The 72,089-nt window shown below is 32.1% G+C and overlaps 1 protein-coding gene across 1 annotated transcript; it reads right to left on the reverse strand.

Moving 5' to 3' along the window:
- Positions 1 to 8,879: 8,879 nt before the first annotated feature.
- On the reverse strand, positions 8,880 to 33,912 carry LOC131852874 (hemicentin-2-like). Its single transcript, XM_059203611.1, has 7 exons — positions 33,819 to 33,912; positions 31,726 to 31,877; positions 30,880 to 30,960; positions 30,184 to 30,267; positions 11,728 to 11,862; positions 10,023 to 10,239; positions 8,880 to 9,319 (listed from the first exon to the last, which is right to left on the reverse strand). The coding sequence occupies exons 1-7, from the start codon at positions 33,910 to 33,912 to the stop codon at positions 9,204 to 9,206; spliced, it is 879 nt and encodes a 292-aa protein (XP_059059594.1). The 3' UTR covers positions 8,880 to 9,203.
- Between the last annotated feature and the right edge of the window lie 38,177 nt (positions 33,913 to 72,089).

Below are 72,089 nucleotides of genomic sequence, written 5' to 3' on the forward strand. Positions count from 1 at the left end.
ATAGATAAATGTTTAGGTTTTCGGTTATTAAATTGCAGTCTTATTTTGTAAAATCTAATAACTAATTGTGCATTTCTTTTCAATTAATGTTTAAGAATAATGCATACAATATTTATTATATTGAATAGTTTTGATATCTTTTTTAATTATTATATTTTTGATGACTCAGTAAATATAAAAGTCCATAAATAAATATTTATTAATTTTTTGTGTAATAATTTCATCATGATATTACTTATTAACTGTTTTATATAAGTTTCTGGAGAAGTATATCGCTATCAAATAGGAAAAAAATGTCACAATCTGATTATGTATTGACGCAACGTCATTTAAACACTAGTTCTGTCACACTGGAACTGTAGTATAATTATATAATGCTTATATATGCCTTATAATTTAAGTATATTGTATAGCTAACAATAGTTCTAATATTATTATGTATATATATATCTCTCTCTCTCTCTGTCCAGCTATTTCCCATTTCATTTGGGGTCGACTCTCCTAGTATTTCTTCGCCGGGCATGTATGTCCATGGACGTCGAGTTTCGTCGAGTCGTATATTTCCGTTTTCTGTAGGACATTAATTACGAACGTGCCAGGTTAGTCAGATGTCTTACTCGTCTCTTTGGGCCGGTGTTAAGGTTCAGGACTTTTTTTTTAACAAATGATGGTAATATATTATTTTTATATGTACATTGTATCGAATTATTTAGTAGCTGCAATAGATACACGTTTGCAAACCATTCTAAAACGTCATTTCATACCAAAACATACGGAGTTTTAGAGATTGTAGCCATGAATGAGATATTAATATTCAACGTTCTCTGGTAATGCTATTTATAAAGAAAACTATTGTCTACGATTTGTCTATGACATTTTAAAATAGATATTAATATTCCAAGTATTATGATAATGGCAATATTTAAAATACTATAAATATTGCCATTATCATAATACTTGGAATTGAATATTATATATTTGTATGACATTTTAGAATATTTTATAATGTTTTTTTGTCGATAACAATATATATTAAAATGTCTAAAATTGATAAATATTTTGAAACAATGTTATAGAACAATGTCAAATGTGTTTTTTTATAGGACCAGGATACGACAGTTTTATCAGTGGTCTGAACAGAAAGGAAAATATATGTACAACTAAATTTTATATATGTTTAGGGAGTAGGCGAAAATAGGCCAGCACTGCTTTTTATTGAACAATATATTATAGAAATTCTATTATTGTTTCATATAAATAAAAGCTTGGTATAATGCATTTTATAAAATATAAAAATACATTAATATCCTTCACATTATAAATGTCGTTTTAAACAATATGTTTTCTTTAATTAAGTAATATCCATACAAAACAGGCTTTTGATATTTATTAGCGATATTTATGTTTTTGGTATAAGAATTATTGTTAACTATTGGTAATAAAAGTTGTTGGTTGTTATGCTTGATTTTTCTTTTATGATTCTAATATCTGAGTGTTTATTAGCGTCTGCCCCCTACCTCGTACGCCGGTCTATTCAGCGGGATAAAAAGTATTCTTTAGCCCAAACGTTCATTATATATAGCACCGTTAGCGCAGATGGGTGCAGCATTCCATTATCATAGATAAATGTATACATAAACAATATATATAGCGATAATACTTGACGTCCTCGGTGGTCTAGCTGTTTAGCACGCTGCCTTACTTCCGATGGTCGCGCGTTCGACACGGCACAAACATTTGTATTCATGAGTATGATTGTTTGTATCGGTCTGGGTGTTTGCTATGTATAATATGTATGTATTTACGAAAAAAATATCTATATATTTGTCTCGGTTGTCTAGTACCCATAACACAATCTCTAGCTAGATTAACTTGGGTCTAGATGGCGCTGTGTGAATTGTAATGAGATTATTGGTATTAGTATTAATATAGCCATTCTAAAGGACTAATGTTAACTGCATTAAAAATTCAGCACAAATTTTTTTATACTAATAAAAATACAGTTTTTTAATTAAATTAGGAATAAGGCAGTGAAGCTATTGCATGTTTGTTAAAAGTAAATCTGGGGCCGTAACCCGATTAGACCAATCCCCACAAGCAGCACCTATTCACGAGTATGACGGATCAGTATAGACTTCGTTATTACTAATTAATTAATAAAATATCTAAGTTTTTCGTTCATAGTATTAATTTGGTTTTTTTATATTTTGATATTTACAAAACATAGGTAGTATTTTATTATTCTTTCCCCAAGTAACACAATGTAACTTTTTCAACCATCTCATGGCGAAATTTATAAATTAGTATGTTTAATACACTGAACTAGTAAACAACCGGGGCACGACGCTCTCATTCTTTTAGAATAAAATATCCATTTATAATCTCTTCACATTCAAATAGAATAAAATAGAAAAACACATGGTCTCCGAAGAAGTTTAATATTTATTGCGTACGGGATCACCAAAATTGTTTGTACAATAAATTTCAATAACACTGACAAATTAATTATTTACACAGTAACTAATAATAGCTATCTACCATTATAATAATTATTATTATATTTACAAGATAACAAACTTTTTCAAATTAAACTTTAACATATTTAGATCAAGTATACTGATGGTATTTTAACAATATGGTTTCACCATATATAGCGATTTATATATAGTAATGAGATTTATATTTCGCTTTTTTTGTTGACTTTACACTATTTATTAAGTGAGTATGTTCGTTTTTGCACTTGAGAATGGAGTAGAATAGAATTTATTATAACACAACAATAATGATGTATACAACAACAAATAATTGTCGTAATAAAAAGAATACCTAATAATAATAAAATAGAAAAAAAGGCTTACGTACATAGACAATATTGTAATAGAGCATTTTTGTAAATAGTCTAAAATCAATATAATAATAACGAGCGTGCATGGCAATAGTTCATGCACGGGATTTTCATTTAATGTTAGACATAGACACCTATAAAAACACAATGTAAATTAGTTGTCTTTTAGAAAAATCAGATGAGTTTCTTGCCAGCTAATTGAATCTGTATACTCTATACCAACTGGACAGTAGGGAAAAAAAATAACGTAAGCGGCTAAAATGTCCCACATGAATAAATTCTTTTTGAATTTAAAAATAGAAATACATTTATAAAATTTTTAAATTCCATTTTTTTTTATTTTCTGTTATTGCACTTTATTTCGTTATGTTATAGTGTAAAATCAACAAATGTCTTAAATTACTTATTAAGTTTACAATATTCTAATTTTAATTCCTTCGAATATATATATGAGATAAACAGGCGACTCACCTGTGACAATTATAGTTTTAATAAAAAAATATTGGGTTTATTTTTTACGTAGGTTATATAGGTACACAGATGTAGTGCGCATTTAAATATTGAAATAAAAAAATGGTAAACATGTTCCATTTTGGAAATGAAAATAAAATGCATATAGGTATATATAAATAGCATAATATATAATCATGACATAATGTCTTACTATCTCTTATCAAGTCTTCACTAGATTTTTATGCCATAGAAACAGGAGAATTGATACTTATTAGTTTCCGTTAGAGTTAAATTTCCTATGGCATATATACTTAATATCCAATAAATACATTATTTATTACTATATATTAATGTATAACAATAGTACTTTATTACAGTATTAGGTACTGTAAGAACTGATCTAAGAGCCATCATTACTGAAGTATCGGAATGTCTACAGTATCTATAAATTTTCAATATCCTTTAATGAAATCGTTGTAGCTCACTATCAGAGCATTTTTTTAAAGTTATCTCTATTATATTATATTATAGCGATTTACAAACTGCATCGCAACCTGGGGTTGTGAAAAGCTTTACCGAGGAGAGGTATTGGCGGGAGGGGGAGGGGGAGGGAAGGGAGGGTGTTACGCGGATAAAAATAACGATTAAATTAAAAATATAACTACCCACAATAACAAAATCGCGATTTACCACATTTATATCAACAATAATATTATTTTTAATATAAATGTGTAAATCGAAGGTTAAGGTATGTATGTATAATTGGCAGATATTAGCAGACGCTGTGAGACTCCGGTAATGAAAGCCCTAAATGCAGCAAAGTGTAATTACACTGACACTTTTAATAATTTCCATTCAATACCACACTTAATAATAAAAAGCATTAACTTAAAAAAACAACTTTTAGCAAAATCGATTTTATCTTCTTAACAGTCGTTTACCCTTATATTTTTGGTTAATGTAGTTTATTATTAAGATTACAAATGAGGTGTAATGCACTGAACTTACAAGGTTCATGTTGGTGCAAAGTATTGTATGTTTAACACTTTTTACCTAATCATTCTAGTTGAAAATCTATTCAATTCACAAGTTATTAAAATCTATTTAAGTATAAAATAATCAACCCGTGTGATATTAATATTTTTTACATTATTTCCACACTGTTTTTTTGCTGTTTTAAAGTTTCGTTTACACAATCTTTGCATATCTGTTTATAGGCTCCCCCTGTCCTCTCGAACATCTTCCTGTGTAAAAACGAACATGCCCTCCGATTAATCCCCCCTCCAATTCAAACGGGGATCGAAATTACGACGGCTTGAGCCGAGGTTCGAACCCCTAGCGGCGCCATCAGACTAAAATCGTATCCATCAGGTGGGAGTTGGCCTTCAGTCGCTCCATCAGTCCCTCCGCGGGTTTGGAGTGCCATCTGCACTCGCCCCTATTGTCCGGTGAAGCTGTAAAGGCCAACTGCGGCCAACAGCATTAGAGTAGTCCGAAAAAATAGGCCCTCCAGTATTATTAGTAAGGGACACAATACCGAATAAGCCTAGTAGCAAATTCTTCAAAGTTGCGCGTAAGACATAACATATATTATAAATTAGCAAAAGCAGTAGTTGTTGTTAATTTTAAATGTGATGGATTATACTGTTAATTCAACAACCAATGTGCCTAATATAGCTAGCTGATTGTGTAAACGCTCTTTAAGCAACGTCTAGTTTGATGACAATAAAAAAAAAATAGGAATACTACTATAAAAAAAAAATAGGAATACTATCAATTGTTACCATATATACAAGAACGGTTTTCAACTAGATAAATGTAACATTTATTATAAACACTTAATTGACTTCGAAATACAATATTGCAATTATTAGGTACATATGATAAAGGTATATAGGTACATATTCATTATATACATTGCATTTAAAATATGCTAGGGATTTTAAATCTTAGTCAATTCTTTTGAAGAAATTCCACACTATCATTTCATTGTGCCATATTGAATTACAAACGACACTAAAATCAGGGGTGTAGCCCCCAGCAGAGCAGTGGCGGGTAGAGTCTTAGATGGCTTCTTAGTATTGTGTGTAACAAAAAAAGTCGATTTATTACAAAGTACCAGTCGACACAATTTCACGCTCACCACAATTAGAGCCGGATTAACATGTTTACTCCAAACTTAATTTTAACGAAGGGCGAGGTAAAACTAATTGTCTATTAATTATTTTCCTTGCAATATCTTCATACTTTCTCATCTTTTAAATATATCTTGAACTTCTGAAATATATGTTATATTTCAAAACTAAAATTATCCAAATCGATCCAACTATTTTCCAGTTTTAGTGAGACAAAGAAACGTCAAATAATTTTTGTATATATGTAAATATTTTAGGTGTAGCATACAGTAAGCAGATAACAATATGGCTATTCGGTTAATATGACTTTTTTGTTGTAACTGAGGTATGTATGTAACCCTGTATAAGGTAAAAACTTTAAATAAGTTTTCCTTATTTTAATTGTGTACATACACATAAAACCATAGATTTTAATGTCCATTTATTCTTTATTGTAAACACATAGGAAAAGAAAAAAAGATATGATAAATGTAATGTACAAGGGCGTGATATATATATGATATCTCTTCTTAGAGATTCTAAGAAGAGATATCATCTTTACATTTGTTTAGATTTATCCTACATTCCATTATTAATATTAGATCGCAACATAATTTTGAAAATAATTGATTATTTATACAAACGTTACGTTTTAATTAATCTATTTATTATATTTTGCACTGAATATTAAATTATTGAAATTTACTAAATATAAATTTCTTCAAAATGTTTATATCTATTAAAAAAAGACTTGCTATCGTACTAGTAAGAGGGTTATTGTGTTATTTTGTACCTTTACCAGAAGTCGTAGATCTCACATTAACAATAATGGCAGTAGTTTCACTGTGATAGGTTATACAAGCTAGTACTACCATTTTCGTCTCGTAGCTAAACGACTTGAAAAGGTTTTCGTTCTAGTATCAACTGACTGTACATAATACATAATATTGGTTTTTTTATAGCAAGAAGGACAAATGTGCTTGCGGCTCACTTGATGGTTAGTGATTACCACAGCCAGGGGAATTGCATGTGCATGACCGGCCTTGAAAGATGAAATAAGCTCTTTTCTTTAAGATTTCAATATCGTATCGGTTCGGAAATACCAGTGCGGAAGGTGATTCTATAATGTTGCCGGTTGTACGTGGCAAAAAGCCACAATTTCCTATCTCAATGGTAGGCAATATACATATGTAATAAATTAACAAATATGTTTTTTTTCTATGGATATTCGGTACTGTATGATCAACTTTCACATATTAAATCTGTATAGTTTTGGCATCTAAGTAGATCATCATGAATTGTATGCGAAATTACAAAATAGATTAACTGTATAATTGCTTACCTATATATAAATTTCTGTACATTTACGTATAGAATAGTTTTCTAGAATGAAACTATTTTCAAAGGGCTGTGCGATTACAAAAGTTTAGTTACAAAGAGTTTTTGGAAACCAGTATAACTGGATACTTTTAATCAATAAATAAATATAGGTATTTACGGGAGATTTAATAATTTACAATTTTGCCGGCGTTATACGATAGGAAAGAAAAATGTAAACGTTATTACCATGCCTGATGATTGTGTAACAGTAAATTAAGCAGAAAAGAAATAGAAATAAGTAAAAAATTGTTGATAATTTATTACAATGTTGTTGAAATAAAATTGAATGTTTACTAATTATGTAAATATACGATTTTTTACTTTTTTTTATGGACTCTTGTGTTACGTTAGAATAGAAAAAGTTTTCAGTTTTATAACTTGATACTATCTAGTATATGTAGTATCAAAATAAAATTATTTAATAGAAAGTTTAGTTCCTCTTAAAATAGTTTCATGTACAAATTAATTTACATTGTATACAGGATGTTGACAAAGACTAATTTCTAATTTTTGATAATTAATTTGACAGAATATTCTTTAAATATTATATCTCAATTTTGTTCATTATTTGTACGTAAAATTATTATATTTTAGACATAGATTAATTGTTTTCTAGTGCTTTTGTAACGTATACCCTAATTTCGGTCGTCTTTCTATAAATTTTTATAATCCTTCAATTTCACTATGCTATGTTTCATATGTCATTTTCACTATGTTATGTGTCGAAAATTTAAAACTTTCCTCATAAATATTGGAAAATTAAGTGATACATGGATTTTATAAAAATAAACAGCACTTATAGTGCTATTTAAAGGCTATAGTCTAGTATTAAAACCAATAGCACTGCGACCTATATAGATTTATTGTGCCCGCCCTTTTTCAAAGTTCGCGACCTAGGCCCGTCATGGACAAGAATTGAAGGAGGAGTCATGGTTTTTATCTCTACACGATGTACGACCGTGTATTACAAATGAGTTTTACAGCGCTATATTTATTTGTCGCGCTCGAAAGGACAATAAAGGACATATTTCGCTTATGCTTGAGTGGACTACAACCACATAGGATATGCAGTGGCGTTTCCTCTTCTGCTTGGCAAATTTACATGCTAAATTCGAAAGATAATCTGATTATCTGATAATATAATGTCAAATTAATTTCAAACTTCACTTTGAGATACTCAAAGAACTTTGGTGTCACATCCTGTATACGTAATTACTAACAGTACGACCTACTCCAATAGACAATTATTATCTAAATTATTACAAATTAATTTATCTAATTGGATCAACATAAATTTCATTATTTTATGGAATCAAATTATAACATCATTATTACATGCTGTGAATGACGGAAAGGTTAGTCTACACAGACGACTTACTTAATTACTTTACACTAAAGTGCCTTTCTGACCGGATAAGCCAGTGTTTCCCAACGTGGCCCATGCCCCACCCCACGGGGTTATTTGATTGTTTATGGGGGGCAATTCGTAATATGAATTTCAATTTTTCAATGTTTTGAAAATTTACTTATCGTTTCATTAGCAATTTACTACTGATTTCGCCTTAAAATCCATTATTTAAGTTTCATAAGTGAACAATTCGTTTTTTTAATATTATAAATCATGTGTGTTACATATGTAGGGGGCAGAGAGTAAAAGAAGAAAGGCTAAGGTGGGGTATGGCACTAAAAATGTTGGGAAACACTGGTATAAGCGCAAATTCGTTTCGCTACAGAAACGTATGTATGCGCTTAAATAAAGTGATTAAAATAATACATAAAATGATTCTTTCTTGGTAAAAGAATCGCTATTGAAACTACTCAGTGAGCTCACATTTAAGTACATCAGTAATAAATTACACAGACTGTAGCTAAATACAAATAGAATACCCTCAGTAATAGAGAAACGAAATCGCACTAACCCGGTCAGAATGGGACAGGTCAATAGCTTAATTAACGTAATTTACCATGATTTCGAAAGGTAACAATTCCTATTATCAACTCCATCTGGGAAAACAGTCATCAAGGTATAATATTATGAAGGAAGGTATATATTTCTTTTAAATCATCTCATATGGTTTGTCAAGCATTGCGACCTATACCATACTTATTGTTAGAAAGGTGTACCCTTTTTATACCATACGGTCAAAAAATGTGCAGTACACATACTAATGACTGCCGCCCGTTTCTACCTGCATAACTATAGGAATAACTCGTTAACTAGTTTTCCTTTTTTTAAGTACACTCGCCACCTTTTACCATCTGAATAAACTATAGGAATTACTGTTTTTTCCCTATTTTAAGTACAGTCCCATACAAAATAGTTGATAAACTAATAATCATCATAATTTACCAGTAACTACCAAGTAGACTATCCTAATCAGCCATTACAGCCTTAACTACGCGGTTCATCGTCATCGCAGACCGAAGTGCGTCAACGCGGATGCTAGAAGCAGGAGGCAGGTGCCGCTGGAAGTGATGCCGTGTATCGCGCTGGTGTTACGTCGTAGTATTGCGGCCATTTTGTTACCTGAAATATGTGATGGTTAAAAAAATTGTCTCCAAGTATAACTACTTGTTTAATAAGCCGTGTCTCTATGACGGATTTCTCCAAGTAAAATAAAAGTTAACATTGTATTTGCGTTAGTTTCTAGTAACCCGTCCTAAGAGGCTAAAATCTAACCTAAATCCAGCTGTCCATGGATTGTTGCCCTCGGGTGGATGCCGGGGCGAGGGGTTCGTCCTTTCCTAGAAGGAATGTTTGACCTTGGCCTCAACCTTCACCGGATGGGGATGACCAGTGTCAGTTAGCAGGTTAGATATTTTAGAAGCTGTGCACTGTTCTTCTCAACTGAAGTTATTAGCGTAATTGGGAAAGGATAGTGATAAAAATATGACCTGCACCAGAAGCTGAGCCGAGCCGGTGCTATATTAATAAATGACGAGTTTAATTATAAATGGATAGACATTCTGGGTGGTCTAGCGGTTTAGCACACTGCTTTACTTCCGATGGTAGAGGGTTCGATTCTTTGCATGGTGCAAACATTTGTATTAATTCGAATGTTTTATACATACATTATATTTATATATATAATGTATGTATTTACAAAGAAATATGTACCTATGTATACATATCTAGTATCCGTAACAGAAGCTCCCCTTGACACTACATGGTGCCGAGTGGATGGTCCAGGATTATTATTATAATAGATGTTATGATATTGGATACTTACTGCCCTCAGACACGAAAACATGTATCGACGCTGGTTCAGTATTGCTCGCGCTGCACGTATAATTTCCTGAATCTTTCAGCGTGGCACCTCGTACCGTCAGCCTGGACTGCGTACGGGCCCCCGGCTCTGTTTCCACTGTGATACCACCACGCGTAGCATCGTAGTTGATCATACGATCGTTGTGATACCAAAACACATACTGTGGCGGAGTCGGACTCTATAAATTAAAAAAAATCGTAATTTTATACATAATCTTTATTGCACATTTAAATACAAGATTTCATGTACAAATTAGAATTTTTGTTAGCAAACGAGAACTTATCTCTATAACAGATCTCTTCCAGTCAACCTAACATAGCGTGATACAGGAAGTGGTGTGTGGGTTACAGTTAGGTCAAGTCGTCTAACCTTTAACTGAATATCCAAGCTTATTATAAAATTGAAAAGTTTGTAAATGATAATAATGTTTTTGTAGACAAAACTTAAAATTCATAGAGCGGTTTCTATGTTGATTATGGCATGTCTCCTATTTGTTACTGTGCATTCATTTTAAAAAGGAACACGCAAGTTTCTTGCTTGTTCTTTCGTCTTGTGATCTTGATCAGTATTCAAGTGCTTATATAGAGTTTATTTAAATGAAGATTATTTCTAATTCTATAAATATAATGTATGTTTATGGATATTTTCTATTTTGTTATTTCATTATTCTGATTAATGTCATAATAAATATTTTGAATGCAATAAAGAGATTGTTCATGTATTTATTACATTATGCCTTAATGTTTAATTTTATAGATGTACGTAGCATTTCAGAAAGCTATAATCGTAGGCTTTCTACTGAACAAAAAACCTGTAAACGGTCTCTGTCTTATTCTAATACAAACAGTTCACATTATGTTGCTTTATTCATATACCGTATTGGTATAAATATTCCGTATAGCGTAACTTACATTAAAGATGAGGCAGTTTAAAAATTCATCAGTACGCATGTGTAGCTGGTACGATGTGATTACGTTTGTATAGAACGCTTATGTTTTATTTATATGCTCTTGATTTATTTTATATTCATATTTTTGGTAGATAAAGTAGATATAGACATAAATATGAAATGTATGTATATGTTTATAACATTTGTACTCGCATACAACAGCGTTTGTTAACAACTATAGTAGATAACACCTACCAAATGTATGATTAAAATTAACATTCTGTTGTAATTTAAATATTATAAGCGAATAATTGAGAACATCGATGCCTAATGGTTTACTGTTGCAATTAATTTTTTGTTTTATAATTTATTCTGTAGGTTTTGATCAATTTTGAATTATTTATTTCCAATTTAGATCTAATTTAATTCGATCTTATTGGATAAGATATCTGACATGAGGGTAAGTCAGATTGGTTTACAACCATCTCAGGTCATACCCTCCGATTGAGGAGTTGGTCATCAGCCGCTCCATGAGTACATCCGTGGGGTTGAGTGCCATCTGCACTCGCTCCTATCGTTCGTAGTAGCTGGGCCAGCTGCGGCCAACAGCATTAGAATAGTTCAAAAATATCTCGGATCACTTACAGCATAAAAAATTGCTATTAGCTTACATCTTTCCACACACTCCGTGGTTCATTTGCATTCATAACTCGTTTCATGCATACACTCCTTTCGGTGACTTGACTCCTACATCACATAAGAGGCGATATATCTTACCTTTTCGACTATACATATAAGATGTATAACACTGCCGAGATCAACATGATGCTCTCCGGAGCCCAAAATGAAAGCTTCTGGGATCACTATTTGTAGGCGCACGTAGTGTGACACTATTCCTGTCCGGGTTGATACCTGAAACGTGTAATATTTTTTTTTAGTTTCACATCTATAGATTATTATGGAATAGTACAGTGAAGGTTGATAGGATGAGCATGACATCAGATCAGACTTTTAACGTGTAATTTCAGAGGAGCTTTCTCCCGCATACACTTCGATTGTGGAATGAACTATCTGCCGAGGTTTTCGCTAAACTACAGCATGGGATTTTTCTGTGCTAAGGTTTCTTAAGGGTCTATAACGCACTGATACTAGTGTTCCAGGCGTCCATAGGCTACGCTAAGAATTAACATCAGGCCGTAGGTATTCATTTGCATTTAAAATGTGCTGAAAATCTTCTAAGGGCGAACCAGGAGGTTAGGTTAGGTGTTTCTCTAATTCGCCATTACGTTGACCTATCTGTAGGTGTTGTAGGGCAGGCGACATCTCGTTTAAACTATTCTGATCTACTCCATGTTAGTTAGTTCAACGTGGCGAGTAATAATACATAGTACTCGTACTTTGTAATGATTCTATTGTCCATTCAGAACGCAATTCTAACTGCGAAAAGTATGAAATACCTACTACTATTTGAAAAAATTTCGAATAACATTATATGTGCGAAATAAATACTACTATATCACACATAGCACAAAATCGAAAGTAGAGTAACAACTGGACAATGAATATTGAATACTATCACAATCAATATATCATGTACCCAGTAATAATATTGTCTACATATTAAATAATTCCAATACTAAGAAAGGTATTCTCATCGTTTATTCAAACGATTTGGTTAAACGTTTCTACAATATGTTATAGTATATCTCAAGTATCTAATGAATAATTGTTTTCTGGGTCCACCTTTGTACTTATAGTATTAGGTACATACGAGAAGGGTACCAGTGAGCAAATATAGATGGTATAGTAAGAATTAGGGATGCCAAACATACGAGGAGCCTCGCAGAAGTATGAGCTGTTTTGTCTTTGATACAGTTACATTTTCCTTCTTGTACAAGTTTTCACGAGATTTTGACGTATGAGATACGATAATATATAAGATCATAAAACCAAATCCAATAATATGAGGTTTTATTAAATTTTTTACTTCGTGTTATGATGCAAAATGCTCTAAAGTTGGCAACCCTGGTAAGCACACAACCCTGACTATACAATAAATTGCCCGAGGGCGCCTAAATCTGACATTTTACAATTAATTGTCTTAAAACATCTACCTACGACACGATTCGGTGCCCGATCGGGTTCAGATTGCTGTAATAATTTCGTTGCTCCGAATTGAAGGTAGATTTGACTTATCATAAGTGGCAGTAATAGATCTACGTGAACATTATCATAATGCGATTAGAAGATAGAATATATATTACTAGATGTTCAGTTTTTAGTCAGGTTAGTTTAATGCTTATTTAACTTATACAAACTAATAGTATAGTTGAATGAAATAACTCCCGTTTTAGTGCATCCATTAAAGAAAGAATTTATCAAGTACGACCACGTAAAGGTTTTTAAAATGGCTATTTCTCGAATCGTTTCAGTTAAATACGTCAATTGAAGTTCGAAATTGCATCGTACTTTACCAGGCGGAGGAAGTAAAAATAGAAATGGAGAAAATAAAAGATGTATGGCAAACGAAATTCTAAAGGAGCTCTAGAAATTTGTGTACATTTGGTAAATAAATAAGAGATGTTTGAGAAGAGTTGTACAAATTACTAGGTAAATTTTCTTAGCCTTAATTGAAACTTTCAATGTAGGTACCTTTATATATATATAGTATTTGAGATGGCAAACAAGCTGATAACCGTTGCTTATGACGTTAACATGTGAGTCACCTGATTACACTCTAGCCATTCGAAAGGACTAAAATGTCATGGATCTTATATCATATCCTGTAATTTAATTGTCTTACCTCAAAAAGCTGCTAGGCGGCTGAAATAAGCGAGATTGAGATACCCACGCATACGCTTTATTTAAAAGTCTACCGCAGCTTAGAATTATCTATGTAAATGGGTATCTATTTATAGAGGGTTAATTATAAAGGTTACATGTACCAAGTAATAGTATTCATGAACATGATTCACAAAGAAGCAAAGAGGAAAATAGAAAATACTTTTTAATAGCTTCGTAAAAACTGCGTCGTCACGTGATCAATTTAGTATGAAATTTCAAAATTTATTTTATCAGATTTTTCCTTTGTTTTCAAGTGAAAATGGTACGTTTTTATGAGTAGGAAAGTGTGAAAAAGACCTACGCTTATATAAGCTTTACGATTAACTTTGTGCCCCTCCGAAATCCGAAACGAGGATTGAAATTACGACGCCCTGAAACTTGGTTCAAACTCCTAGCGGTGCCTTCAGACTAAAGTCGTATCCGTCAGGCAGGAGTTTACCTTCAGCCGCTCCATAAGTCCTTCCGCGCGTTTGGAGTACCATATGCACTCCACCCTATCGCTCGGTGAAGCTGGAAAGACCAGCTGGGGTTTGCATTACTATAGTTCGGAAAAAAGTCTGTGCATTGTAGGTTAGTGCCTCTCCAGTTGGAATATAATTTATGTACATTGTCAATAGGTACATATGTATAACAGTATATCGGCGTAGTAATTCCTTCCAAAATAACAAAAGTCTTACAAAAGCAATAACATCTTTCATATTTGAATTTTTAAAGGACCACCAATATCGCAGATCTCTGTATTTACATAAAGAAATGATTTCGCGCATACACAATCGGTTCGGGGATTTGAAGTGAAGTGAAATTAAGTAAAACAACAAAGGCAAACCAGAATGTTTCACTGATTAAACATAAATAGCTAACGTAGACGTAGTAGATACTACGTAAATTAATATAGTATATATTTTTCTATCTACAGCAGACGTATATAATATAGCGTGACGTTTTGGAAACCTCAAGAATTGGGCTAAGATATATAAAAGAGTTTCTCAAATCCAACTTTTAAGTTCAAAAATACCGTAACTATTATCACAAACAAAGAGCTATTCAGTATATATTAACTACTTTTAAAAACTAAAATAAATTAACCTGGACAATTTACACAGCGCCATCTAGTCCCACGGTAAGCAGAGCTTGTGCCTACTGAATAATATAATTCAGCAACCTTTTCTGTATAAAGGAAAAAGCGTACATTACCCTCATGTTTTATTTCTCAATAGTTACGAGCAAATTTACCCGAAAAACTATAACAGTTCCGCAGTGTTGCCAGTGGAGTAGCAATTTATAAATAATATATTAAACATAATCTGTTCACAAAGGTATGGTAAAATAGCTGATTATAACACTGGACTAAATTATTATTAGTAAATACTATTTGATCCTTTACCGGAGCAAATTTCCGTAAAAAAAGTTATTTATTACTTCAAATTATATTGCTGTTATTATTTTATTCTAGAATATTCCATTGAAATTTAGAACTATTGATTATTAGGTTTATAGTGATAATTCAAAATAAATGAATCTTTATTCATGTAATTTATTAAGCCAAATCTATCGCTAATTTGTACTGAGAAGAATTGCAGGACAGTATTCACTAATACTTTTTAAAAATATATTAGTACTTGATTATAATAAAATAGATATTAATATTAACGTTTATTAGAATGAATACAGTAATCACTGTCAATTTAGAAAATATACCACTAAGTGATTTAAAAAAAATACATCGTCTCATTAATTTTTAAGAAATGGCAACACTGGTAGGTAAATACAGGGGCAGGAAACAATGTGTTTTATACATGAGAGCCCACAAAACAATCAGATGCGTACGTGATACGACTGCCAGTGTCTAAGGCACTACCAGTATAATGGGTGGTTGTAACTTGGTATTGGGAACGAAGCAGGCATTATGTTCTGTAGTATTTTTTACTTAGGCAGACTGCTGTTATGTAGGACAAGTGGATTTATGAATCACTACGTATTCCTCGCAGTCTCTATCGCTGTTTTATATTATTTTATGAAGAAAATAAAATAAATAAAATCATGAATTCAGGAAAGGTTTATTAACTTTACAACTCTAAATCTAATAACACCAATCTTAGGTCGTGGAAGAACCTCAAGTACCTACATCATGCTGCTTTTTATGACAATCATTGTACTGCCTGTCCGAATATGAAATGAACTGCCAGTAGCCTAAATTGTCATCGCTGTCTAATTTTAAATTGTGTGTTAAAAAATTGTATTTGCGAAAATTATCACAGTAACATCGCTATTGTATGTATAGTTTTTTTTTCTATATATTATTTCTATATATTATATATAAGAATTAAATTGTAGTTATATGTATATACAATTTAAAGGTATTTATAATTAGTAACTAATTATTGCCTCGACCAAACACAAAGTATAATCTTCTCCGTCACTCGTCTCCGTCATATCTCCGGTTGTCTGGAAGAAATAGCAATTTAGCGATAAGACAGCCCTTTGTTACCTCAGTATCTTATTATGATTATGTTTTTATAAGTATTGTACTTGTGGACATATTAGTATATGTAATTGTTTTTTTTTGTGTAAGAGGAACAATGAATAGTTTTTCATTCATTCATTCATGACTACTGGTTGAAAAATTATTAAAAACTGGTGTTTTAAACATTTGTGTGCTCAGTCAAAGAAACATAACAACAATCGCTTCAGTATTAAAAGTTGGTGTAGATAATAAATAGATACATTTTTGTGTTCATTTATATAACAAATACAACAACCTGTATACAATTAAGCTTTGTACGCTGTTTTAATGTTTAAAGAGTCGCTATTTCAGGCGCTAAGCAGCTTGCGCTTGCTTTTGTAATCTTTGTAGGATGCGATTACGTATTGCAATTACAGGATGACATCATTTTCATCTGGAATGGCGACGTATGAGTGGTACCACATGGTAAAGCGATGGCGGTAATGATGTTCTTTTCAGCTCATTAGCCACTTCAATCCTTACTAATATTATAAATGTGAAAGTAGGGACGTTTGTTACGCTTTCACGCAAAAACTACTAAACCGATCATCATAATTTTTTTTTTCCATGCGAGTGAAGCCGCGTGTAAAAGTACATAAATAAAAAGAATAATTTTATAAAAGATAATTGACATATCTATAATAAATCGACATAATAATATAGTATAATAACAATAATTTTATATAAATATTATAATAAACGTAAAATAGAAATTTTCTTTTCAATTACAGACTTACTTCAAACATAATAAAATGTAAATTTAAATCTACTTAAAAATCCATAACGCTGCTCTCAAGATTGATCCAAAGAGCAGCATTAGAAAAGCAAGGTTCGCTTTCGCAAATAAAAATATAATATTATTAGTATCTAAAATCTAAATAATTCAATTTGGTCCAATAACTTTTTATTAAGCCGGCGACACAAGGGTTCGTTTTTCATTTTACTGTTAATTAAAATTTTCGCATTGGATTTGCCTGGATTACAGATTACCTCCAATAAATTCAATTCACAGAGCAAATTATATTAAGCGAACGATATTTTCAACGAATGCTTTCAAACAATTCTCTGCAAACTGAGGTTTTGGCGGAAATTCATCACTGAAACATGAATGGTGAATCCTTACATCGATCGATTGGTGAGGACGAAATACTTTTATATAAAATTGTATTCATTTGTAATGTCTAAGAAGTTTGTATCATTCTGTACTTTCTGTTATATAGTTTTTTACAACGTTATCAAATATATAGTTATATAATATATATACCTACATATATTACAGATCAATTTGTATCATTTAAATTTTATAAGCATATCATTTTAATTAAAAAAGAAGTCTGCAAGTCTATAAGTTTTTTTATAATGGGTGAAATATAAAGCAGTTGCCTAAATTACTTTTATAAATTTTAACATTTCATTAGCAATCCAGTGGGATGATAATTTAAATTTTAAATAAAAACATAAGCATTTAGGTGCATATACTATACTTCTAAACACTTTCTGGGGTCATATGAATAATATGATAAATATTTTTTCCTTAAAAAAAAACAATCGCAAGCATTATTTCAGCTGCCGAATAGTTGCTTTGTAGTAATTGAAGGATATGATAAAGTAGTAGTAATACAGGATACGGAGGTATGACATCTAAGTTGACATCTAACGCATAGGTGACCCGTGATGAAGTGATATCCATAGTAAATTATAAAAAAAATATTTGCTTCTATTGTAAATTGACGTCGGATAACAGTAGACTATTGTCAAGATAAAACAGATGTTTTCTCTTTTCTATATAAATGAAAACAACGAACAGTTAATTATGCCGATAAAATTTTAAATGGAAAGTATGCTATTTTAATAGACAATTACTTAATCATTTCAGTACACTTTCTTGTACAAGCGCGCTAAACACGAACGTTCGCGGCTTCGCGTTTACTGAAGCCGTGGCGTAAGGGATGCCAACCGTCCGAGGATCTTCCAACAAATACGACATTTTACGTATTACGAGAACATTTTCATTATTCTAAAAGTTTGTATTTTTTATTTTGTTTGGTAGTCAAATTGAGTTAATATTATAAGATTTTCACTTCACTGTTAGGCTAAAGATTTTAAGCCTGGCAACCCTGCGTAGCATAAGACAAACTCCTTCGTGTATTCGTAAGTCACGCGATTTGAATCAACGATATATTCGGGGTGGTTTATACCTCGTTACGAATATCAATCGATCAAGGGATACATTGAAATGCACGTGCGTGAAAATTACTTTTATTATAAGCTATTAAGGTTGGTAATGGTTTGTAAGCGCTAACACGGGTGGCAATACCGAAATGTAACTACGTCGCCGGTTATTTGATCCGTGGTACGTTGGCTGAGTAGTATTCCGTGTCACGTGATATTTCCTCGTTTTACACCGAGAGCAGTGTTATTACTTTTTTTATGGCAGAATACCAGTGTTGATGTTATGACGCAAATCCGATAAATCAGCCTGTTTGTTTATGTCCCCGAATGAAATTATGTGCGTCTTTAAGTATTTATTATCATAGGACTTACTCTATTTTACCTTTTGGAGATTTACGTCAATCACGAGACTCGTGGATCCGTATTCAATATATCGTAGGATCTATGCAGTGATTAAACTGGCAACATGGTGTTTCGGATGATTGGGATGTTGTTATACTTTGTGCTAGAGCAATATGATGTTATTTTTCTTACGGTGATTTCAAAATAATAAAATTGCTACTGAGACTTAAGACAGTGTTTTTATTGAAGAATAAGTAAGTAAGTCATAAGTTTTTAAGAAGAAATACATCTGGTAATACTAACCAGTGTTACCAGATGTCTATGTGGATTAAATTTTTAACCAAAAAAGTATTTAAAAGATAAATTGAAACATGTTTTTTGTAAAATAGTTATTGTTTCAGACACAATATAATATAGTAGGCAAGACATAAGCTATTAATAAATTTCATTAGTATCAAAATAAAGACCTAATTTTCACCAGTGATTATGTTATGGTAAGACATGATTTCATTTTTCTCGAATAATTTTTTTTCGCTAGAGGGCGCCGTTCAGTATATACACATAAATCTTTGCTCCTGCGTTTAATTAAAAATAAATAGTAAAAAGTTAGTAAATATTATTAAGAACTAATTTATAGTGAATATATCAGTGCTAGTGACTATTATAACTATTAGTGATAATAAATAATATGCTATTATTAAAGATCGTGTCTATAATACCTTTGACTATTGACTTCGTAATGTATTAACGTAATCATTCTTTAAGAAAGTGAATACTTAACAATTTTGAGTTATGAATGTGACAAAAACTGTAGTGCAAACTGTAATTTTGTGGTGTTAATTTCATTATCGCATTTGAAATATGAAAAAATTAATATTCTTTTGAATATCGATTTTGCTTCATCATCTTCCGATACACTGGCGACATCTATCAATTTCCTCTTGCACTTCTTCAGTTCATTGCTTTTATGTGCACTAGCATAACATCATCACATGTTGACATAAGCTTGCATTAATAGTAATTAACTTTAACAAGAGAGGGCGCTTCCTGTATCATCCTTTATACTCACGTCGTTATTTATTGCATTTATTGCTTTGGCTTACGGCGAACAGTAAGAGAAGCTTTTTGTAAACAAACGACATTCGCTAAGAGACTTCGAAGATGCCTTGTTGCCGTGGATGCTTAAGTGCTATTTCAACTGAATTCTATCTACAGTGTCGATACTGCCAGGGATGTTTCCACAACAAATGTCTTAATATAGGGGATGACCACTATAAAACACTAACTCAATCATATAAAGAAACATGGACTTGCCCATCCTGTAGCAACGTGTCCCATAGGCGTAAGAATAATATTGACACTCCAGTTCGACAACGCCAAATACCAGTAGGGAACGACAGTTCATTTAATATGTCATTCGACATTCAGAACGATAATACATCATTATCCTATGGCACTGCGGACGTCGCTCCTTGTCATCCTGGATGTAATGGTGTGACAATGGATAAAATTAGTGCTCTTTTTGATAAAAAATTGAATGAGTCGCTTACATCATTTATGAACAGTTTTCGTCTGGCGCTAAGGGATGATGTTGCGGGTATGGTTCGTGCGGAGTTGGGCTCCGTGGTACAAGAGATGAGAAATGACCTTGACACTGCTACTAACCTTTTCACCTCTGAACATGAAATCTTGAAGTCTCAAATAAAACAAAAAGATATCACTATCAAGACTTTGGAGGCTGACTGCGAACTTATGCAAGGGGAGATTATTAAATTGACAAATCGTGTATCAGCCCTGGAGAAAACTAGTCGTAGTTACAATGCTGAGATACAAGAGGTACCGGAAACAAAAAATGAGAACGTGACTTTATTATTCAAAAAGTTATGTGAGACCGTTAATTTTCCCATCGAAGACCACTGCGTACTCGCTTGTCGCAGAGTAGCTAAAATGGATAGTAACTCCAAGCGTGCGAGGAATATCCTGGTTACCCTCGCCTCACCACGAATGAAAGATACATTAATATCTAGCGTTCAGAGATTTAATAAGGCACATCCCAAGGACACTCTTAACTCCCGCCACCTGGCACTGTCAGGCGACTCAAAAAAAATATATGTCGTAGAACATCTCTCACCAGAATGTAAGCAGTTGTTTGCAATGGCTAGGAAGTTTGCGAAAGAAGAACAGTATAAATACGTTTGGGTCAAATATGGCAGAGTGTACCTACGCAAGGATGATAAGTGTGGAAGTATTTATGTTAAAAACAAAGAAGTATTGCAAAGACTATCTCCATAAACAACGTATATTATTCACTTTCTTGTAATCTTGTAATTTTAATTTTAACTTCATATTTTAATTTAAGCTTGTTTTACTGTATAATTTTTGATCACCTTTTTATTTGAAAATGTTATTATATTATCAGAATGTTAACAGAATTCGTTCTAAAATCACAGATGTATACCTTAACGCACTTACTTGTAATTATGACATAATCTGTCTCACTGAGACTAACCTGGATAGCAGTGTTTTCGATGCAGAATTATTTGATTCTCGATATAACATTTACCGTCGCGACCGTTGTACTACCTCCATAAGAAAAGACGAAGGTGGTGGTGTTGCTATTGCAGTAAAAAAGGGCATTGACATTATTAGGCGTTTCTCGTGGGATAGTGATATTGAAGATTTATGGATTACAGTTTTGTCTAGTAATGGAAAAGGTCGTAAAATTAATATTTGTTTATGTTATTTGCCACCTGATCTGCCTTTTAATTTATTAGAAAGATTTTATGAAAATTGCCAAAATATAATTTTAAATTCCAATGACGCCGAATTTGTTTGTATTGGTGACTATAATACCCCTGGCTTAAGTTGGCATGGGATTCCGAACTGTTTACATTTGAACTTTACTTCAACGTGTGATTATAAATCTCGGCTTCTGTGTGAGATCATGTCTCTATGTCAGCTCAAGCAATTTAACAGTATACTAAATGCAAATGGTCGCCTTCTTGACCTCGTGTTGTCCACAGTTGAAATTCAAGTATATGGTGTAGATCCTCTTAGTCGTTTGGATAGTCATCATCCTGCTATAGCTTGTGACATTAATTGTTGTGATTTTGCACAGGACGTTAAATACGTAAAAGAATGTTCTCGTAAACGCTTTAATTTTAATAAATGCAAATTTGATGATGTTAAGTCTAAATTGTCGAAAGTAAACTGGGACTCAATACTATCTTCATCTAATATTGACCTTGACGTAGGTAATTTTTATACAATATTACAAGATATTATCAATAGACATACGCCTCTATCGAAAAACAATACCGATAAATACCCAGTATGGTTTAGTACTGCACTTCGACATAATATTAAAATGAAACTGAAATATCATAAGCGCTATAAGAAATTTGGCAATCCTCTTGACTATGATGAATTTGCTAATTACAGAACTAAGAGCAAATATTTAATCGAATCTTGTTATAAAGACTTTGTAGCATCAGTAGAGACATCTTTAAAAGGTGACATGAAGTCCTTTTGGAGATTTGTCAATAGTAAAAAGGAGTGAACTCGATTCCTGTAACTATGGAATATAACGGTGTCTCATCAAATAATCCATCAGAAGTTTGCGAGCTGTTTTCGAAGTGTTTCAGCTCTGTATTTGTAAACAGTCAGTGTAATTCTAACGCCAGTTCACCTACTAGTTCTCACAGCAGTGTCCTAAGCGGCATTAACATCACACATAAAATGATATTAGCCAAAATAAAGAAGTTAGATCCGAATAAAGGTCCTGGTCCTGATGGTATTCCTGCCTTGTTTATTAAGAACTGTGCTAATGAACTGTGTTTGCCTCTTAATGTATTATTTAATAAATCCATTGAGTATGGTACCTTTCCTACAGTTTGGAAAGTAGCACATGTAATACCCATATATAAATCAGGATGCAAGACTGATTGTGGAAATTACAGACCTATTAGTATATTATCATGTTTAGCAAAACTTTTTGAAAGTGTAGTGTATGATATTCTGTATAGTCATGTCAAATCTTCTTTGCATCCTCAACAACACGGATTCATTGCCAATAAATCTACCGTCTCTAATCTTATGGAATATAAGAACTATCTTTGCAGGGCTTTTATAAAAAGATCACAGGTGGACTCCATCTATACCGACTTCTCAAAAGCATTCGACAAGGTCAATCACACTGCGCTTTCTAAAAAACTGGGAGAATTCGGAGTACATGGCTCTCTGCTTCGCTGGTTCGAGTCATACTTGAGTCGTAGGAGTCAGCTGGTTGCAATTAAGGGTCATACCTCTGCTCCCGTCACACTGTTCTCTGGTGTGCCGCAAGGTAGTCATCTAGGCCCGTTATTATTTGTCATCTTCATAAATGACCTAATCGATGTCCTATCCTGTCCTTGTCTACTTTATGCAGATGACCTTAAGATATTTTCTACGGTGGACAATAGTACTGACGCTCAGAGATTGCAATCGGATTTAAATTCACTTTCCGATTGGTGTGATCGTAATTTCATGCAGCTCAATGTGGGTAAATGTTTCGTTATAACTTTTACTAAAAAAACAAATAAACTCGAATTTGACTATATCCTTAGGGATAAAATTCTTGAACGTAATCGTGTCGCAAAAGATCTGGGCGTGCTTTTTGATGACAAACTAACATTTCGAGACCACTATGATAATATTGTTGACCGTAGCTACCGTCTTCTTGGGTTCATTACAAGATCAACTAAAAACTTTCGGCAGAGTAGAAGCTTAATTAGTATCTATAACTCACTCGTACGTAGTATTTTAGAATATAACTCGGCTATCTGGTCTCCCTTCTATAGACTACATAGCAACCGAATTGAAAGTATTCAAAGACGTTATTTAAAGATACTTAGCTATAGATGCGGCTTAGGTCGTAAACTTGCATCTTACAGTGAACGTCTGAAATACTTTAATCTGGACCCTTTATATATAAGACGACAAAATAATGACCTAACCTTGTTACATAAAATTATTCATCATCAGTTGGACTCGTCCACTCTTCTTTCTCTATTAAACTTTAATACGAGATTTAGATCACGCAACCGTAATTATAACACCTTCTATCTTCAGGTTTACTCAAATAATACTTCTTATTATAATCCAATAGTTCGAATGTGTCGCCAATACAATGAAATTCTTGTCTCGAATAGAAATATAGATATTTTCCATTCAACGCTGGTCCAGTTCCGGAGACAATTAAATTTCCACCGTAAACTGACAAATTATATTTAACATTAGGTATACCAATTTTCTTTTCTTTAATATAAATAAAATTCTGTTAACATGATAATTTATTGCATTACGTAGTTATATATCATTTTCTATTTAGTTTACTTTTTATTATATAACTTTATCTAATTATCTAGCGTATATTGAATGCGTCTATATAATTTAGCTCTTAGGCATACATAGTGTTGGATTACAATCCAGTTCTGTACCGAACTACACGCTCCTATTATATTATTATATTGACTGTAATCTGTTTTGTATGCTAATAAATAAATAAATAAATAAATAAATTTAATGCTACCAAGATATCCTTTATAATATATGTTTATTTTTATATTAAATGAAAATAAAATTAATATCTATTTCAGAAATAACATTAAATAGTTATGAATGATATATTACAGTGCTTGCAGCTTAGCATAACCTTTTCGGTTAACCCTGTATAAATATAATTAAAACTGATCTGTAGCGGATAATTAATAGAATAGAATAGAATAGAATAGAAAATCATTTATTCAAATAAACTTAATTTAAGCATTTTTGAATAGTCAAAATTTTTTTTAAATCTACCGCTTATTCGGAAAGCTGTCTCATCACAAGAAGAATAAGCAAGAAACTTGTGTGTTGCTCTTTTAATATAATTTGGTAACACCTTGTATAAAGAAATTAATGCCAATAATGACATGTATTTCAACACAGATATGTAAAATCGCGTTTTGTTTAAGAAATATCAGTATCACATCCACCCGGGGGCCTGCATGCGGAATAATTTGGGTTGGCGAGAGCATGAATATTTTAATCCGTACTGCGGAACTGAACGCCTCGGCATAATGTCGCAACCCCCTCCGTGGGGGTAGCCTACTTAGTTCGGAAAATATACATGCAGACCAACAAAACAGTCAAGACGGAGCATTACGTTATAATTTTACGAAGTTAAAATTGTTAAGTAAAATGATTTTTACTAGTAGTCGCCCTGTGGTTGAAAGTCCACAGTAATAACAAATACAGAAAGACCTTTGAAACAGCAATAACAATTAAACAAAAGAGTATGTATATGCGTGTGAGTGTGTCAAATGCATGGTAGTGCGTGTATTGTTTTATTTATTGATTTAATGTATTTTTTATGAATAATTGAACAAAAATATTGCTAGGTATTCTGTACTTCTTCTCTATATAAACTATAAATGTGAGAAATGTTATAGCAATTACATTATGTTATCATTAATTTAAGATCTGTTTCGAAGTACCCTGAAATTATGAATAAACCAAAAATTAGAATTGCTGTACTTTATCAATGTTAAAGTACAGCAATTGATAAATAATAAAGACTATATAGTTATAAGTAAATTTATTACTATGTCATGTTTCTATTATCGATTCTTTCCAACATATATAAATAAGTGGTACCACTTCCATACTCATATATTGATCAGATATGATAGAAGAATGGCTTCAGTTAATTATTAAACAGTATTCCGTCTTGAATTATAGTGGCTCCGTGATTGATGTCACAATTTATTTAAACAGTATTTAATAATTATAATTGGATTATAGGAAATCATAGTTAGGACCTTGTATATTATGTTTTCAATATAACAACTTTCTACAAAGAACAGCATCATAATTCTGAACACAATGTATTATATATGAAGGATCAAACCATGCGGTCCCTTGTGTAAACTTTTTCAGGGTCATGAATTGGTACTATCGCCGGATATCGGTTAGTTATACTCGTATACAGACTGAAAGAAATCGAGTCGACCCTTGAGATACATGAAATATTAAAGTTACCTAATTCTATTTAAAAGAAACATTATTTTATATCATATTTTCGATTAGAAGTAGAAATAGAAATAACCTTTATTCAAATAAACTTAAAATAAGCACTCTTGATTAGTATTATTTGTTTCATTCCACCACTCATTCGGAACACAGAGTCATCATAAGATAAATGATCAAGATACATGTGTGTTATTGCACTTGTAACTTAAAATAATACATGAATTTAAAAAAGAATCTATATAAGGATGGGAACGACTTCTCTTATAGCTAATCCGACAGTGACATTGTTGGTAGTTGCCAAGGTAAAGTCGATAAATAGGATCTAGTCAAGAAATTTACATAAAGTTATACATATAACAGTATTAAATCTGAATAGTTACGAGTATAAATATTAAGGATTTTTGATTGTTAATGTGGACTTTTCGCTCTAATCTTAATCAATTAAAAATTGACCTTCATAATTATACCATCATACGTAAAAATGTCGTATAGGATAAAATACTTTTGACTTTGACTTTATCAAAGTCAAAATTATTTATTCTTTATAAGAAATATTAAAACTTTTTATCACTACCTCTATTGTCCACTCCATTAGCTATATAGGTGATGTACTGGGAAGAACCTGAACTGGTAAATTTTCTTCTCGTATTCTATAAGTCTTATGACACATATGTACATATAGATATACAATCTATATATCTGATGACTGTACTGTACCAACCGCAAATTGATGCTGATTTTAAGATATTTAAATAAATATCTACATTCAGATTTATTGCTGTCAGTCACTTCGTTTGGGGTAAACTCAGTTTATTTATTCCCTCCCACTCGTTCTATTATTCTTTCTGATTAAAGTCGTTGAGATTTATAAGACAGTCTCTTACCCTCCCCCGGGGTTCGATGAGCTTCATCGCTCACCATGCGACGTGGTATGGAGCGGTTCTGAATATATTTGGGCTCATATTTTCATGAGTTTTACCTTCACGACGGTTATGTCAGATGGGTTAGTCTGTAGCGCGGTGTATCACCTATGAGATACACTCATTACGGATACTAATAATAATATCCTATTATAGTCCTAAGCTAAGTTACTTAGTACGAATGAACGTTAGGGGTACAGAGATCTGATATGAATATATAGATTTTTTTTTGTAAATGCATACATAATATATATAGAAAATACTCAGGCAGATACAAATAATCATACTCATAAATAAAAATGTTTGTACAGTGCAATGAATGGTACCCGCGACCATCGACGTAGGCGAAACCGCTAGACCACCGAGGCCGTAAATAAAAGAAAAAAAAAGTCTTTTCGGTATCTATGGCTTACACTGAATATATATGTGATATGATTCTTTTACATTTTCTTATTACATCCTGTACGAATATTGGATCAAAGTCATGCATAAAAAGTAAGACATTATTCAAGAAAAGTATTGGTTATATACTTAGTCATAATTTGAGGGTCGCTCCAGAATATGTAAATGGAAAATATATGATAACGGTCTTAAATGTACGATCTATACATATAATAAAATTATTACTGATTGCTGTACGTGGATGCTATATCAAATATACAATTATTCTTTATTAGCTTAAGCCAAATCAATAATTGCTACAATTTTTGCACGAATGTGCGTGCTGATCTCTGAAACAGCCTAAACGATTTAGGAGAGGTTTTCACTAATGTCTTGTGGTAAGCTTCACTTAACATTTTGTGATTATTTTCTTTCAATCTGTTGACAAATATAAACATATATATATATGTATACTATTGCAATTCTACTGATACGATCTTGCAAGCTTACCCAGTAACATGTTATAATATGTACTAGCTGTCCCGACAAACTTTGTTGTGTCCTATAAATAAATAACGCTATTAAAAATTGGGGTTGATGGTAGTAGGGTGATAATTTAGGATTGTATGTATTTTTAATTCACTATAAATGAAAAAAATATACATTTTTTGGGCTGGACCACCGTTATCGCTTAGGGATATAAAAAATATATAATAACCTATTCTCAGACCTATTTACTTTTTTACACCGACCTAGTATACATATAAAATTTCGTGATAATTGGTCAGTAGTTTATAATAAGATAATAATAAAGAATAGCTGTCGATATATAACACATAAAGTGCCTCTGAATAGCACTATTACGTTGACCCTTAAATCAATCAATGTTGCTTAACCTCATTGATCGACATCCTAAATTGTGTCCCTGAGCTGTCAGCTTATAGAACACTAGAAACTAACCGCAGACAAGTGCTTATTACATTACACACTACGTCTCGAAGACTCGATTCCAGAATCGATTTCCTTTACATGGATGTTCTGCAACCACCCTCCAAAATAGTGTTGTCCATAATACGACTAGTTCATCACTGAGCGGTTAATTTAGTTCGGAGCTCTTCTTCGAACTAGTTCGATCGCTTGAAACCTTTGCATTTACAAGACTTTTTGTTGTACAGATTTATTATATAGAATAAGGGGTAAACAAGTTTGGGGTACGTAATTACCGTTGCTCATAATTACCTGCAATATCACGGGAAGTGTAGGTATATTTATAAGCTCTTTTCTTGAAAGGTTTAAGATCGCATCAAGGTAAGACAAAAAGTTTCTACAAAATGCATAGTAACCACATTTTGCCCAGAACTGTATATTATTACGTTTTTTTTTTACTTCATTTATTTTTACTTCGTTCTTGTTTCTTTTTATTGATATATGTAATAACGTAGCACAATTTATAAATGATTCCTCAATCTCGTTGTGTCTGACAAAAAGTTGCTGGAAAAAAGCATGGTGGAGGACCGCCATTCATCCAGATGATAGATATACTTAATATATTTTTTGTAAATACATGTATAATATAAATAGAAAACATCCAGATCAATATAGTTTATTCTACAACTATTAGGTTATTACTTAGCCAGTAAATTTGAAATTTTTGTATTTTTAGCAAGACGATCTAATGAAAGAGCGAAAGATCTTCGAACTAGTTCTCTTAGTTCTACTTTTCAATCACTGTTCTGAACTAGTTCGTTTGCGAACTACACATTACATAAGACTACTCCAAAAGGTCAAAGTCGACCACTAATGAAATTCCGTGTCTGTACCTCATTCCAATTCGTTTAAGGTACAATTCTGTTTCTCCCGATCACAATGTAACCCCGCAGTAATTTACTACGGAACTTGTTTCTCTAATAGTTCATTGTTACTCTGTTCGATTTGTTATTTCAGTAATGCGATTAATCGTTAAATAACTACTTGAAGTGTGAGTGTATGATTAGAGCGTATTTACTCAAGCTTTGTTACTAAAACAAGTAAGCCGAGCGTTTAAATTCGAAAGCAAATCAATTACTTACTAGTATCATCAATAAACCGGCTTGGAGACAAAATGTCACTTAGATTTATGTACTAGATTTATTAATAGCTATCACGTGAATACCGTACTTTTATTACCTAGCGCTGTTATTTTATTTTATAGATCATTTAGAAACAAAGAAAAATGTAGGAAGTAGTCATTTTCCTAGGCTATATCTACTAGCAGGAAACTGTGTAATTGTAATTTCTATAGTGTTTTTATATTGTCCAATTTTTTATGAAGTTTCGGCTTTAATTAGGGTTGTCAACGTTAAGACACTCAGGCTCGTATAAAAAATCTGTGCTCTATTTGTCTATAACGTCGTACATAGCATTTTGACCGATTTTTTTATACCAACATTTCGCACAAATGTAGGAGTGTGAAAATGTCCTTGTAGCGAAGGCCAAAAATCTTAAATTTGTACGAGGATCCTTCTACGGTTGGCGTTAACCGCTGTACCGTCATCCATCAGTATAAATCTTATTATCAAAGATTTCTACATTTATACAAGCAACTTCTTACAATGGAGAAGCATTTTCTTATTTATTTAGTTTAAAAGAAACAATATACTACGTTTAAAATACCTATTTAATTGGAAAACGTAATCCTTTAATCTAACTTACGTTACAACATTTCATTATTCATTTTATCTTGAGATTTTAGCTAACTAACTTCAACTGGTTTGTTCTTGGTTGTATGGTATTTATTCAATATATTCTAATGTTGACAGCATTTACATCTTCACCTAACGAAAAGTGTGCGAGTGAAGACTCCATGCCCGCGAAAGGACTTATAGAGCGACTGATGTCCAACTCCTACTTGACAGGTAAAACTTTGGTCTGAGGACTCGAACTATGGCTCAGATCATCGTAATTTCGATCTCCTTTTGAGTTGCATTTCAGTCACGTAATAGGTATATTTAAGCGTAAGAGAAGAGAGAGAATATAACTTACCTGACACTCATATGTGCCGTTGTCTCTTTTCTGAACAAACTTGATTTGGAGTGTCCAATCTTCTGAACCTTCTCCATGTAAGACCTGAAAGATATTGTTAAATAGTTTATACAATAATTCAAAGAATAGGACAAGATAAAAGTAGAATTTGTTTTAATTATTAAAATTAAATTATAATTTTATTTCTATTTATTTAATTTGTTTTAAAGTATGTTCAAAACAAATGTAAGAAAATCTGACGCGGAACATCATGAAAACATTAGAAATTAAAAATTTGTTATGTAAGTTACATTTCATTTATTTATTTCCACATTTATCTTTTAATATTTTTCTTTAAAACCAATTGTTCAAAGTCTCGGTGGACTAGCGATTTAGCACAACGCATTACTTCTAAAACTTGCCGATTCGATTCCTCGCGCGAAGTAAACATTTGTAATCATGAATACAATTGTTTTTCTGGGTGTTTTTTATATATAAGTACTTCTATCAGTTCCCATGACAAGCTCTGCTCATCTCGGAGCTATATAGTCCTGTGTGAGTTGTCGAGGGTTATTATTAGTATTATCCTATACATGAACAAGTACATTATATTTTTATTGTGCATATTTTACTCATATACATATAAGTATAATAAATACATTGTTGACTACTATTTATCACCTTACTAACTAGATTTATGTAAAAAAAAATTCTTACCTGAAATCTTTCATCGTTGGTATACGTGAACTTGCCCGAACTCAATATGTGCCAGTCCCGTTTCCTTATCCATGAGACTTGCTGTAAATACAATTTTAGATAATTAATACTCTATGCTATAATAAAATTATTTCATAATTGTAAAATTTATTTATTTTTATAGTTTAGTGTTACTGTTTCGTTAATTTAAAAGGAATTGATTAAAATTCTAATTGTGACATTAGTTTTGTAGGAGGTTAGAGACTTTTTTAACCGTCGCCTATATATTATAAATGAACAGCATTACTGACATCACGTTATACTGTGACGTAATACCCATATTACCACAGGCATTCTATTTCCAGAAAACAAATATGTCTCTTGTTCTATAAATTCACTGCCTTATCTACCCTAAAACCGAAACACAGCTTACAAAGCAAGCTGCTTGGCGGCTGAAATCGGTTACACTGAGATAGGCAGTAAGGCAATTTTTTACAGTTTGTCTGAAAAAAAATAAAAAGTAACAGAAAAAATTTACTTATCTCTTTTTGCCATAGGGCAGTAGTGATAGTAGTGACCGGGAGAAAATGCCTCAAGGTGTTAAGCCCTTTTTTTTGGACTATTCTATTGCTGTTGGCCGCAACCTTTACAGCTTCACCAGACGATAAAAGATAGAAGCTGCTGAGGGCTAACTCCCGCCTCTTGTCCTCATACGACTTTAGACTTATGGCGTCGCTAGGGGCCCGAATCTCGGCTCAGGCCGTCGTAATTTTGATCCCTGTTTGAATTGGATCGATCGGCAGTGTTAAGCCCGTCATGGGTATCTTTGTGTATTGACGTTTTAATAAATAAATAAAATAGACTTACTCCTCTCTCACTCAGATGCCCAACAAGACAGTGCAGGTACGCCGTGCCACCTAATTGCGCTGTCACATTGCTAACGGAGTTGTTCGCTGTCACATCAGCAGAAGGTTGAACACCGCCGCGCCACACTCTGCCTCTGGAGGTCCCGTGATGCCCTAAGCATCATAAATAACTATTATGTTACGGATTTACATTAATTATAACATAGAAAAGTCATCTGCCACTCAGGTTTTATGAAATTAGCAATAATATATAATTTGGCAACTTGAAGGAACGTACCGCTTTTTTATGTAATCAATAACTTATACAATATATATGCATTATTTAGTGTTACATGATTAGTAAAGCCAATAACAGATACCTCACAAATTTATCGAAATGTGTGAACAGAGTAATATTATCAAGTAATTATAAATTTAATCTAAGCAGCAGTACAAAGTATAATGTGTGGATTTACAAAATACAAAGAAAACAAGTTGATTATTTCGAATAGATAAACACTTAAATAGTTCAGAACCACAGTTAGTGAGTAGAATATGACAAGTGTATAATAAGTAAATTACGTTACAATACATTATAGTCATCCATATAATATTTGAATACCACAATATGGATAATCAGGAAAGCTTGAAATGGAAAGAAAGATGAAAGACGACTGCATGCAACTGAATTACGAATATTGAGATGGGTGTGTCGTGTGACAATAGTGGATGAGATAAAGAATTATAACATTAGAGGAAGTATGAAAGTGGTGCCTGTGTCAGAAGAAGTTAAAGAGTAACCGACTGTTGTGGTTTGGACATGTAATGCGACGGAATAAAGTAAAAGGGCAGAGGAAGGCCGAAAAAGAGATGGATGGATTATGTGAAAGATGTAATGGCAAGAAAGGGACCTAAGCAACGAGATGAGTGCGAACAGGGATGAATATAAGAGAAAAAACATATTACGCCGCAACTAAATAAATGGGATAAGGAAGAAGGCGATGATGATGAATGATAGTAATCAGGCATGAACATATTCATCACGTTATTAGGTGTCGCAGGTACATCACGCAAGCGTTTTAATTCCATAGGACTTGTATTCTGTAATTTCATTGATTCAACTTCTTATAGACTCAATAGCTCTACGGACATCACACAATTAATATATGCTAAATGCATTGCTATTTCAGAGGACTAAGTTTTCAGACCTTACAATGCGGTACCATGTAATTTTACTAACATATTTCCCCTTCATAAGACTTTTATACCGGAACAAACTAGTTTACGGCAGAAATACGTAGTACAAAGTTATACACGCAAACAAAATCTATGTCAAAGTCGCTTTCGAATACTTTGATCACATTGATTTTCTATGAAAAGATGTTTAATAATTAATAATTAAATGTACTTACATAATTAATTTATACTTATTAATAGTAAGTTTGAAATGCTATTGTAAAACGAGTTCGGGGAAAATTTTAAACGATACGTCAAACCTTATTCGGCAAAGCAACAAGTTATAATTACAAGGGCAGATTTAATTTTAGATCTAATAAATATTTTACTGTTAGCAATTTTAAGAAATATCTTGACGTTATTAGATAGCAAAACCGTCGGGAAATTATGTCAGGAATTTTCTTAGTATACAATATTAAAAGTAAATATATTTAATATCGATTAAATATAATAAATTTTTGTATACATTTTAATTGCGACAAAGCTCGAGCGTCATGTAGTCGAGTTTTGAGAATTTTTTTTTCTTTTTCAAACACATTAGTTTCTAGAATACAGAATTAAAATAGTATGGTCATACTAATTAACATACTATAAAAGTAGGAGCGAAAGATATACTATAGTCTGTTATAAGCAACAGATTATAGAGATTTTGCTGGTTTGCTTTGAACATCTGTAAGTTCAATATTAGAGTGAGAATCCAAAGCCTGAAAACATTCGTGTCACTGTCATTCGTGTCACAAGTACTAGAACTCGCTAATGAGTGCTATTTAATTAAGATTACTCCACCTGCTTCCTGCTCCCTCTCATCAGCATCCTGCTCCCCGTATATATATATTTTTACAAGTTACATAATTGTTAAATTATATTAAAACAACTTACGTATGTCACCAGTAGATGATGTGAAGAGAGGGAGCATGATTAAAATGGTCGCTGCAAGCGGTAGACCCATCCCACCAGCCAGTCGCCATCTCATCTGAAAAAAAATCATAGTTGCAATAACGGCAAGTTATAGATGAGACAGCTTTTAGAATAAGCGGTAGATAAATATGATGACTGTTTAAAAGTGCTTCAATGTAAGTTTATTTGAATACATGATTTTCTATTCTATTCTATTGTGTGGCTTCTGTGGAGGAGGTTCTATTTTTTTAATTCACGATGGTGTACAGTTAGGACTGCGTAGAAGTCGACCTGATAGGGCACATTGCTAGAAAAGGGGCTACTAGTTCTTATTGCTAGCAATCCCTTGCCCTCTGGGACTACATTTTTTTTTATATTAAAATTTAAGCGCGTTTGACCGCAATCTCACCTGATGTTAAGTGATGATGTGGTCTAAGCTGTTACACGCAAGCTCAAATAAATCATAATTTAATGATGATGGAATGGATGATAATGGAATAGTACACCTGCCTGCGCTAACGGCTTACGCTGGTGGGACACCTGTGAAGGATGATAAGATGAGCATGACCTTAGGTCAGCTTCCCCATCGTGGTAAATTCACCAGGGAAGAGACTATATTCTGTGACATTATTAGTCTGCAGTGATATTCGTGTACAATTTTTTTGACGATGGTTATCGCTTACAATCAGGGGCCGTCAGCTTGTTTGAGATTTCAAATACATAAAAAAGTCATCGTTCTTATCGAAAGTGACATCTATTAATATTTTCTGCTCACTTAGGTTCAATATACATGTCACTAATAAGTAGAAAACATTGCAAATAAGAAGTTTGATGACTTTTTGATCACTTTTACTTCTATTTTGCTCTTTCTTTTCATGTTTACATTGCGTCTCCGTCTAGTCAACGGATACTTTAGTTTGTTTGAGTAACTTTTTCTATGAATATATCAACACTACTATTAACCTACTGAGAGTATCATGGCACAGTAAGATAGAGGGATACATAGATATTAATTTTATTTACATCAACATACACACATATAACGATTTCACAATGTGGTTAAATTTTAGAAAATTAAATATTTTAAAGACTGAATATCATTTTCGATTTATTTTTTTATATGATATGGTATACACAGTAATGGAAAAAGGCAGTAACTCACTGAACTGTTTTCTAGCGGTTAAATGTTGGTTTTCAACTACTACTACTAAAGGCGTTCGTAGCAAACAAAACAATCGTAATCGTTGGTACAAAACTGTAGACAATACAATGCAAATAAATAATTTTGCATTTAAATTAAAGATTAAAATAAATAAAAAGAAATGCGGATTGTTAGTAAAATTATACAAACATGGTTCTACAGGATCCATATCCATCCATAGTAGAATTATACACTCTATCCTGAGGAGATAAAAACTATCGCTCCTAAGAATATCCTTCTAGAATTCTTGTTCCTCACGGGTCTAGGTAGTAAATTTTGAATAAGGGCGAACATAACAGGTCTTAGCATATGACAATAGCCCAAACCCCCCAATAATAAAAATATGTGACAATTTATATTCCTATTTAAATATTTTTTGATGACATTCTTAGCAACAAACTATAAAATAATCCGAGACACGGCGGCGGTAATCTCGCCGCCAGAATGGTTAGATTCAAATAAATCTAACCAAATACGAACACGACACCTCAACGTCGACAGTGGATAATAAAATCTAAGGCCTAGTATGCATGATGGAACAGTCCCTGATCTTTGTCTCAACCTTAGATAATATACATAATATTACATATATACATAGTCTCAACTGATGCTGTAGGCGAAAACTTGCAAAGCAATAGTTTAAAAGACAGTAAAATTATACAATGAGATGAAATCTTATTATGTGTCCGTGGTACTGTTAATTTTTGGAAGTGGTGTATATAGTGAATATCTCTTGCTGTCATCTGGACCGTCAGCACAGATAATTGTAATGCTATATTGCTAAATTAGTGGGATGTCCCGTGTTCGCCCGGTTATTGGTTTTATGTCAGTTTGAACCTTTAATGTTATAAAAAGAATTTCCAAAAATCGGTGTACTAAATTCGGAGTTTGATTTTAACATAACAATATTCTCTCTCTCTTTATAATCATATAAGTATTAATAAAACGGTAATAAATACATAAAAGAGGTATAGATCTCTTTATATAGGTAATATTAGTATTAAGACATTAATAATTATATAAAAGAGATATATAATTAGTGTAATTTCTTTTATATCCTATAGTATAAGTTCATCTAGAGCCGAGCATCATTCATCATCCGAGTATTAATCAGCACGTGAGCGATTGATCTTCTGAGAGAATTGGAAATGAATTGAATATAAAAGATTTTTTGTTCGCTTCCTTGACACTGTTATATCTCGTTGTCCAATTCTTTGATATTTTCAATAGATATTTTTTTTATCGCAGACGATAGGAATGTACCTAGATGTCTACAATAAACATTCGTCCATTACCTCACTTGAGAAGAAAAAAATATTTTTCCTGCCGATTCTTTTTGGTTCATTGTTAGTTGTTTACTTTAAAAGCGTTTTGTCTATGGAGTGGGATGAGAGGAGGAAATTGTCTTTGGAATTTGTTTATATGGCCGTTATATATTTATTTATCTTCTTTGTGTAACGATATTTAAGTCAAAATGAATGCCCGCTTTTATCTAGAAAAAAAGAATAGGTTTCTGTGATGTGGTAGTACAATTTTTATTAGAAATAACAAATATCATTTTACGAGATGGTTTTCAATACATGAATAAGTATATATATTATGTAATGTTACAATTGTTGCCAATAACAAATAAGGCAACAAATGCTTTGAATCCAGACACCCGACGGTAGCTTTTTTTTAATACATAATAATGGAATGGTTGCAATTACCTGCGCTAACGGTATACGCTGACAGGGCATCGGTGGAGGATGACAAAATGAATATGAGGTCAGGTCAGTTAGCCCTTTGTGACAAATTCACCAGGAATTCATTACTACAGTTTCCAGGGAGAACCGCGTGGAGGTAAGGCTGACAAAGTACATTGCTACCAGTGGGGACATCAATCCACATTAGCACCAATTTTATTTCCGGGGTTTATTAATGGGTGATAATGGTGATGCACCAGAGGAGGGTGATAAAATAGTTGGCCCAGGAGAAAAGCCAGCGCAATGGGGTTCGCTCTGGAGCCCCAATCTACAACGATTTAGGAGGGTGTAGAAGTATTAGAAGTATCTATATTTCTATTTATATTTTTGCAAAATTATAATGCACCATTAAAATTCATTTAAAATGTAAACAAAACTTATAAAAGTATTGTAAATTAAATTCAATTATTATACACCATATCTGCTGGGGTACCTGATACCCTGACGGATATTATTTCATTAAAACTTGACGAAATTGACCTCTATACAAAGATCGACAGAATCGACGTTCTTGTTACAAAGCTTGAATAATTGGATAAGTTTGTTCGAAAACCTTAATTAAGTTATATCGATTTGAGTAATGGGAAGTCTTCACGGTCAGATCGCGATTATTTCTTTATAGGATCGGCCTCTATCTATTATTGCATTAACTAAATAAATCTTACTTAGTAAGAAACTAATATTATAAACCCGGAATTTTGTGCTTGTGGATAGAGATGGATTTTAATGAAGCTTTACAATAAAACACAGAATTTGAACTATAAGTTTCACACAGGTAAAATCGCGGGCATGGCTTTATCAGTCTTTGATAAATGAACAAAGATTTCGAAAATGTACCACACTATTTTACACTACACTTTTTTCAATTTCGATTGATTGGTGATTACCGAGAAAGACTTTTTAAAGGCGTCGTCTTTTGAAAAGTCGTTTGCATGGTTACCTCAGTCTCACCTATTTCTATCGTTCAACTGCATGTCAGCGTATACTGTTATCGCTGGTAGGTTACATTCGATATTTATCGATAAAAAATGTAAAAATGTTACAGTTCAATAAACAATAATTATTTTGACAAAGTTTTTACTGCGTAAAATATGTTGACCATTGATTAGAGAGGCCTATGATTAAAAAAGCCCTGAACCTTAACACCGGCCCAAAGAGTCGAGGATGACCTTTACTAACTTGGTAGGCGGTTATCAATAACGACCTAAAAACGCAAATAAACGACTTGGCGACCCAGGACAGATATGCCCGGCAAAGAAGGACCAGGAGACCTCAAATGAAATGGGAAAAGGCTATGTAGAAGGAGAGAGAGAGAGAGAGAGATTGTTCAAATTCTGTCAGAAAGAGCCAATTGTATTTCCACCTAATTTGAATATTTGAAGTTCTTAAAACAAACAACATATTATACTTTTTGCTAGATGTACAGTAGATGAGTGCTCCGTACTTAATACCGCCTAACCTAACGAGAAGCTTTGAATATAAAAAATACAAATTAGGTTTTTTAAAATTATTTTTTCAGTTTCGTTCCGGATTTCGCTTTGAAAAGATATATTAGCGACAGCTATTTCGTGTACAATAAAAAGAACAAGGAAAAACTTTTGGGATAATTTATGATTGAGATAAAAATATTGCTCGGAGGCGTATTTTCTCCTTTTTATAACATTATTTCACGAATTACTAACTTATGTTTGTGGCATTGCTTATAATGCTTTTTTATCAATTGTAATAATTAATCTAAATCTATCATCACCACATGCTCTTTTTTATTTTATCTCCCAGGAATTGTTACAACAATACATTTAAATCTTGAAACTAGTGTTAATTTGTATATAGTGGACAACTAAGGAAAACTCATCAAGCGTATTGGTGAATTATGCACTTATATAAAAGAACTAAGAAACATCAACCAAATTATCTATTTAGAGTAATAATTACAAAAATAAATATTTAATTCGTGGCGATTTTTTTACAACACACATTTTACACAAGACAATTACATAAAGATTATGATTTTTCTTTTAATTTAGTTTCGCTAGAAAATAGTCACTATGCGCAGATATAGAATATGTTTCATATGTCGATTATTACTAAAAGGAGCAAAATAATATCAAAGTGAAAATAAATATACTTTTCCGACAATTTCACTTCAAAAATCAAGTTTTATTCGTGTTTCATAAACGAGAAAAATATGCATGGTATAAGCGCTCTGAACGTTTTAAAAATATGTACAACAAGTTATGTGTTTTAAAGACATTGATTTCTTCATATGAAATAATAAGTTAATTATGTTGCTATGAAAAGAGATTTATTACAAACAATTGTTCACAATAACGTAAATATAAATAAATATTGTGTTAATTTTAGACAACTCACCTGAAAAGAGAAAACAAATGTATGTAATGTTTGTATTTCGGAAAGCGAAAAAAATTTTTTATTTTATTATAAATGGGAAACTTTGGAAAATGCACAGAGCAATTAACATTACGTTTTATAAGATAATTTAACTGAAATTGAATCTATGTAATAATCTGTAATGGTTTGCAAAAGAAGATTCCACAGTATCGCAGAACAATTGTTTTGTTGTAAGTAGACTTATATGCCGAGATAACATTCAAAATAAAAAAAAATACTTGTTTACATAAATTCATATAAAATTATATTTTACCTAGAGACACTGGCCTGATCGCGCCTAAAAATTTTTATTAATCTTCTTATTTCTAGAATAAACTGTGAATGCGCGCCAAATTCAAATTAAGAATATTAATTACTTTCATTTACATATAATAGTAGTGGCGCAGTGTTCGAAATTCGATAATCATAATAAAAAAAAATAATTTTGAACCAGCAATTACATATAAACAAAAGAGTAAATATGCGTGTGTGTGTCAAATACATTAACAAGTACATTCATTTAATGTTTTTTTTTATTGATTTCATGTGTTTATATGCATAATTTAAAAATATTACTAGCATTCTACACTCCATTTTTATAAAAACTATATATATATATATATGTTCCTCCGTCTACGCAATTTTCGTAAAAAGGGGTACAACGTATTTGCTTCACGTACCTATTAATATAATTTATGTTAAAAATAGAACATTAAAGTAATTGAACAGACAATATTTTGAATTTATGTCAAAATATATCTAAAAAGTCTAAATCTTTCCAGCCTATATTATTGTTGATAATATAAAGGTTTAGACTGAAAGTATGTAAATAAAATAATACTTCTTGTTTTGTAATTTTAACCATAAAAAACATGTTAATAGCATATTTTTTATTTTTAACACAAAAATTAAGGTTATTATTGTAATAAACCCGTATATATAAACAGATTACACCCTTGTTTTATATAACAAATGTACAATTACGACAATTTCTAACCCATTATCACGATAAATGCAAACCTCATTCATTTACCGGCCGTATAAAATAGAAAATCATTGAAATAAATTACAGGTTTTCTGAAACCACGGCGCTTACCTCGCAATTTATAGGCTTGAAATGGCCTATGATTTTAGCAGCTTATTTCAGTAATTCATACTCTGTGTTGCGGCCAACTAGTCAGTTACTTACGATTTGTTTGAATTAAAGTTTCATTGAGCAAATAACGGGTATAGTAAAGTAGCAGCTAAACTAGGTTTTCGTTTAATCAAACATCAAAGTATAAGTTAAAGTTAAAATATTTTATGATTGATTTAAATAATAAAAAAAAACAATGATTTTGAATTTTTTATCTTGTTCATAATATTCTCATGTTACAATGTTAGTCACTATACTCCTATCTATCTACCTATTTTTAATATCCCTAATTAATAAGGGTTGTCCAACCCTAACAAATTTTTTATTTTTGGAGAATTTTTTCTTATTATAATTATAAGAAAAAAGTACATACATACAACCTTAAATTTCCACCATTCTATCACCAACCCCTATTTTTTATTAGCGATTAGATATATATGGCAAAACAACGATTGCGGGGTCACTGACCCCGTGTGTAGTGTTATATATAATATATTGATTCTTATGAAGACAGAATTTGTACAGATTGCTTTGTAAGATGTGTTTGGAGATAAGGCAGGGAAATTACAGGGTATAGTAGTCCTCTGGAATAGCAATGTACGAATGTCCATGAGTTTCTTATTATGACGTCATATCCTTGAAGCTATCTATCTAAATATATATAACTCAAAGGTGATTGACATAGTGATCTATCAACGCACTGCCCAAACCACTGGACGGATCGGGCTGAAATTTGGTATGCAGGTAGATGTTATGACGTAGGCATCCTAAGAAAGGATTTTGATTAATTCTACCCCCAAGGGGATAAAATAGGGGATAAAAGTTTGTATGAAACTTCGTCAATTTTAAACCGATCGGGCTGAGACTCTGCTTGCATAAAGCTACTATGACGTAGGCTAAGAAAGGGTTTTGATAAATTCCAACTCTAAAGGAATAAATTAACACGAGCGAAGCCGCAAGCAAAAGCTAGTAAGAAGATAAATAGGCGACAGTGACTACTTACCATCAGATGGATCGTTTGCCGTCTCAATTACATAAATAAATAAGTAAACAGTTATTTAGTGATTTGTTAGCACTTTCAGCAACGTAGACAAAAGAATACAAAATAAAGATGAAATAAAATGTTTAATAGAAATATTAACAAAACTGTGTTGCAAATATACGGCAATCAATCCTATCAAAAAACAACACAGTAGTATATATTATAAGCAAAATTGTTTCTGTTTGATCGAGTATCTTCCCCTATAAAAATATAAAAAAGGCGATCCATGTAATAAATAGTAGTAGAAATAAAAAAAAACTTTGTACTGGTGATTATACAATAATTTGCGAACATTTTCAAATTATAATTGCTGGTTACATAATAATGTAGGGTTGCCACTTGAAAATCTTTATAAGTATATAAAATTAAAGCGTCTATTTCTATATATATATTTATATATGGTACTCACATTAAAAAATAAATAGATTACGTTTTTCTGTTTGTCTATATGTCAATTCGTTCTTGCTAATAATGTTTTCAATTCAGAAGACAGGATAAGAAAGCATAGTTATCTTTATGGAAACAGTGATTGAAAAAAAGGTATTATATGATTACAAATTACCACTATAGAAAAAAAAACGTTTTATTTAATATATGTATATGCAATCCTAAATGAGATAGTCAGAGAAATTATTATAGGTCATTGTAATTATTTTATTTTTGTTCTTAAAATAATAATAACAACCGTGAAAATTCACACAGCGTCATCTAGTAATAAGCAGAGTTTGTGGTCCGGATACTAGATATAAATACTTTTTTTTTGTAAATGCATACATAATATATATAGAGAACAATCACAATTATGAATACAAATATTTACGTGATTGATCCTGTGACTATTAGAAGTAAAGCGGTGAGCTAAACTCCTATAACACTGAGGTCGTCATATATGACTAATAATATTTAAAGACATCAGAAAAAGAAGCAGACAATTGTCAACCCTAGAACTAACTAAATCATGTTACTTCGAAATAAAATCGCGTGTCAAGAATTAAATTAGGTGTACTATAGTGCACACTAGTCCATTAATACTTGCATTTGAGTTGCATTTTGTGGTTACTTGTTGCCCTATATAATCCAAAAAGAATTATGACTAATTTCATTCAGACACTGTAATTTTTATTTTAGACTTAACCCTATGATTAAGTTAAAAATATTATAAACACATTTATCTTGGCCTTAACTTGAATCAAGTATACATAATTATGTATTTTTTTGTTTGGTGATGGAATGGTGCACTCGCCTATGCTAACGGTATATGAAGGCGAAGCACTTGAGAAGGATGATATGATGAGCATGAAGTCAGGTCAAGCAGGCTATAGTTGATGATTCTAACCCCTATCGGTGCCCTCAGACTAAAATCGTATCCGGCAGGCAGGAGTTGCTTTCAGCCGCTCCTTTCAGGACTTATGTCCTTCCGCAGGTTTGTAGTGTCATCTGCACTTGCCCCCTATTGTTCGGTAAAGCTGTAAAGGCCAGCTGCGATCATCATTAGAGTAGTCAGAAAAAAAAAAATTAAATAAAGTATTTTGTTGGATTTATTTTAAATCAAGTTTTAACTCTCTCGATTTTTCGACTATGTTGCAGTAGTCGTGGTCACGAGCTGACTTTGCAGTAAAGCGATGTCAGTATCGGTAGGTGTCAGCAGTTTGTTCAACTACCTTCATTAGGTTATCCAACGCTTCGATCGATCATATTGACACAGCACTCACGGTATCCGTACACTTATTCCCCGATGCTACTGAACTTTGTTTAAATTTATTTACCGCTGGATTTCACGCTTTGATTAACTTTAAGCTATCTGGTTCAGATTGAGATATTTTTTTTAAAATCTATCGTTTATCATAACATTCGTGGGTAATAGCGATGTTGTTATATATACTTTAGTTAAGTAATATTTCTTATAGTGACAAGACTACCTTTTGTTATTAGTTTTCTACTTACTGTTTTTCTTATTATATTTCTGCTTTTTACACCATAAATGTTTATTATTATTATTAATTCGTGGCGGTTAGTGTAATAAGGGCAGAACCCTTATTTGCCTTACTATTATTTATCATAAACCTATTCAGGTTAAGACCCAATTAACGAAACGTAGTATTTTATCAAAGCATTTGTTAATAATTAACTTCCGGGAGGGGGAGGGGGGGGGGGAGGAGGTCACGTGGAAGTAGATCTGACATGTTATGTTACTAACAATACAAAGATTAAATTTAAAAGCAAGGGATTAAATTTCTTTTATATCGACCATTCATCAACGAAGTGTAAATAATTTTTTTTTCAGTTTCGAACTCACTAACTCAACGTCGCTGTCTAAGTAGAGGTAGTAAACCATTAGGTGATGACGTTCTAAAATAAATAAAAGTTAAAGGAAAAAAGGGGCCATGTAATAAAATAGGCCAATGGAGCAGCTTTGAAACAGGTGCGATTTTCCCGGCCGCTCGCGGCATTCACGGCCGAATGATCAAAGTGTTTCCGAATCACCCATTACAGATACATTGTGGGTTCATTATTAGCTAATATATTATTTACTCGAAGATCACTCCGGGATCCCTTTATTGTTCTGACTAATTGAGATTGCTTAGTAAACAGTAGTTACAATTAAACCATTTACGTGGTAAGGTACGCGTATTGTATATATTATTGTTAATTTTCGAATAATATAAAACTTATAGTTTTTAATTATATTATGAAACGTTTGACAATTTTGAGACGACGTAGGTATATTTTGTTTTTCAAATTCTTGCCGCGTATAGCAGCAATAAAACGCAACATCAAAACGCAACATCAGTATTGTCTATAATAGTTAATTTCCGCCATTGATTAGTTTTATTTTTCAATGGATTAAATTTAATTGCTGGAGCGCAACAAAATGCAACACCACCTACACTTTTTTTAAATTCTTTCTTTATAACCACAGATAAGTATTACATAATATTAGATAATATAGCGTACGACTTTCAAAATCGAAATCGATGGACGCAACATACTGTTTTGTTTACTCATCCAAAATTCTAATTTATAACATATTTACCGATTAAATTCAAGAAAAGCAAGCAATATGTATTTTACACTCCGTAATCACCACGTAACAATTATATTATATTCTATATAGTATATAATAACAGATAAATTGAACCTTAAAATTTAAGGTTGTATTTATATAGTATTACTATATTGGGTGGTATTGTTGACATTTCTGCAAATTAAAATAAACCCTATGATAATACAGTCATATAATACATACATTCCATCAAAGTATTTTTAAAACACACGAAAAACACCTACAACATATAACTCCAAATTGTATGCAAATGTGATGATCGTATCAAAATAAAATTAATATTTCCATATATCTATTGTCGTTCGTTGTTTGCGGCAACAAATATGTCCACAACTGCCAATTATTTCAATCCAATCGTGAAATGAGTAATGCATATTTAATTTGATGCGATGCAGCACCGATCGTATATGTGAGTACCGTAATTACCACGGGTAATATGATACGCGGCTTCACAACAAATGATTACACCTACTGAAAATGTAATATTGTACTTTTAGAATGAAATTTGGTACTTTATAAATAACATTTTCATTTTAATTTGCGTTAAGCACACCTCGCACGATGTAAATATTTGTATTCATGAATATGATTGTTTGTATCGCTTTGGAAGTTTTCTATATACATTATGTATGTATTTACAAAAAAATCTACGTTTTTATATCAATTGTCTAGTACCCATAACACAAGCTCTAGCTAGCTTATCTTGGACTAGATGGCGCTGTTTGAATTGTTCTGAGATGTATTTTCACTGAAAAAATAATATTTCCATGTGCAGTAAAATCAAATTTAGCTCTATCATTAACTCACAAATAAGTATAGATACAACACACTAATAAAACATTAAAGACTACTAATAAACAAACAATAGTAAAATAAATAGCAACTAAGTTTAATGGATTTTAAAACGAATAATTTTATAGTTTTAGTTATACATACACTAGCTAATCGCCCCGGCTTCGCCTAGGTGTACATGTATTATACATATAAACCTTCCTCTTGAATCACTCTATCTATTAAAAATGCGCATCAAAATCCATTGCGTAGTTTTAAAGATTTAAGCATACATAGGGACGGACAGACAGCGACAGCGACTTTGTTTTATACTATGTAATGATACATGGCTATCTCTCAACTGCAACCTAGTCGAAACGTCGAGACGTTTTGACTAGGTTGCACTAGTCGTGGTCGTGAGCGGACTGGAGTAACAGCGAATGTCGTTGTCGATAGGTGTCGACAGTTTGTTTAACTACAGTATCCAATAAGGATTATTCGACGAAAAATCGCGAATATTGATATTAAAACTCGTTTACCTATATTAACAATTGAATGGGATTACCTTTTTTTAATTGTGTTGCTAATTAGTAGCAAATAATAACACGATATTGTAAGTTATATATATTGCTATTATGGGAGGAGATCAGACCTACGAATATAATAATAAAATTGCAAATTTTAAACCAATCACAAAAATAGAAATTCTTTCGCTTATATTTTTATGCGTATAACATATTAATATTTAAATTACAAATAATTAAATACACATTTTGTTTACAAAACCCCAGGTGAGAGTTCTGTTTATTTCGATATTTTTATTTAGACTCATTCGATTTTAATAGCATCTGTTATTTCATCTATGGCTGTACTAACCTAATTTGATTTGTTATTCATATTTTTCTTAATTTCGCTAACCAATTATCCGTCGAGTATTTTCCAAAGTTAAACGTACAATTTGCCTGCAAAATTTTACCAGCTAGCAAACTTTGTTAATTAGAAAAGTAGTTTTAATAAAACAAACATTTGTTGCCGAGTTCGTAACTGGATGCCGGCTAGTTTTAAGATTATGGCCTTTTGTTTATTTTAACTTGTGAAATATATACATATACCTACTTCACGGAATCTAGTTAAACTTTGGTCTCTATATATGTGACATGTCGAAATACGGCATCTAGATAGTTTTGTAAAATAATCCATTGTAATAGTTGTAAAATATGTACTATATAACATATATATTGTACGGTATCTCTCTCTCGCTTAATAAATGTTATAGTGAACGGACGTTTTTTACTGTGCTCCTAGAACATTATTATTACATATTTTACAATAATATTAAAGTGTCTTTCTGCTTGTTTGTTACTTTCTCACAACTAAATGGCTGAAATAATCTTAATAAAAATGTGATAAGATTGTATCAAGTGAATACGGCTATCTATTACCATCACGCACGCTGAAACCTAAGCGGTTTCGGACTATGCGGTTTCGGAGGAGCTTCTTCCCGCGTACACTTAGATTGTGGAATAAACTACTTTGTTGAGATTTTCTTAAGAGACTACAGCATGGTGTTCTTCAAGACGGGTATATTGAGGTCATAAGTCATGGTAATACTATTAAGTCCTACTCCTATTAAGTGTTCTATTAAGACATAATTTAAACTTAACAGTACATTAAAACATATGTACATTGATCAATTTCCGTACATTCTTTAGCCTATCCGTCTGATAGTACTGCAAAGGTGAAGTGATATAGTTATTAGTTTTAGGGTACAATGAAACTGGCATGTACTAGTTCGTACAATATTTCCCAAATAAAAAAAAAATACGTACGTTAATTCAGTATTCATTTAGTATGTATATACTGAATTATCCGCACCTGAAATTCTGATATGGTTGTCAAACAAATTGTTACTTAAAATTTAGATTAGGGAGTGCGAGGCGCGAACGAGATTGGTATCTCCAGGGATTGCTCCCATGTACCAGCCTTGATGATATCTTGGATTAACAATTCACGGAAACACAATGAGATTTCCGGGCTGTTTTTTTTTGTAACATCGATTTTATACCACTATTTTTTATAAGAAAGCTAGTAATCAATATGTGGTCTGCCTGATATTAGGGGGTCGCTATTGCGCATGATATTATATACTATACTCATGTGAACACAGAGAGTATTGAAACTGTTAAGAAAATACCTTATTTCTCCTTTAATGGCAAATTGCCTGGGTTTGTGGATGCTTATATGCGATGGTAATCACTTACATCAATCATCAGGTATGTCGCAAAATAGCTTGACGTTTACGCTATTAAAAATACATTGCCTACTCGTACAACATTAAGTTCTATCTATACATATAAAATTTTCGCGTCACAGTGTTTATTATCATACTTCTTCGTAACGGCCTAAAAAAAATTATATGTAGGTCTGAGTATAGGTTATTATCTAATTTTATACTCCTAAGTGATAAGGGTGGCCCACCTCAAAGTTTGTTTTTATTTTTTGGACAAATATTTTTTTAAGTATAAGTATTTATAATAGTATTATAATCATATTTCAGGACAACTCATACAGCACCATCTAGTTCTAAGCTATGCAGAACTTGTGTTATGGGTACTAGACAACTGGTATAAATACATAGATACATTTTCTTGTCAATACATATATTATATACATACATAGAAAACAATCAGATCGATACAAACAAACTGTATGCTAAACCTCTAAACCACCGAGGTCGTAAATAATAATCATCCATATGCAACTACCTTAGATGTTTTACGACATATATTTAATTATCACATTATCACCCACTTACCATTGAACCTGAACTAATTCTGCGTTCGGCTGAATAATGATCATAGTGTTCATTAACAAAAATTTCCGATCCATTGATCAAAGTTATAACATGTAACATAACATAGTCTATTGCACGACCTTGACCCATAACCCTAGATAAACATGTGGCTTGCTTAAACCACAATTTATGTACTAAAATAATTAGAATGATAATAACTCTGGACATCCCACAAAGGGGGGAAGCGAATTGTTAGTAATGCGGACTAATAACTCCATTGCTAGCAGTTTGTCATGTCAGGTTGATCTCCCTGGAAACAAGCTCATTAATTTCTGGTGAATATGCCACGATGGGCTAACTTACCTGACTTCATGCTCATTTCTTCAGGCTCAACTGGTGCCCTGCCAGCGTAAACCGTTAGCGCAGGTGGGTGTATCATTCCATTATCATCCTTAAAAACACACACAAAGCCACCTGATCCCAAGCTAAGCAGAGCTTATGGGTATACTACTATAACGGATACAAACAAAACTCAGGAATAAAAATGCAGGTACTTTGCAAGGAATCGAACCCGGAACTAAAGCTGACACACTATTGACTGCTACAGCAGATCAAATTCGAAATAAACCTACATACCAAACCGAAATTACTCATCAAGACAAAGCTTTTCATGTCACAAGATTTTAATAGAAAACACTAAGTGGAGGCAATAAAATACACTTGTTAAAATAAGACTTTAGCGTAGAATAAATATTACTTTGTAAGAATATTTATTCTCTGGTTCTAGTTATAAAAATAATGAAATGAATACTAACATAGAATGCTTTTTAAAAAAGTGCTAAGCATAAATGTTTACCAAGTCAACCGTATTTAAATAATTTACAATGCATTAAGTTAAGAGACTGTGCCGGGGACGGGTAAAGTGAAACAGTTTATTTAGAATAAGAACCAATTTAATTGAAGTTGACACTTTATGTTAGTTTATTTTGTAACCATTTCAATTAAGTTGGTACTTACAGACATTCTTTGTTATTTAAACAATGTTGCTATAGTCCGCGAGCCAGAGGCTTGTTTTGTCATTTACTTCTAACCGGTCGAAAAGTTCTTAGAGGAATAAGAAAGATATGATATGAAGCTTAGTGAAAGTCAGCTGCGGTTTCGAGGGTAGATAAAAAAATAGCACTCGCAATATATAAAACAAAAAAAAAACTGTTATTTTCTACTGCTTAGAATTGTTATCAAATTATAGTTAAATCTGTATAATAACGATAAAAAATAGTCAGCTGGTTGTAGCGTAGTGTATTATTTGTCGGCTAATAAGCTCGAACATGTAAAAAAAGTCAGCTAGCTGACATCTCACTCTAAAATTGGTCAGATATTAGTTTATATACTTTGTGAATAAATAAAATTGTCAGCTGACTGTAATGTGGTGGGATACTCGTCAGCTGAAAGTATTTAATTATAATCGTGACAATTTGGCCTTTGATAATAATATGCCTATATAATAGACTTCATTACACAACTATCTTAACTATCTTGTAAGTTTTGGAACTGATGGAAATTGGTCACTTTGATATGTTTCTATCTCGCGGGCTACTAATTTTATTAAAATAAAACAACATAACCGCGTTTTAAATGTAAGAATAAAAAAAAGGCGTGTGATGCAGGATGGGGGAGTTAGAAGTATTGTCAACGTTGTGGTGAAAGGATCATTTTACATGTTCACATATCTCTGGGTGTATTTAAATCCAAAGAAGTAGGTAGCGAGTTTACCGTCATCTCATGGATTAATTTTTGAACTTATCATACAAATTTCTAGACTGGAGAGTTACAAATTGACCCATAAAGTTTTTTAGAGCACGTCAGATTAGAACGTTTCAGTATATATTTCTTAGAGGAATATTGCAATAATGTTCAATTTGTTGTATTAATGAAATAAAAAAAATGTGTGACGCCACGGAATGTTCGAGAAGAAGTGCAAAATGTATATAAAGTTAAATAAAATACCATCGATGTTCCATGCGTGACGTTCCAAATTTGAATTTTATAATTTTATTTTTAATGTAATTATATGGCTATATGCGTTCGCAAACAGTATATATCTGCAATAGGTTTACTATTACAAGTATATTTTAGTATGCTATCCACTATAATAAAGTAAAAGAAACTTTATCAACAGAATCGAATAGAGGGGCACGAGTATATCGGAAATCGAATAATAGCTGCCAATTTGATTTTGCCACTTTATTCGGTGAACTCTGACTCCGAAGCTTTGTAATTCCCGGTTTTCTTTAGTGGCTGTGAAATTACAGGTTATATGTATGACGACTTAGTTCTTATAAATGGTAATACTTGTGGAATGTAGCAGGTACATATACCGCGTTTCTGTATGCATCTGGCATGTTCGCTCTTGCACGAACAGATGACTTTATGCCGTGATGAGCAAAAAAACTGCATCTTTATTCATCAGAATACGCTGTAGCACCTGATATCTATAGTTAGCATATATCATATTATAGCATTCTGAAAAAATTGATGAAAAAATTTTACCTACCAATTACATAACATTTTGTATACCTACTTGATAGGCAAAGATCTAACAACTTGTAACCACTGTTAGTGTATTGCTACTAAATATAATATAACAAAATAAGAAATTTGCTAACATTCGATTTAAAATAAATTACTGACAAATGGCCATAACAAACATATTTATTATTATTATTGTGTATAAAATGAATACAATACATAACTATGTAAACCATAGATAAGACAATATTACATAATATAAGCCAAGACAAACTTTGCACAAAGTGGTGCGTGTGTCGTATGTATCAATAAATTATAGACAATGAAGGCATGATATCTTAGTCGTCTAAGAATACCACTTTTTTCGATCTATTTTATCGCTGTTGGTCGCAGCTGTTCATACATCCGATTTCGTGCAGCTCACTTTTTTCGATCTATTCTAATGCTGTTGGCCGCAGCTGTCCTTTCCATACCGATCGATAGGAGGCGAGATGGCACTTCAAACCAGCGGAAGGATTTGTGGAGCCGTCTTCTACTTTACGGATGCGAATTTAGTCAGAGGACAGCGTTAGGGGTTCGAACCTAGGCTTAGGCTGTCGTAATTTTGATCGTCGTTTCAATTGTGTGATCGAACTGAGGGGACGTTATTCACTTTTATAGAAGACAGTTGCCAGTCGTTTCTTCATGTTGGTCATTAGCTTGTTTGTGATTCCAACTATGTGTATAATTGTTTGTAGTATCAGGAAATTACCTTTTTTTACGAAACTATAAATTCTTTAAATCTAAATAATTAGTTCTATAATCTTATCACGATAGATACACAATATTTTCCGAGACCGTATTTTCCACTCGACTGTACCGTAATTTCCGTGCAAAAATGCCATTAAGGTGGAGAAATCCAATAAAAAACTGTATTTAATCAATTGTAAACGTTTATTTTTCTTCCGCGGTAGTTGGGCTATAATAAAGTTGCGTGTAACAAATTATATGAAGTTGAAAATAGTCGTAAGTGCGCTGTAAATCCGCGGTCCCACAAGAAATAAATGTGCACGGCCCGCTAGATCGATTGCTTTTAGTTTTTTGTCTACTTAGGACAGGGTTAAGGGTAAGATTTTTATTGTTCTATTTTGTTATCTCGTTTTTGTTATGGCCAATTTATCGGGCCGAGTTGTGTTCTTGTAGTTTTGTCACTGTTACGAGATTATAAATTGTGTAATTTATTTTTACTCGCTACCGAACGGAGTGGGTGTAGCGGGTTGCGAGTTATTTGACTGTCTCTTTTATCTACGACCGTGTCAGTCCGATTGACAGTGGATTTTGTAATAAACAGAAATATATATATTTATATACTTACTACAATACATGCTGTGGCTTTGTCCGCGTAACCATTTTTCATCAGAATAAAAATAAATGTATGTCAAATTTGATATTGATAATCAACTAGCCCCGTAAGTCTTGTAAATGTAACAAATAAATATTAAATAGAGTCATTTTCACATATATTTATTTTCATATCTTAATACTTGTATATATAATTATTCCTATACTTAATTAATTCCGAACGGCGGCCTATATTTAAATGGATTCCTGATTGGTTTGAAAGGACCTAATCAAGCCTGGCAGGTAGCGCTTCTTTCCTGCCTAAAGACATCGATGTTTGCTAAAGGTAGACTTTGAAATGTTGTCTCTATGGCTAGCTGAGTCTCACACATTTCAGCCACTAAGCAGCTCGCTTTATAAACTGTTTCATTACATGACGATTTTAAATTTAAAGAACTGTGTTTCTGGTCACGGCGGTCTAGTGGTTAGTGGTCACTGTCAGTCCGATTGGCACGTTTTCGATTCCTGGCACGGCACAAACATTTATATTCATGAGTATGAATGTTTGTATCGGTCTGGGTGTCTATGCATAGTATTATTACAAAAAATAATATATATCTATGTATTTGTAACAGTTACCTAGTACCTATCACTTTACAGAAAAAATTGTATACTAATTAACTATTGATTGCTTAAAAGCATTTCCAATTACACTATTAGATTTTAAAAGTGTATCAAATATTAGTTCTAACTATATACACATTTTTACAACATTGAGGTTTCAATAGAAAATATATTTCGAGCTATGATTTTTCAGTGCTGCGTTTTATATTTTTCAGTTCCTTTCAACGTTACACTGAAGTGTTTGATGAATTGAATTTAAAAATTCAAATACATTTCAATATGTGAAATATAATATGAAAATGGCTTTAGGCTTTGGTAAATATATTGAGTCGGGTGTAAGCTAGACTTATTTTATACTAGGTTTTTTATGTAAGCGTAAACCACGGAAAGCCATAACATTTTTATGGGGATGATTCGATAGGGTTGTTTGAATCTTTCTATTATACAAAAACACCAAACATTTGGATGTAAAAGTAGGTAGTGGTTTTATATATCCTGGCTGACGACCTCGGTGGTCTATCGGTTTAGCACACTGCCTCATCCTCTAATGAGCGCAGGTTTAAACCTGGCAGTTTCATGTCTGTTTGTGGGTCTGAGTATTTATTTATGTAATTTACCTACTTGTTGTTTTGCAAAAAATATGTATTTAAATAATATTTATTTAAATATTAATTTCAGACTCAATGGCGTTTTATGTGTGGTCAATTTTCATTGGTTTTTCAATATTAAGAATGATTTAATATCAATGATTATATCAATGTATTCCAGTATTCATTTTACAAATTCCTTGTCTTATTTTGGCAATAATCACATATTCGTTTTAGTTCTGAGGTAATAATATATGCTTAACTCGCTTTAGACCAAACTCGTTAAGGGGTAGGCCCTTAAAGAATTTGATCTAAAAATAGGTAAAAGAAATTTATTATTCTTACTTTTGGATACACTTTGATGATATCTTCAAGATTTATACACACTATAATAATAGTAAAAACTTCCCCTTAATGTCTATAGCTATTTATTTTCTTTGACTCAGGACAGTTTCTTCCTTGACTGATTCCGTTGTTGATATTAATTCTGCCCACGTCTCTCTTCGGTCAGTTAAGACTTCTGAAACTAATGTCAGATGGACATCGCATTCGTTTCCACTGATTCGTGAACACATCAAAAACAATTGATGAAAAACGACTTCAATCACAATATTAGTACAGTACTATTGCCTCTTATTTGTTTTTTTCGGCTCTGGAATGACAAACAACTAGAGCTGTGAATGTAATGATAAATTACGTACTCTTATGTATACCTACTAGTTTTTTTAGTCTTACTAATATTACTAAAAGGATGGACGGATATTTGCTCTTTCACGCAAAAACTGCTGAATGGATTTATGAAACCTTCCAATAATATAGCTTATATATTAGAATAACACATACGCTATAAATTTCACGCGGGTAAAACCGCGAGCGAGTGTATAAGGGAATGACGGGTGACGGGATACCAGTGAAGGATGATAGGATATACAGATTAGGTCAGATAGCCTATCGTGATGAAATCACTAAGTCTTAATCATGGTGGTTCCCAGGGGGCCCTCGTGGAAGTACCTGACGTAGTACATAGATAGCCACGTTAACGATGGTGGTTACCACCCGAGTAGAAGTTTACCTGACGTAGTACATAGATAGCCACGTTTACGATGGTGGTTACCACCCGAGTAGAAGTTTACCTGACGTAGTACATAGATAGCCACGTTTACGATGGTGGTTACCACCCGAATAGAAGTTTACCTGACGTAGTACATAGATAGCCACGTTTACGGTGGTGGTTACCACCCGAGTAGAAGTTTACCTGACGTAGTACATAGCACAAGTTCCGCTTGGTTTCGGTCTGGTCCTATTAGATATTTCACACTACATCATCTAGATGGCATAATAAGAATTGTCCTGGGTTATTAAAAAAAAGATAAAAACTTGGTACTTCATTATAAGGTCTGCAATAGTTTTAGTGACAACAATCGATAATGAACATATAAAAGGACTGATATGAATATGTATATGGTACTCATTATACATTGCCATTCTTGTGGATTAAGGGTTGTGGGTGATAAGGAAAACCAAGGAAGATTGTAGAAATAATATACATTTGAAAAGTGTATTGTGGTTAAGGCCAGGAAAAGATACCGAAGAGAATAATAGAAGCAAATGTCAATTTAGAATTTACAAGCAAATATAAGATTTATAAGGGTATACACTAAGTATCCTAATTTTTCATAGATGTCATATTGCCGTGCTCTGTAAATTCATAGTTTTCATACGAATATTGTGATAAATTAAAGAAACCGTTCATATTCTTGTTTAAATAAATACTTTTTGCTTACGTTTCTATAAGAAACGTTGTTCGATTGCAATCATTTTCAATTACAATTTATCTATACATCAATCCGTCTCTTTCTAACACTTTACTTGCCGTTAACAAGTACAGGTGTGCCGGCATTTCCGGTTAACTGGTCTGTTCAAAAGGTTACCCGCACCAGTAATAATTGCAAACCTTTCATGTTCCGAAAAAAATCAAAGTAATACACGTGTATATAAGAATCGATACCAGTATATACAGAAATCTTTATAACATCTCTAACAAAAGTTTAGGAAGCACAGATAGACCTACTGAAGCTTATAAATATAGAGAATCTTGTGTATTTTAAACAAAAAAATAGAAAAAGATAACTCAATATGCAGAGAAAGAAACTTAAGTGTTTACGAAATTGTATTTAAGTTTAAGAATTAAGTTTAAAAAAATTAAACACTAGCAAACCGCCCAGACTGTTGTGTACATATATACAGATCTTAGTGCTAAATAAAAGAAGAATATATATATTTAGGCGTAAAATGTCGCAAATTTAAATTATGTAATATATTCATAACACTGAATGAAACTCCAACCATTGAATAGGATAGTTAGACGAGATTCGTAAAGTGGTTGGTGAGGACTAGACAGCAGAAACAAATTACAAGTTCTAGGAGACCTTTACTCATTAAGAGATCCATAGTAAAATACAAATAAGAAATTAAATAAAACACCAATATAATATATTACTTATAAATTGTACTTACATTCATTTTAACTATCATTAAATTAACGAAAAACAAACGCGAGTTACGGCTAAATATTAATTAGAAAATTAATACTGGTAACTGGCAATATAGTAGATAGTATCGATATTAAACAAAGGTGTTTCATCTCTTTGATCATCCAAGTATGGCGCATCTGATGCCGACACGTCTGCTTTTTGTGATATACGTAGCAAGGATTTTAATTAATTTTTAATGGGTAGAAGCTTTTAACTTGCCTTGTTCATAGAATATATATTAGCTGTTACTCGGAACTTTGACTACATTAATTTTCTTCTCTATTTCACAGGCCTTCCAGATTTATTTTTGGGAGAAAAGATAGTTTTAGTGCTCTTATTGTGCAACAAACTTCATATTTTTTTTATTTTATAAATTAAATACTTTCTAGCAATTTTGTCATAAAAATGAAAATAAACAATCAAAGAGATTTGTATATGTATTTAGTACAAAATTAACCGCATTTCTTTGAAAAGCGTATATTATTATAATCATGGAATTTAGTGTTAGGGATACTAAGTGCCCTATGTACGTAGAATCATTACATTTTTCTTACAAAATATTCGTTATAAAAGTAGTTGTTTATAAGCAGTAGTCGTTTCGATCACTGTACGATTTCATAGGTACTATAAGAAATCAATGAATTACCTTCATAACATACTTTTATTATCTACAAAAAATGTATGAAAAAGGAGTAGGGGAGTAACAGTACATTAAAAATTTCATACACAAATATTTCAGTACTCAATCGAAAAAGCTGCGTCTGTTACTGTAATATTTATGCTTATAAGTACACGCATTTTCCGTGACGGATACAGAGAAAATATTCGTGAAATAGGAAAAGTAATGATTTTTTGCTATTAACCGAAACCACGCTTTGTTGGAGTCGAGGAAATACGTTCCTAGAATAAGAAAATGTATTGTATTGGAATAGTCAATAAGTATAAATACGAAAGATGCTCTTTGGATCGTAAATTATAATTAGTTTAAGAGACGCCCGTTTTTACGTAAATTATTGGACCGAACGATTATTTATCTTTTGAGAACAATGACACAATTCATAATAATCCCATTAAATCCATTCTCAGCAGTTTTATTAAGAGGCAATTTTGGGCAAGACACTAAAATTGAGCGAGCCGTTTACCGTTTTAATGAAGTCTGCGCAAATACCGGAATTTATCGGAAATGAGGCAGGGAAATAACGGTTTTTGCCGTAACATTTAACTTGAGACGCTGTTAATGTGTAATTTAACTTTGGGCTATCGAATCCCTCGGCTGGGAATTTTAACCTTGGGAACCTCGGAGTTGTCTTGGTGGTTATTTCAGTAAGATGACTTTTTGTACTTCATTACGAAGGTTTACAGGAAAATGTCTTCACATTTCGATGTTACATACATACGATTTCTTGGTATACTTCCAAATACTTTTTTATTAAGGCTGTTATTTTGTGAGTTTACGACACTCTCTTATTCAATATGTCATTTGTTGTCATTCTTAAAAGTCTATTTGTGTCCAAGTATCTCAAATGACAAACAATTTGACGGCCGATCAGATGGTAAATGATAGCCATTTACCATCGGATGTTGCCGATATACATGAAAATCACACCATCAAAATTATACCTTCCATGCGTTGTCATTTCCGAGGACTAAGATGGTTTATTTTTCAATGGAAGATAACGAAATGGTGCTTCCATCTACGCTTACGCTGGCAGGGCACTATTAGAGTATAATAAGATAAGCATCAGGTCATGTCAGTTAGTACATGGTAGTAAATTCACCAGTAATTTATTACGACACTTTCCAGTATTCAGATTCATTATCAACTATTGATGTCAGGTGAACGCAACACTCGACATGCCCACATTTAGTTAGGTATATTTAAACCTAACGTGGCACGGGATAAGCCTACAATTAGAAATATAATTTAAGACAAATATATTTTTTTGTATCAGCTAGATTTGAACTAACAACATTTTTGGTGTAATTCGAGATAGTAATCACTAGACCACGACGCTCTCACATTAAGAAGAGAGAGAGACGAACTTCTTAGCCTTCCATTCACCGTATGTGTGCCGGTTCTATCGTTTGGCAGAGAGAGTAACTCCGAGCAGTTCTCAAGACTTGTGACCTAGGTTTAGATTTAAGGGCCCCCTTACCGACGAACGTCAACACTCACTTTCACCGCTCATGTTTCTCTCCCTGCCCAACCAAATCTGGTAAGAGTCTTCTAGTAGAACAGCTTTAGGTAAACAAAGATTATTACATTATATGTAAGAAAAATACCTAGAGAGACTACTAGATTATGCTAGTAATTATAACAGAAAGCGAGTTTATTTACAGATCTGCTGAGATTGGAATAGGTTCCATTTATACGCCTTTAGTTGGATTATATAACCATTCTAATATTAAGTGGATGCTTAGCAATTATAAGATTTTAATCTGGCTGTTAGAATAACTCTCGGCAGCAAAGTGGAAGTTACAAAACCCAGTTATTTTCTTTTATATAAGTCCTTGTAATAAATCATTTGCATGTATTCATAATATATAATATTTTATTGGAATTGAATTAAAGGATTTCCGTACAGAATTACTTATTATTATTACTTCTATTGTATTAAGAATGATTAATATTCCGTTTTTTTCATATATCATTTTTGGAATGCTTATTTTATTTAATTTTTTTTAAGAACCAAAGGTCTATTGAACTGCAGATCTACAAAGAAAATTCCCCGTCTAATTCAAATTAACCAGCATTATTAGATCCCCGGGATTTTCCATATAACAGTATCACGTGCTTATATAAGCTCACAGATTCTATTTATACATATTACTATACAAGAATAGTTATATTAATTTCGTATCTTTGTAATATCCACTAGTTTTGTAAATGAATCAGCATTTCTCTTAAGAGCCCATATTATTAATTAAACACTAATATTGTATTTCGCTTTGTCAGCCGGTACTGTATAGCATTACCGCAGCCTCCACTAATTAAATGTCTCAACTAAACAAACCTCCTTTCGGAAAACGCTAAACCAATAGTCCCTTGGCATTTGCAGGGTGAAAGCAGCCGTTATTAATTTCAACTAAAAAGGTTCCCAATATCCCCTAAATATTCGTTTACTCATATTTTCCTTGTTTTGAAGCGCTTACCATGCATATTGTTATCAACTTTGGAGAACTTTTAACTACTTGGCTTAAAAATCTTTATGAAACTGTTTAAAAGGAGGTCAATCTTAACTACTACCAAGATATTCTGTAAATTTCAAAATTAGAATTCACTAAAATCCATTGTATAGACTATTGTTATTATAAAAGAATCCCAGTCGTATTCAAATATATGAGTAAATTTAAATTTAAAATTCGAATTTACTGAACAGCTATTATATTATTATCATTATAATAGTTTTCATTGTATTCAATTGTAAGTAATCCCTCTAATATTTTAAAATTTAGAATTATTTCATTCATAACAACGCTGTGAAAATGCAAACTAAATTAAATCTAACTACTTTATTTTTTACTACTAAAATATTCTGTTTCTAATTTTAAATTTAGAAATTAATGAACAAATAATTCTTGTGAAGGTTCTTAATCTGTCACTGCCACAAACTGTCCATAAATTGATAGGTGTATATTAACTGTTGCAATAAGATTTAAACTTATAATATAAGCAAGCAGTGTATAATAATTTGCAGCGTCAACAATTTTACATTTTCATGCATTATTTCACCAAAATCAGTTCGCAACTGATAATCAGGAGCGCGGCGCGCATTTATTTCTCACTCAATTTACATTAAATAACAGTTTTCAGTTGAAATAACAGTTTTATTTTGTTTAGGTATTACTCTTAGTTTAAATAATGATTTAGTACTGCTTACTAAATCGGTATATACGATTATCACATATTTTCCATACTGTAATATATGTGATAATATTTATACAAGCGATTTACGATCAATCTACAATTTTCAGTATAATTAATAAGTACAAACAATTATATATTTATATTACATAACACAATAATCAATAACATATATACATATATATATATATATACAATACTAGAATATCACTGGATTTCTTACTACGAATTGGAGTAATAAAAAAAATACTTGAATGAATAAATAGCATGAACAAACTCTTCTATCCCGATTACATCTCCTTTTTAAACGCTAAATACCGGATAATTGGTTCAGTCTATACACCGACATCTATATTATAAAAGCGTAATAATTAAACAAACATACATCGTATCTTTCTCAAACATACAAAGAAACATATATTTATATTTCCATCTTAGCACTTTTCACTTTCACCGTCCACCTTGGCCTTCGTATGCGTCACATTTTCCCCGTTTTTCCATCATTACAGTACTGTTCTTATTAGTCATAACATGATGTAATATGCCTATAGCCTTATTCGACAAAACGGTTATCTAACAGTAAAATATTTTTTAATAGTGGATACTGGATAATAATGCATACTTAACCTCTTTATAATAGAAAAGATTTGCAAGATTTTTTAGACTGAAGTGATAAAAAACATATTGATATCTATAATTAAATTTCAAAGATAAATCAATAACTAGACTATCCATAGGTACAACTAAGATTTACAAAGTCGGCCCATTTATAATTTTCACAAAGCGTACCTTAACGTTTCCGAATTATACGAATTTCTATTAAACCGAAATTGACAGAGTAATTTTAAACACAATTCATTGTTTCGATGAATGGAAATATTTACTTGTGTTACTTGTTTTTGCGAGACTTCATCTTTGAACAGTTTTTGGCGAATTGTGAACAAAAGCCGTCGAAATTGTAATACTGTAAAGAAAGAAATTTCTTTGTGTTTCATTCTTAAGACAACAATGTGTACTATTAGTAGTTATTCAGCCAATTCAACTTAAATATGTTTTTACTTTAACAATACCTTCTATTATGTAGCTATTTTATGTAAATAATGAGTGAATATCATTTTTATGTCAAAAAGAACTGAACTTCATTATTTTATTCAAATTAATATGATTGTGTCTTTATTTTATTGAAAATATGTAGGTAAGGTGAAAGTGTCTATTTTTATATTGACAACCTCTGTGGTCTAGCCGTTTATCACACAGCTTTAATTCCGATGGCCGTGAGTTCGATATCTTGCACGGTACAACCATTTGTTTTCACGAGTACGATTGTTTGTATCGATCTGGGTGTTTACATAACATAACAAATGTATTTATAAAAAAGATATCGGTTGCCTAGTATCCATAACACAATGGGTTGGGTCGTGTGCTTGTTTGCCACCAGGGTAGTATAAAAAAAACACATGCTCTGCATACTGTGGGACTAGACGGCGCTGTGTTAATTATACAGAGTTATTATTTATACTATTAGAAAGGCAGACAATCCTACTGGTCATCGTGTTATATATACCTTGTGATTGCCGCGATGTGTGACGCAAGGACCTTACGAAGGACAAAAGCATCATGCCTTGATACTCTATAATTTCATTTCCATATCTTACTCTTTAACTAAAATAAGTTTTGCAAAGCTTGACTACTGAAATAGAGATATTGGAACATAGATGAGATCAGGATGGGTACCCCTTTTATATATTTATATATCTCATATATTAATAAATAATTGTTCCGAGATTATTTATTTATATATTATTAACTGCTGCTTCGTTATCCCATGTATTTATGTTTTTCTCTTCCATTCATCCCTGTTCTCAGTCACCTCGTTATTTACTCCCTTAGTATACAATCCTTCTACAAAGTTCAATATTTTTATTGAAATCGGTAGTCAATATAATTTATAGACTATTTATATTCTATAGATATACAAATATTTAAAATACAGACAAGACTGTACGAAACAATGATTATGTAATCCGATCGTAAAACAGCTTGAAAATTTTACGTAGTCAAAAGCGTCTTTGAATTTATACGCGTAAAGTAACACAGTTATTTCCCATATGATCACCAAGAAAGATTACTCCGGTCGAGATAGGCTCCCTAATATTTTATGAAGAAATATCGAGCACGCAGCTGTGGTACATGTTATAAGCGCCGAGCGTTAATTTGTTAAATAATTAATATTTTATGCACAATACGAAAATATGGAGTATATTATAAATTAAATAATGTGAATTACACAATTATGAAAATCTTTTAATTTTGTTGTGTTTAGGAAATGTTCAAACATTGAGCTTCCTATATATAAGAAACAATATTTGTTCGTATTTTATGTATTGCTATATAATATTATCATTAGGAGAAATTAATAACTCTCTGTTCTTTGTCTAAAACTATATATCCTGCATTTGTCAATGTCAATTCTGAATTTGTGCAAGAAAATTCAATAAAAAGTTATTCTTATTGTATTTTTAACTGCAAGGATACTTGCAAATTAATAATATGATATTTTTAAATTATAACAAAAATGTTTAAAGGATTAATTAAAGCTTTGAAGTCATTTAACAATCTCGGTTGAAGTTATTTTTAAAGTGATTTGAAATATTTCTATTATTACATTAAGAGTCGCTATCGCATGTGCCTTACTCCATACGCATCGTTTGATATCCCCGAGCAATGTCCGCTGATTGAACTTAATAAATGGATATTGGAAGCAAATACGTATTGTTGGAATATTGTCATATCATTGGGAACACGTGTGTATTATACAGAAAAGTAACAGAAAGAAAAATGTTGGCGCTAACAAAAAAAAAAGAAGGACGACACTAGCGCCTCTGGTGGCATATTTGAGTATACTGACGTACAACTTAAATAAAACTTTATCTCTATTATTAACCCCAATGTTGGTACTTTTTTTTATGGATGTCAATGGAATTGTGCACCTGCCTGCGCTATCGGTTTACGCTGGCGGGGCACCAGTGGAGGAAGAAAAGATGAGCATGAGGTCAGGTCAGTTAGCCATCGTGACAAATTCCCCAAGAATTTATAATGATGGTTTCCAGCGGGACCCCGTGGAGGTCAACCAAACATGGTACATTGCAAGCAATAACATCATCAATCCATATTACTGACAATCCCTTTTACCATTTTTGCACGTTACCACTAACTTATGGGAAGGGGGGAGAATGGGATTGTTAATAATGTGGAGTGATGATCTTATTGTTAGCAAAGTACCATGTCAGATTTACCTCCACGTGGTTCCCCCCCTTGGAAACCAATTATCGCGAGCGAAGCCGCGGGCAAAAGCTAGTTAATATTATAAAGAGGTATAAATTTTTATTTTTGTATGTTCGAACGATTAGAAACAAAAATATTGGCTTCAGGTAACCACAACAGCATGAAACTCAGCTGTTGTTTTCTTTAAACTCAATGTGAAAATATATTGTTCTGTAGTCTTATTGAGAATCCCCCAAATTACTGCCAGGCTCAAACTCTTGTTATAGCTAACGATGTTTTGATATAAAAATCCCGTATATATTGCTTGCTAAATTCCACAGATATACTCGTATATTTAAGTAGATGTCACTACTACTTGCATATAAATATCTATTGTTTTCGCCATTATATATTATTTAAATTAGGAAAAAAACAAGATAGTAGAATTAGGCAACATTACTCTAGAATTACATGTTCGTAAACAAATGTCGATAACAATTTGATGAAACTATAAAAGCAGATTCTAGATGTTTCTATCTGTTTATAATCAGCTTCTGTTAACAATCGGCTTTGCGCCCAGAATTGTAAAATAATATTGAATGGCGCCTATTTTCAGATGGAAGTATGATATATACATATTATACTTGAGGGAACTATTATTTATTAACATGAACAGCTATATATTTATAACTACAAGCAACCCAAAATTAATTATTACGATCATAGCAACTTTAATGGGTGGTTGTTTGTGTGCAAAGTACTAAGGTGCAAAACCTCCGTATTATACTTTGTAAATTCTTTGAATAATATATCAACAAAATAACTAAATATCTAATTTTAAACTAATATGATAAATACGAAATTATCAGTCTGTCTGTTCTTTGGAGACAAAACGTCTGAATGGAGCAAATATAACGAATATAGATTTATTAATTTATTTCAACAATATTACAACGAACATATCAAAACCAAATTGTAAGTCGATACAGTATGCATAACAGCTATAATTTAGTAGATATATAATACATGATTCAGACCTTATAAAATTTCAGATATTTTTAGTTACTTCTGATTGTATCACGATAACTTTTATGTAAAAATATGAAGACGAACTCGTGGGTCTTGAAACTAGTTTGTAAATAAAAATAATAAATATCTCATCTTATAACCCGGAAGATAGCTTATAAAGCAAGTTTCTTTCTGACAGAAATTGACAAGACAGGTAAGCAAAGAACTTTATGTACTATAAATCTTCTTCTAGTGATTTTAAATTATTTAATACTTTTATATTGTCAAGGTATACAGTTTAGTAGTGACACGTCTATACTTGTATATCAACATGACATCCCTTACAGGGTAGGCATAGTATATACAGTCCCATTCTATGTAACACTTATGTTGCTTCATTTACATTTATTAGGCATAAAATCATCAGGTTTAAACTTAACATTACTATTCCGTTGCATCCTTAATTTATCGATAAAATATTTATATACTTGTGACTTATATGTTTTAGGTATTTTTTATGTAATTAGAATAACAAGAATTGTCCACCTGATGATAAATGGTAACCGTCACCTATATATACAACAGTATCAAGGACATTAGGTCAACATACGTGGTCATATCACTCATGCGTTGTCATTCCGTGAGATTAAGATGTGACAATGTCACATGTCACAATGTCATCTCATCCTATAACTGGAAAACAGCTTACGAGCCGTAAGACAGTTAGTATGAAATGTAATATCAAATGTGTAAATTATAAAAGTTAATAAATTATATTGCTAATCCGCATAATATCTTCACCAAAATTCCATATAGTTTTTATGTAAATCGGGATCACTTGGATCTTCTATTTCTATATGTCTGTGCGTAGTAGCTTATCAAAATTCTGGCGTTGTTTTCATGTAGGATTACAAACGCTTCGCTTCAAGTATTCGCTTTCATTAATCAAGTAAAGCTGCGTATAAATTTTACTAATTTTTGTTGAAGGAAACTCATGCTCAGTGAAAGCAATCCAATTGTATATTTAATGTGAGCATTAATCATACTATTATTAATGTTTTTATGTATTTATCATCTATTTATAAGGACACAACGTTGTGGTGTGGACGTTTCCTATTCATATTTAGACAATATCTTGAGTTCAATACTGGCTGATACGAAAAAACGTTGCATGTTAATTCATATTTTCAACCAGCTCTTTGGTGTGAAATATCGATTACTCAAAAATCAATGGATGATTCTAATTAGTTAAAAAAAGTTTAAACATATAGCACAAAGTACATAGCAAAATGTGGGCAAGCCAAATTTTGCGTTCACCACAACATTAATATTCGGCTACCCAATTTAGGTAAACAATCGTGTAAGAATATTCATTATTATATATTTTTTTAGGCTATTTCAAATTCATCGGGTATATATTTTTCATGATAGCATTTTTTGAAACAAAGATAGTATTTTTTAAAACGGGTGGGTTTTGTTTAATGTAATTCGAGAGATGGCGGTGAGCTCTTTCAAGAGCTCACCTCAAGAGCAATACCATGGTCACGTTGGATTTTCAATATAATCTGAGAAATATGGGTATGGCGATATAGTGGGGAAATGTGTGAAAAAACGCCTATGACCCCAGATGATAACGCCTCAGACGATCCATCTAGGGTTACGAAACAAGTTACTGAAGATTTTGTGATCATGGAATAAATAAAAAGTATTGACTTTACAAGTTTTCATAAAGTCAAGGCCTGAATATGTAGTAAAAATATTGCGAGATTTTGTACTCTTTTTTTTAATACAAAATTTCAGCGCGTTTGACCGCAATCTCACTTGATGCTAAGTGTAAATCCGGCCTAAGCTATTTCATGCGAACTCAAATAGTGCTTATTAACTTGATTTGAAACACCAAATTTTCTAAAAGCCAGAAAATACTGACGCTGATAAAGTTCCACACCTTAGCTACCCGAATAAGGAAAGCTGCAAATCTGTTGTACTCTTTAATAATACAGTGTTACAAAGACGAGTAGAATCTAGTTAAAGATAGAATTATAGTAATTGCATAAAGTATTCCTTTGACAAATTAATGAAAATAGACGATGAAAGACAAAGAAGGCTGCATTGCACTCAAACAATTCCATATTGAGTCCGTTCTAAATGAATGGTAATATAATAAATATAAAGTCAGATAACAAATCATGGGTCATTTGTCCGTAAAAAAGACAATAAAACTCATGGCAGATCGATTGTGAAAAACGTTTGTAATGGCTGTAATTTTGGTTCCGTCCGACGAAATTAATGGTCCATTTTTACTAAAGAATTATATGTAAATGTAACTGTCACTTCGAAGGTATTAGACGTTGTAATAATAGACGAGAGATTATTACGAAAATGTAGCGATTTATGGGAAAATATTCATGGTTTTTGGTGACAGTAATCAGAAGAGAAATCTGTTTTCATCTTTGATGCTTTTTATGAATTAATCATATTACTGCCCATATCTTGCGTGCTGTCAGCATCAATACTTAAAAACGCTCAATTACTTCTTTGACTTAAGACATAATTACTGTTAAAAATACTCAATGTCTCTTATCTCATCAGTTTCAAGACACTCTTCTTAATATGAAGCCATATCTCGAGATCCTTGGCGTTGTTATATCCAGTAACATTTAGTTTTGCGGTCATTTGGAGGACAAGAGTAAAACAGTTTATAAAAGTTAGGTGTACTCAATATAGAGAGACGGTATTTCACGGCGACCCATCGCTTGCAATACAAGGCAGAGAGCCGGACACATATGGAATACTGTTCTCATCTCTGGGTGAGAGCACCACAATATCAGTTACTTCCATTTGACCGTATTCAGAACCGAGCAGCCAGAATAATTGGTAATCAACGTCTCTGTGACAGATTCGACCCATTGGCCTTGTTAAGAGACATTGCATCTCTGTGCTTTCCTTACTACATATATATAATGGAGTATTCTGAGGAATTATTTGGATTAGTACCAAGCTGCTGAATGTCACCATCACCCGTCAGAAATTTAAATATCATCTTGATGAATGTCGGTCCTCCACAGAGCGTTTTTATATAAACTTTTTGCAATGCACAGTCACATATTGGAATCACGCATTAACGCAGCTTCGATTATCCCTTTTGAGTTAAAACAAAATGAATTCGAAAAGTATCTTATGCGTTAATCTGAAACATTATCAATTTGTGTATCAAGTGGTAATCGAATCAATACAAATATTTTCGAGTGTGTGCATCTTGTTGAATATTTTAAAAATCAACTCGAATTACTTCCATGCTATTCTTTACTAATTTAATGATGAATTGACTTATATTAACAACAAATTACGATCTGACGGTCGGTGATAGGTTTTTTTAAATAAAGAAAATTTATTTAAATTATTTATTTAATTCTAACATACAATTATGAATCGCGATTGATTCGTCTTATAACTAAATTAACATATTCGCGTTCGCGACTAAGTACAGAGTGACCGTAAACCGTCCGCTAAGTGATCGTAAACTGTTGGAAAGTATTGAGATACTTTCCATACACACATTACATACTTTCCAAGAACAATCGCTGTATCCATGCCAATTGTGTAACTACAAGTAGGTTAGTTAGTTATATGGACCTAGGGGGTTTGTACCTGTAACAAACATGAAAATAACATCTTGTTTGTTTATTTTATACTTTAATACTTTTAACCAGCAATAAATGAGCTTATTAAATGTATAATGATCTAGGGACCACGAGATTGCAAATAAGAGTAGTAAACCACTAATCCACGACGCGGAAACTTATTAAAATAAAAAAAAAGCTTATTCCAATTAGTTATAATTACCAAAGACTATTAAATACCTTCCTAAAATGTCGGCATAACGGCGGCAGACAACGGAGTTATTTGTTTGTGTCACGCGATAACAGAAATAAATTATTATGTTAATTCTTAACCGACATCAAAGAAGTAGTTGCTTAATTTCACAATGACCAGATTTGTTTTGTATACAATACGCACTGTCAATTGACGTACCATTGATTTTCAATTTTTTTTATACTACTATGGTGGTTTTTTGTTCTACACAAGCGTTCAGCCCATATGGTGGTAAACTGTTACCGTAGATTATAGACGTCTGTTACACAAGGGGTGCCACGTGCTTATTACTGACCCTTAAGAACATTAATATACTATTGGAGGATGGCGACTGTTAGTCATGTGGACTAAAACCTTCATTGCAAGCAATATACCATGTCAGGTAGACCTCCACGCGGTTCCCCTGGAAAGCATCGTGATAAATTCAATTTACCACGATGGTCTAACTGACTTGACCTCATGCTCGTCTTATCATCCGCAACTGGTAACTTGCCAGCGTAAACCTTAGCGCAGGTGGTGCACCATTCCATTATCATCCATAAGAAGAAACTTAATATACTTCTCTTAAAATACTGTAGCCTCTCGAGAAAACCTCTGCAGATATATAATTCCACAATCTAAATGCGGCACTTTCGCGTTTGTGTATTAGTGAGATATTATGATGTTAATTATATTCTGAAACTAAACGAAAGATACCTACTACATTATTTTCTTCTTGGCATATACGGTTTAAAGTAAACACTTATGCGTCAGGCTACTACAATAAACCTTTGTTTGCTTTAGCAAACATAACATGGAACATAAAAGCAAACGTTTTACTCGGCAGGTAAATGTTTGTGAACAATTTATATTCCTTTACTAGATTTACATAGCACTGAGTTATCTGAAATAGGTCCCAAGGCACTGAGTTATAATAATATCGTGAGAAAATAACCTTATGCTGAGTTTCAAGTTCATTGCGCAGTATCGATTCTACTCGTTCAATAAATAAATCACATAATTTAGGCACTACTAACAAATAAGTTCTATTTTAAGATAAGTAATACATAATTAATAATACTATCGCTATTAATATTAATTAATACATTAACTTAATAAAACATGAAATACAATATTTCTAATCATCACTAGATAGTATAAAACAAAGTCGCTGTCGTTGTCTGTCCGTCCCTATATAAGCTTAAATCTTTAAAACTATGCAACGGATTTTAAAGCGGTTTTTTAATAGATAGAGTGATTCAAGAGGAAGCTTTATATGTATATTACAGGTACACCCGGACGAAGCCGTGGCGAGTAGCTAGTTAGAAATAAAACATTAAGGGTTGTCATTTCAAAATAAATACTATAGTGTATATTATTTTCTTTCGCCTCTAAAATTTTATTAATGTTATAAACGTGAAAGTTTGTAAGTATGGATTAATTGAAAATTGGATACTCTTTCGCACAAAACCTAACTCAACCTGAACGGATTTTGATGAAACTTTACAGTAATATAAATCAGGATAGAATACTACATAGGCAATGAATGTCGTACGGATGAATCCGCGGCTTTTGATGGTAATTTTATTAGCAGATAGCTAATGTTATAGGGAGTGTATGTTACTCCCTTTAACATTAGCTATCTGCTTTTATTTATTTATTTTAATTTTAATTCGGATTACATCCATATTGTGTTAGTAAAAAACTTATAAAACTATGTTAGTAACTTATAATATACATATACGTAGATATATTTAATTCATATATCTGTGTCCACGTCCAGAAGCACTGGGTCCACAGTTTTAGTTTATTTAGTAAAAAGAAAGTAAAATTCGAGTTAATTAATAAAAAGAGTTGGTAAATAGGTAGCATTAGTTATTGGTAATTATTAACGAATATAGTTATCTCACCTCATCGGGAGAATTACCTTAGCTCTTTGTAGCATATATATGGACAAGATTCTGCGAAAATAGATCTTCATAGTTTTTTATATATTTTTTATAGCACTTTTAAATACAGTAGAAAACTTAAATATATACAGAGTGAGCAAAGGAGTTTTAGCTTAACATATAAACATATTATTTTTGTCTCGTTAAGACATTATTATATGTAAAGTTTAGATGTAGATATAGCTTAGTAACTTATCAAAAGTCTAGATTAAATCCACAGAGTTGCTTATCTAAATGTAACTTGGATTTAAACTTGGATATCATTTCAACAAACTCCAACATTAATCAAATTTCATGTATCAAGCCGAGCAGTGATTCAATTACCCGAAACTAATTCAAAATTAACTAAAATAATTTATATAGCTAAAGATCTATATTAGAATATTCGACGTCCTCGATGGTTTAGTACATCGCCCGATGGTCGCGAGTTCGATTCCTCGAATAGTACAAATATTTGTATTCTTAAGTATTTTAAGATTATTTGTATTGGTCTAAGTATATATAACCATTACTATCAGCTGTTTAGTATTCAAAACACAAGTTCTGCTTAGTTTAGGACTAGATGGCGCTGTGTGATTTGGGCAAGGTTGTAAATATATAATAGAAACTATAGTAGGAGTCCATACTAAGACGACGAAAGATTGTGTCTCTGTCTGTATATACTACGTTATGTTCACGGCTGAATGGATTTGAATTAAATTTGTCCGAAAGATAGATTGTGCAACGTGGAAGATATATATGTTTTTATCTCTAATTAAGCTGGCGATTCACAGGTAGCAGTTAGTATGAATAAACAATAAATAAATATATTAATACAATGTCAGAACTTAATAGGAAAAATGTGACAAAATACGAATATATATGGGATTATGAACTCTAGGACTCAATTACTAGATAATAAATTTTGCATTTTTTCTTTAATATCCAATCTGTAGGTAAACTTACTTATATTAAAATATAATGAAACATCATGTTCATCGTATTTAGGTAATAGTACTTTAAGAATTTTTCATATATTGACATAACTAGCTGGTACTAGTGACGTCATCTGCCTGAAAGTTTCATCCCCAATGTCGCTTCTTTTCAAAATATATCTTTGTGATAAGTGATAGCCATATCCGTGTCCTTCTGATGTAATATTGTATATTGGCAATTTTGATTAGGTTCCGTTCAGCAGTTTAGTTGTAAAATGGTAATAGACAGACAGTCAGAGAGATTTTTGTATTTAAAATATTAGTGTGGATGTATTACTCTATAACATGTGCCTATGTTACTCTGGACTCTGTACTAATGTATCGTTCAAATACTAAATTTAATATTTTGTTTCACACTCTACCACGTTTTGTATTGTTTTCACAAATCTCTTTGACCATATAGGATTATAGTCGTCAGCATATTTTATTACTTATTTATTCAAATGTATATAAAGTACATATCAGTAAGATCTATTGCCGCATTTTCAGCTACAGCAGCTGAAAAGTAATATCCCAAATGTGGTGTTATTTTTCTGATTGTTCATTCAGAATGAGTCGGAGTAATAAAACGATTTCAGTCCCGTTTATTTTTAACTGCAGTTAAGCGGGCCATAAATTTCTGTATACACAAATACCTACAAATATTTCGTAAATACGAGTAAGAACTAAGATAAATATTTTATTCTTATCAACGTTACCAGAGAGACTTTGTGCAAAGTCGTATTACCTGAGCGTAACTCTGTATAGCTTATTTCAGATAGGAGCAAAGCATCTTTTTTGGAATACTTCATGTATATAGACGACGGTTTTTTTCAACCCGCTACAGCTAACTGTTTACGCTGGCGAGGTATCAATGGAGGCATAGTGACAAATTCATCAGGAATTTATAACGATGGTTTCCAGGTGGAACCAGGTGGAGGTCAATCTAATGTGGTACTCGTATATTGTTAGCAAAGGATCCAATAGTTCACATTACTAACAATCACTCTCCCCCTGTAGGTACCTAACGGTTGTCGCTTACCACTGGGTGGCCCATATTCCATACTCACAAACTTTCCCGTTTCTAATCTTAGTAAGACGTGTATGAAAGACAAAAGTTTAAAAATGACTTCGTTTATCGTTCTAAATTATGAAAATTAAATTTGAAACACATATTTAGAAAACGGTCATGGCAGTGTAACCTAGTTTTAGGTAAAGCGATTTAATTAAACTCTTTCATACGATTCCGATGTTGACAAAACCGAGCGCTGCTTCTGACCACTAGAGAGTCAACGTTCTGCTAAACTACGGCTACTGTTTTAATCTATTTTCACAGTTGTTTACAATTGTGCACATTATACAAACGGTATAGCGACGTGGTTAGTTATTTACTACTCGAATGATGTCAGTTCAAATTGGGATGATACAAAAAATATTTCTATGTCAATTTATATTTCCATCACCCCATGAAATGGTAAATGAGAATGTTTGTTAGAGAAAGATTCAATTATGAAAATATATGAGATTTGAAAATAAAATTACAAATTTTTCCATTATTAATGACAGGTAAATACGATAGCCAAATATATATTTTTTCTATTTATTTTGACACATACAGTCATTAA

Source organism: Achroia grisella, unplaced genomic scaffold (genome assembly GCF_030625045.1).
Source record: "Achroia grisella isolate CSIRO2021 unplaced genomic scaffold, CSIRO_AGI_Agris_v1 utg869, whole genome shotgun sequence".
NCBI classification, from domain to species: Eukaryota; Metazoa; Arthropoda; class Insecta; order Lepidoptera; family Pyralidae; genus Achroia; species Achroia grisella.

What these genes read in the sequence shown, in the direction of transcription:
- LOC131852874 (XM_059203611.1), bottom strand. Translation starts at nt 33,912, where the DNA reads ATGAGATGGCGACTGGCTGGTGGGATGGGTCTACCGCTTGCAGCGACC. An exon ending in ATCATCTACTGGTGACATAC is followed by an intron (nt 31,878 to 33,818) that starts GTAAGTTGTTTT and finishes TATGATGCTTAG; the next exon opens with GGCATCACGGGACCTCCAGA. An exon ending in GGCATCTGAGTGAGAGAGGA is followed by an intron (nt 30,961 to 31,725) that starts GTAAGTCTATTT and finishes TTGTATTTACAG; the next exon opens with CAAGTCTCATGGATAAGGAA.